The following is a 72,089-nucleotide window of genomic DNA, read 5'->3' as shown; positions in this document are numbered from 1 at the left end:
AAATAGCTGTGCTCTGAAGAATAGCCAGAAACACAATGAGAATAAGCTCTAGGGCGTGGTCTTTTATAGGGGTGCTTGTGCGCAGTTCGCGGACATGCACGCTGTCTGCGGACAGATCGAACACAAAAAAAAGTTTCAAAAGGTTTGTAGAAACTCAGGATTACTATGTGGGACTTGTGCCATGGTGAGATTTTATTGAAAAATATTTTGGATTAATCGAAAATGTACTTTTAATTTGTTCGGGGACCCAAACAGTGTCCTCATTCAGAACACGCGATCAGCGTGGGCGCGGTCATATGATCCGTTCGCGAACAAGTCCGCGAAGGAAGCGCATGTCCGCAGGACACCAAATGCACGGAGATTGGCTAGCACATGCGCGTTGATGATCTACGGACACTGTTCGGGTCCTGAACGAATTAAAATTGCGTCACACGTGAAACAAACATTTCAGGACACTGCGTGTGTTCTTAGAACAGTTAAAATGTGCTAGCGAACAGTAAGGACAGATATACTGTTCTTCAAGACACGTTCAATTTCTTTTATGTACGAGCATTTCAGGACACCAATTGAGTTCTTAGAACATTTTCAAGTTGCTAGCGAACAGTACGGACAGGTATAGTGTTCTTTAGGACACCTCCATTTTCGTTTAATTACAAACAATTCAGGACACCGCGTGTGTTCTTAGAACAGTTTGAACTTGCTAGCGAACACTACGGACAGATATAGTGTTCTTTAGGACACTTTATTATTTTTTTTTTTACGAACATTTCAGGACACCGTGTGTGTTCATAGAATAGTTTCTTCTTGCTAGCGAACAGTACGAACAGGTATAATGTTCTTCAGGACACCTCCATTTTTGTTTATTTACAAACATTTCAGGACACCGCGTGTGTTCTTAGAACAGTTTCAACTTGGTAGCGCACAGTACAGACAGGTATAGTGTTCTTCAGGACACCTCCATTTTCATTTATTTACAAACATTTTAGAACACCTGCACTGTCCGCGGACACCTACATTGTTTTAAAAAAAAATTAAACTATTTACAACACAATATAAAAATTAAACTTTATTTAACATATATTAATAATTTATGACAGAGAAGGTGAGGCAGAAACAGAAACAAAAACAGGAGAATTAAGGGTTTCATCATGATTGTTATTAGGTGAAGAAGGGATGGAAGTCTCATCAAAACGTTTTGGGTTATGGAGAGGGTTTGGGGATAATTGACTGGGATATAGTGAGGGGGACAAGTACATGTGGGGCAATGGTATGACGTTTATTTTTAAAATGATCTTCAACAAAAGTTTTCAAATTATTAAAATGGGTCAACAATAAATCAATTTTTTCTTTTATGCTGTCAAGCGTGTTTTCCATAACAGCTTCTTCAGAGGTAGTTTCTATTTTGTTATGCTCTGTACAAAAAAAATATATATATGTTAAATGTATACAAAATAATAATAATTAAATGGTTTATATTATAAAGTGTTTACCATTAGTTTCACTATCTTGTGACATTTCTTCATGTGGGAAATGTTCCTCTAGCCATTCCAGAGTACTAGACATTTCTGTGAGAGAAAAAAAAAGATAATATATTTTTTTATCTAATACAGAAAGTTTATAAATATATGAATAAAATTAAGTACACATACTATTTCAGGTAAAATATGTCCTATGTACTCAGTGGGTCTGCTCTTGTTCTCAGATCTGTTGTGTTTGTGAGGTAATTATGTTGGAAGCCAATTTATTTTCTTGTGGTATATTCCATTTTAGAACATAGTGCATTTAAATGAATGTTTAGTGTGTTGTATATATGGGTTACATTTCTTATGTATTAGTACATATAATGTGTTTGTGTTCTTTTTTTAAATTTGTTAAATGTTCCTATGTTATGATATAACAATCAAACACACTCCCAGAGTTTTTTAGGTAATGGTACTGTTCTTCGAACATGTACGCGAACATTAAATGAGTTTGCGGACATCAAGTACAGTAGAAGAGATTCAGTGAGTTCCATATGATATGTATATAAAGTGAAAGTCATTATTGTTAAGTTGCACTACTAAAAACCTACGAAATTCAATGAAAAAACTTTGTTAAAGGGACGTTATGGTTAAGTTGCGCTACTAAAAACCTATGAAATTCAGTGAAAAAACTTTGTTAAAGGGACGTTATGGTTAAGTTGCGCTACTAAAAACCTATGAAATTCAGTGAAAAAACTTTGTTAAAGGGACGTTATGGTTAAGTTGCGCTACTAAAAACCTATGAAATTCAGTGAAAGAACTTTGTTAAAGGGACGTTATAGTTAAGTTGCGCTACTAAAAACCTATGAAATTCAGTGAAAAAACTTTGTCAAAGGGATGTTATGGTTCCAAGTAAAACTGAAAAACCCTTGAAATTCGCCAGTTATGGTAAGCTGAGCTGATGACCACTGTGCACTGCTAAGACTAACACCCAGGACATCAAAGATGACATCACAAATGTCATTGATGACATCACTGATGACATCACATGTGTATGTACTTTTCATGAAATAGGTGTACAAGGGATTCTTATTATAATGTTGCGAAAAAAAGTGTCAAGGATCATTGCAATAAATATTATGGTTATAGTTATGGTAAGCTAAGCAACCATAACTCGCGCCACCACCGTGCACTGCTAAGACTAACACCCAGGACATAAAAGATGACATCACAAATGTCATTGATGACATCACTGATGACATCACATGTGTATGTACTTTTCATGAAATAGGTGTACAAGGGATTCTTATTATAATGTTGCGAAAAAAGTGTCAAGGATCATTGCAATAAATATCATACCCTAATTAGTGCATTGAACGATGCATTGATATAAATAGCTTTCTATTATGGGGATCTATCTAGTATACTAAGCTACTCATGCAGAAACATAGCATTGTGTGCAGCGTACAAGATGAAGGTATAATATTCGTAATGTTAATATGTTGAATAATGAAATGATAATTGTTTTCTTAATAGATTTTTGTATACTGTGAAATATGTAATAAGTAGCTAATAAAACCCATGTATTACATAATTGCTTTACTATAGACAAAACACAAAGAGACAAGAACACATACCAATATGGGTATATACAGGGAAAGTGAAGTTAGCAAAAAAGTAGTAGCAGAAACAATTCATAACCTGATTATTTTTATGCAAATAAATGATTGCTGTTTCAAAGCTGCTATTTACCCTATGTATATGTATCACTTGATGTGATTGGACCCTAAGGAAAGTAGTGTGAGTACAATGTATACAATTATGACCATATACAGGGAAAGTACAGCCATAAAAAAACAACAGAACTATCCGAAAGTGCTGATAAGTCTATTGATTATCTTTATGCACAAAAAGGATTGCTGTCTTTCAAGTGTGTGTCTTCCCCTATGTATATGTTTCATATGATGTGACTGGACTCTAAGGGAATTACTGTAAGAACCTACTTGGAGGATACGTCTACAAATAAAATAACATTTTAGTTTCTGACTGTTACTGAAGAAAACCATGTGGCCTAGATATGTAAGCAAAAGAAAAAAGAGTGAGCCAGACATGTGATGTCATCAGTGAGGTCATCAATGACATTTGTGATGTCATCTTTGATGTCCTGGGTGTTAGTCTTAGCAGTGCACGGTGGTGGCGCGAGTTATGGTTGCTTAGTTTACCATAACTGGCTCACTGAATATATATATATATATATATATATATATATATATATATATATATATATATATATATATATATATATATATATATATATATATATATATATATATATGATATGGGGCAGCAATCACCAATGTAGTGACAAAACAATTTGGAAAGTAAGTAAAGCAATTGAATGCACTTTTGAGGAGCACAGAAGATAAAACACAGGGAAAAGACAGTTTTGGTTTGTGAACAGATAGCACTTAGGTTAAAATTTACCCCTGCAAAGTTCTTAATTCACACATGAGCAATTCTACACAGATGTAAGTGAGCAGTGGGTATTCAGGAATAAAAGAACAGAGTACAGTGTTTGAATATAATCTTCTTTCCCCAAACAAGAGAGAAAACATTTTTGGAACTTGGACACTTTTAAACTGACAGTAGAAAATGGCTTTGTGAAACAATGAAAAGTGTGCTAAAATTGCAGAAATTGATATTATTTCCTAGGGGAGCAACACTAAACAGATCTAACCAACATGAGCTACAAGATGAGCAACAGTACACACTTTAGATCAGAATGCGAATTTGCGGCAAAATTTCACTATGTGATTTGTAATAAAAATGGGTCAAATACACTGTTTCACACTGCGGTTGTGCATGTAGATGGATGGATGTAGCTACAGATCTCAGGTTTAACTGAGAGTTGAAATTAGGTCTCTAGCTATAAAATTGAAGAAGTTATGTAAGTTTTATTGAGAGAAAAGCAGAAATTTGGTTTTAAAAATGACAGATTGGTTTTATTAAACTATATTAATGATTACGAAAAAGAGAATGCCACCCGTGAATATCCACAGTTACGCACAGCCGCGTGTAACTCTTCACGTGTGATACTCTGTTTTCTGTTCTGGGAATTACTTTATCTAATCCAAATCAATAATGGCTTATTGTTTTGTAAAACAAATGTGAAAAATCAGCACAAGAATGGTTCTGACAATATTAGAGGTTCTGAAGTTAAAGATGAGATAGGTTGAGATTGAGATAGGACAAGGAAATTATACTATGGGTTACTGTGATTCCTGTTTATACTTACAGTCCACTGTAAATTAAGATTGGACTGTCAGGGTTCTGGTCATCTGGATCGGGTCTACCGGCAGCAGGGCACCTCTGGCAGGATGGTCAGCTGGGCGGTTCTGATCAATTGGACTGGCACCTCAGACTGGATTTGGATTGGATTGGCCCTTCTGGTCACTGGACACGGTAGATTAGCGGGATGGCGAGTTCAGTAGGCAAGCATGAATGTTAGCAAACCAGACTGGATCAGAATTTTCTTTGCAGAAGTTTGGGATGGTTCAGTATTTGGGCCTAGCTGAAGAAGAGTTCAACAATTGCTGGGCCTTGGTTTTGTAAAGTAGACTGGAATCAGGACAAGATGAAAAGTTTTGGACGGGATGAAGAAGTCAGGAACAAAGTGCTGCGCGGAAATCAGGATGGAGTCAGGAATCAGTTCCTGTCTGTGTGTGGTGAAGTTCCTATATCTATCATGCCAAGTGACATCACAAAGTTTATGGTAGGGGCAGAATTACAAACCACACCCACACAGCTGTGAGTGGTTAAAGGCACTTGCCTTCTTCTGGTTGGCATTCAGAAAGAGCTGTCATCTTTTATGATGTGATTTGGGAACTCCCACATTGATTTGAACCACAATTTAACTTTTGCACAAAAGCACATTTCTATAATTATGCCCTCTAATAAAATCAGACACATACATTATATATTTTGAGGGTTATCCTTACGTCCAATTCCCATTTCTGTGAGAGCTGTCTTTGTCCTTCAGTGGAATTTTGTCAATTGTAATCATAACAGTTTGGCCCCTAGAACACAGGTATACAATATTATATTTGCAGCATCAATAGTTTTGCTTCAATTAGGGATTTGGTGTTACTTTAGTTCCTTATGTAGTAGAGGGTTCACTCATGTCTCCACAGAAAGAGCATAAAATTAGATTTATAACTACCAATTTTTAGATTTGTCCTCCTCATGTTTTCAAAACATAATCACAAATAGGCATTTTAAACAACAGATTTTTTTAGCAGTTTTTTTTCCTTTCAACAGACAACAGCTGTCACATCCCTTTGATCAGGGTGGGGGTCCAGAGGGAAGTTTCCTGCCCATCCCCAGAAGGGATCAGTGTTCAGCTTGCCATTGTCCTTGGCTGGGCCAGAGACGAATGTCTAATGAGGTCTTTGTTCTAAATATGCGAGAACCTCCAGCATCAATTAAGCCTTCCTGGTAAGAGTGTGGTGTCACTTGAAGTGTGAATCTTTCCCAGGCTGTCACTGTCCAATCAGAATTAACCAGTTAACTCCAAACTGGGTTACTTTAAGATTCACCTAAAAGCTTTCATTTAAAATATATAAAATGAACATAGTTTATAAGAGATTTTGATATTTGAAAAGAATTAGGCCCTTCACAAAAACATGTTTTTAAACAGGCGAATTTTGCAATTTCTTCATGGAAAAAGCACATTTAAACTGTGTCTTTTACATCAGAGTTTCTTCTTAGCTGCTGTCAGTCAATGAGGCCCAGTTTCTCTGAGCCACCTTGAGGATCTGTGATTTCAGTACGCTTTTAATTTCAATGGTTCAATTGGAAAATGACTGAATCTAGCGCCAAAACAGCACTTTGAAGTTTGCAATTGGTTGCATTTTTAAAAGGCATTTTCGGTTTTTAGCCCAACTCAGTGGCCTTTCCTCATGTTACATGTAACATCACCCACTGGCATTCTCCTGCAGTGAGTTCTGTTTTTACCCCAACTTTGACTGTGTATGGCAGGGGTGTGCCCTTTTATGATTATGAACAATGCGCAGTTTTGCACATTTTTGCGCACACAGGGCTCAACGCATCCATTTTTGGCTGTTCCTTTCCCCATTGATAAAGGGGTGCAGTGGGGCACATCGGCATGGTAAAAATATCCCACAATACCAATGCTGGGTGTATGTGGTGGCAGACATATTTTCACTTGACATACATTGGTAAATGCACTGTTTGTCCTTAGTGACTTGTGCACTCATGCGCATGCTATGTTAGATCATGGGAACAAGTGCTGAGACAGTACAGATGCCGGGTTACAATGTTGTGGCCATGTGAGGGACATGCATTCAGGGCACTTCAATGCGTTGCACATCTGCAGAAGTGAGTACATCCACACACATCCACTGAGAGTGCACGTGGATAGATGTCTGCGCATTGACCTCTCAGGGACGGGGATGTGATGTGTCATCCCACTACATGTGAAGCCTGAGTTAACGTTCTATCATGCCATATGTATGTGCTTGGGCAAACAGCATAACCGCTTGATCCTCAGAAATGTGTGCTGGTACATGCTGCATGTTTACAGGTCAAGCTGTCAGGGATACATGTTGCTAACTGTAATTGGGTGGACAGGTGCCCAGGTACATTTCCTGTGACCTTTGCTGCATATCAAACTTGTGTCACTTTGGCATTGGTCAAGTGGCATTGCATGTTTTTTTTAAATAGGTTTGTGGCCATACAACAATGTGCGTGTTTCATGACTGTGAGTCATCATTGTCCCTACACCACACTTGTGTGTCAGTAGTCATGCAGAATGCATGGTCTTGCACGTGTGTATGTGTGTGTGTGTGTGTGTGTTTGTGTCTGTGTTTGTGTGTCAGTTACTGGTTGACACATGCTGAATGATTGTTACTGTTAATGTTGTGTAGGCCACATATACATTCACACTGACTGATGTCAATGTTCTTTGTCCCATTGTGTACAGTTGCTGCAGCTTGTGAAGAGGGCTGAGGAGTGGCTGTGGAGCAGATGGGCAGGGACTGGGCCACCAGACCCAGATGCACACCCCAGCCACTCACCATGGACACCACCTCTCATGTAGGTGAATTGGGTAAGGGAGAACCAGGACCATCAGGCGAGACTGCTGGCGGGAAGTCCCAGGAGGTGATTGTGTTGGGGGACACCTCAGCAGCTGTGGGACAGGGTGCAGCAGCACAGGGATATTGGTCTTGAAAAAATTAGGACCCAAAGATTGTTCACAAATTGTAATATGGTTGTATATGCCATCTGGTGCTCATGCTTCAAAAGACTGAAAGGAAAATCAAATTGTGCATTTCGGAACATAAAAGTTGTATTCAGAAAACAGTACTAAATGCTTCCCTTGTGGGACATTTCTTGACAATGGAACACACCAGTGAGATGTTGAAATTGACAATTTTGTTAAAAAATACCACCTAGTCATTGTCTAGCTAACGACAAAAAGAAATTGTATGAGAGAGAACAATGGGGGTCATTACGAGGATTACCGGCACCGGTAAGGACACCAGTGCCGGTAATCCCTTACCACCCTATTCCAAGGTCCCTTCCCGGGTCCCTTCCTTAACGCCTGGTTTTACCAGGCATTATGGAAGGGACCCGTTAAGGGACTTCAGAGCTAATAACGGTACCACAAATTGCGGTACCGTTATTAGCTCCATCCCCATTCCCATTGAGCCCTATGGGGGCTCGAATGGGAATGGGGAATGGTTCCCGGAATGGGGATTTACCGGGTCCTCCAAGGTTGGAATGAACCGGTAAATCCCTATTTCGGGATCCCGGACCCGGAATGCGGTAAGGGGGTAGCCATGGTGCTAATAGCACCATGGCTACCTCCAACCTCGTAATGACCCCCAATGTCTCATATTTTTGACTAACACTGTAGAGGCAGGTCTAAATGAGAACATCGATTGGTATAAAGTATGATCATCTCCTGCACTACAAGATATAAGTTCTTTGAGATGATTGGTAGCAGCACGTATGATATGAATATATCACTGGTGACTCTATTTTAACATGTTCTGCCATATTGTATGCAATTTAGTATACTTCCCGAATTGAGGTACCCAGCTCAGAGGTACTAATACGATAATTGGCACTAGTGAGGGTGATTTGAATATATAATTGCCGGGTGAGACAAACCGGGCTGTAGTAGATGGCTACTGGCAATGGTTACCATCTGCCTTTAAAATCCATTTTACATCTCAGCCTCGATGATGAAAGCTTGATGCTATCTTGGAATACGAGAAGGTTTGCTCACATATTTGGGGTGGATGGCTTGGCAGCTAACATGGATATTTTTATGTTAATGGCTCTACAAGAGACATGGCTATTGGAAGAAATTCAATTTGATGGTCTCTCAACTATCCACCAGGCAGCTACTAAGGGTTTGCGAGGGCACCCAAAGGAGGGCTCTTAATATCAGTGAAACAACCCTGGAAATTAGCAGTGCTTAAAGATAGTACTCCCTCTATACAGGCAACTTTTCTAATACAAGGTAACTGGAAGATCTTGATCGTAAACATTTACGACCCTCCAATTTGCACAGACCCTAAAATAAATATAAAAGTGGTAGAAAATCTGATTGAGTCACTCCCAATCATGTCCCATGTGGTTGATGGGTGACTTCAATGCAAAAATAAACATTAATCATTCTGATTTCCAAGTAGCTAATCACTCTTCATCTGTGAATTTAAAGAAAACAAATCACCAGGGCAATCTGTGGGCCCACCTCTTCGAAGAATATGGTTTCACAATGCTAAATGTTTATTGCCCGGGGGACGCCAATATGGCATATACTCACTCTGCGGGTAAAAGTGCGACTATCATTGATTATATATTTGTTAACCCGGCAGGCTTATCCCTGATTGCCGACATGGGAATAGTTCCGTGTGAAGAGAGTGACCACTTTGCCTTGTGTGTCCTCTCCAAACCTCTTGCAACAGTGAGCTTAACATCAGCTCATGATCAGGATGGTAACATCTTTCTCAATGAAAATCTAATCCGCATTCAGTGGAATGCGAAAAATGTGTTAAAGGGTAGTACTATTGCTCAACATCTTCTGACGTCTATATTAATCAGTTCCATGCATCTGGTCCCTCTGTCCAGGATGAGTTTATCGTAGCATTTTCAACCGTGAATACAAAATATGTTGAAGGATGTAGCACCAAGCAAGAGTATAAAACACTGTATGAACGGTCCAATATCGCGACTAATAAAAGGTCATTCTATGACAAAAATAGAGCAGAGGCAAAAAAAACATGCAAACTAAGATTGCAGCTACACTGTACCCAGCATTAGGTGTAATTGAGAGTAGCCTGACAACCATGTACATTAAATCCATAAAGCGCTGGTACTGCAATTGACTCAAGGCCTATAAAAATTCCTGCGAGGTTGAACATTGGAAAAAAATAGCAATGGAGGCCACTCAAAAAATGTCTACAGAAATTTGGAGAGTAATACGGTGTACAAAAAAGGGACCTGCCCATTAAATGTGTTACAGAACTAGTTTGGGAAACGCATATTCAATTCACCCTGGATACTATAGATACAACTAAAGATAAGATGAAGATACCTGAAAGTACCTGGGTTTGTTGTGCGACAACAAATGATATTCACAAAATCATTGTCGGATTGAATAACTCCCGAGCAGCGTACCCTGATGGGGTATGTAACAACTTGATTAAATCCTCACCGGGTAGTTGGGCTCAAACATTATTTATTTTATTTAATGAAATTGGTCTCTGAGGTGTAATTCCACCCACATGGAAGATGAGTAAAATCCTAACTGTCTATCAGAAAGGAGCATGAAACAACCCTGCAAATTATTGCCTATTAGCCATGCTCAGTATAACGGGCAACATTTTTGCAATCGTCCTTTTAGTAGAACTTAAAACTTGGATTCATGCAAATAAGATCTTACCTCCGAAACAGACAGGATTTATAGAAAAATCTAATACTGCTCATAATATAATCATTTTTATATTTGCAGTAGAATATTCCTGGAAGCAACGCAACTCAAACATGTATTGTGCATAGATTGATTTTAGTGCAGCATTTGATTCGGTGAATAGGAACAAACTCTAGGCCAAACTAGTTAAATTGAATATCCCAACAGGATTGCATAAACTGTTGATGTCCTTGTTTTCCAAGACCGCAGTGCAAGTTCATCTTGATGCCACAGGGAAACTATCAAAATCATTATCAACACATCAGACTGTTAAGCAAGGTTGTATAGTGGCGGCTACACTTTTTAATCTTTATCTGGCAGACTTTCCAGAAAATCTGATAAGCTCTTCCACATGTCCGGCAAAAGTGGGATCAATGACCTTCAACTGTTTGTCATAAGCAGATGATTTGTTATTAGTCGATCATACCCCCCATGGCCTACAGACTACTCTTAATGCCCTAAGTGTCTATGCCAAAAGTAATAATCTTAAGGTAAACATAGAGAAGAGCAAAATCATGGTGTTTGCAAAAAATCTAATTTTTCCCAAAAAAAACACACATGGATATTTGATGCTGTTCCCCTGGAACAAGTAGAGACATACACATACCTCAGCCTATATTTCGATGATAAGCTTAACAGGAAGCCCCACTGGATAGAACTTAAATGTAAATGTGTAAAAGTAGCAAATACCATCAGCAGCTTTATTGGTAAACATATGAGCTTCTCAGTTAAGACAGTCTTACTCCTTTACACGGCAAGATTCAAACCCATGTTACTCTATGGGGTTGAGATTTGGGGATATAACTTCACATGTGTACTACAAAGGTTTGAGGCATTGATCCAGTGCAAATTGCTGCGCCTTCCACATCATGTTTCAATAGAGAAAATATCTTGCTTGCATTTGAACTAAATAGCATTGTTACAGATGTTAACTATAGAATTACGATGTGTTTTGAAACATTTCAGGGGCCGATTCATGGAAGATACTATACTGCCCATATTGCAACCAGGGGCATAGTGGAGCGCACATTCGGAGTGCTCAAGTCACGCTTCCGCTACCTTAACCGCTCTGGCGGCCAGGTACTATATGCACCCCCAGTAGTGTGCAGGATCATTGTGGCAGCATGTGTCCTGCACAATGTTGCAACACGGCGGGACGTACCGTTGGACATGATGGTGCCCCCACATCCTCAACCACAGGCACAGGCACTGCCCATGGGAGGGGAAATGGCACGTGGCGAGGCAGCCCGGACCCAGCTTGTGGCCACATGTTTCACCTAAACTCCCACCCCTGCGGAGTGCGCACATGAATGCATGCCTGTCTCTGTTCTTGGACATGGATGGGGTGTGAGAGATGGGTGCTGCTGTCATGGACATGTATGGTGTACATATCTTTGTGTCTGAGTAGCGTGTGTGTGACTTTGAAACACCATGGATGCATGACACATTTCCGTGACAATGTGTTGATTCACTGATGCAGTCTATTCATCCTTGTATCCACTGTGTCTGTGGTGTACGAGGCCAGATGCATGAGCCTCCGGTGATGTGTGTGCATAGGATCAGTATGACCAATGATGCATGTGAGTTTAAAGACAACATTTATGTCAATAGAGGCCCTTGTACATGGATGCTAATGTTTATTGCATGCGCCGTGCCTGTTTCTGCATGTGTGTTGCCTGCATTGACCCATGTGTTGTGGAGGAACGGGATGGAAGTGACGTTTGACAGTGCCACTCAGGTGCTATTGCTTCCTGTCTAGGGGACTATTGTACAGTACCCTGAAGCTTGTGTTCTATGTCTCCCTCTACACAGTGTCGAGTGAAGAAGAGGGCGGAGATGGCGCTGTGGAGCAAAGCGGCGGGGATGCCTCCACCGGCCGGCGACACAAGGCCCAGCCACCCTCCCAGGAATTACCATCATCTGGGAGCGAGGGGACTGGGGCCGCATCTGCCCTACCGCTGCAGCGGAAGGGCCGGGTGAGCCCCCACAGGGGCTTGTGATGGCAGAAGACAGTTTGGAGCCATCCAGGTTGGTGGTCTACACAGAGGAGGAGGCCGCTACTGAGCCGCACATGGGGCCTGCTGTGGGTGGTACCACTTGTGCAAGTGGTGCAGTCGAGGGCCAGGAAGCAGCACAGGTCGCCGCGGAGGGGCCTGTGCATGTCACTGTCCCTGTGACTGCACCACCATGCACCAGCAGGGATGCCCCATCCCAGGCCCATCCACAGGTAGGCAGGAGGCCCACGTCATCTGGCACACCACTACCTGCGGACGAGGAGACCCATGACCGTATGGGGTCCATCCTGATTGGTGTCACGTTGTGCACACGTGACATTTGTGATGATGTGCGTGCTTCCTGGGGGGACCGCGCACACCATCACAAAGAGCTGCGTGGCAACGTGGCACAGTTGGGAGGGGCACTGGTCGGAGGGTTCCTACATGTGTCGAGCACTCTGGCGGCCCTGTCCTCCTCTGTGGAGACTATGCGCCCGTCGTTCTCCCTGCCGTCTTCCGCCCCAGATTCCACCAGGGCCCCCTGCGGACCTGGCCCGACCAATGCAGCCATCTTGGTGGAGATCACATCCCTGCCACAGTCGGGAGTCGGAGGTCCAGCAGGGGTGGACACTCCACCAACTGGAGACCAGCAGATGGAGGATGTGCCGGCATCATCGGGCAGGGCACATGGACAGCAGCAGCAGGCTCAAGGTGGGAGCGATGATGGCTCGGGCCATCAACATCAGAGGGGCAGGCATCGGCCAGAGGGCAGGAGGACCCTGGAATGGGGGTGTCTTCCGTGTGGCAGCGGTTAGGCCAGCGGATAGATGCGGAGTGGCGGCGGGCGGAAGAGGCATGGCTCACTATGGTCAGGGAGAAGTTCTCCATGCGCAGGGCTTTGAGGCAGGCTGAGTGCCTCGAGGCAACTCGCAGGGAGTTGGAACAGGCCATGACTGCATCTCTGTGAGACCTCGGGGCCAGGGGAGAGGCCCGCCTCCGGGACATCGACATGGAGTTCGATGATGCCCTGGCCCGGGACGTGACAGAGTGAGCCGTAGGACTTGCCCGCCGCCATTGTATATAGTTAATTAGTGTTAGGTTTCCTTTCTGTTTTTATTTATTTTGGGGCGCTTGGACAATGCCCCACCTTTTTGTATATAGTTGTTCATTAGGTAGGGTTTTTTGTAGGTTTCCTTTCTATGGTTGGGCTCATGGACCCTGGATTTGTACTTTGTATATAGTTCAACACTGGATTTCACTTCTTTTTTTTGTTCCATGGATCAATGGTTTTGTCTTATTTTTGCACTTTGGATTTGTTTGACAGACAGACACTTTGGACCTATGTGCTTTTGGATTGATTTGGATTCTGCTTTCACACATTTTTATTTTATATTTTGGACATGCAGCTTTTTCTTAATTATTTCCATTATTGTGTATTTCATTTCATTCCCTTGCTTTTGTGTTTAATACATTTTTATTTCATACTTCAATGTGTGGTATTCTCTCTTTGGTTTCATGCATGTCACGATGTGTGTTTTCTCAATCACATGCACCCATTGTGTGTGTGTGACGGTAATGTGTTCATGTGCATACTTACCATTTGGGATGTATCATGTGATGGGGATTTCAATGTGGGGTGGATGTAATACTTGGTTGTGTGTTTGGACTGGGGTGACATGGGGTATGATTTGGGTAGCCAGAAGGCCCATGATTGTGGATCGTGATGACGTGTTGGGGGGGACATGAGTCGGGGCCTGCTGGCAGGTGCCTGTCACTGCTGGGTGGGTTGGTGGGTAGGTGGGGGACATGAGTCGGGGCCTGCTGGCAGATGCCTGTCGCTGCTGGGTGGGTGAGAGGGTGGGGGGACATGAGTCGGGGCCTGCTGGCAGGTGCCTGTCACTGCTGGGTGGGTGGGGGTACAGGGACATGAGTCTGGGCCTGCTGGCAGGTGCCTGTCACTGCTTGGTGGGTGGGGGTGCAGGAGGACATGTGTCGGTGCTCACTTGTGCATGGTGGCATGTGGGCTGGCTGGGGGCATGGCCAGGGTGTATGGGCTGCCTGCAGGGCATGGCCACGGGTGCAGGGTAGTCCCCTGTGTTGTGGGCTGCCTGCAGGGCCTGGGGAGGGGGGAGAGGGCACACCTGGGAGGACAAACACTGCCAATTCGCGTTGGGGCACCCCCGAAATACACGTACCCCTCCCGTGGCAGCGAAAATGCATGTAAAACTCCCCACGCACCCCTCTGAATACACGTACCCCGCTCGCACTAGGCCTATCGTGTGTAAAATGTTCCGCGCACCCTGAAATAGACGTACCCCGCTCGCACACGGTCTATCGCGTGTAAAATGTCCTGCGCACCTCCAGAATACACGTACCCCTCCTGCGGAAGTGAAAATGCGTGTAAAACTCCCTGCGCACCCCTCTGCATACACATACCCCACTCGCACTAGGCCTATCGCGTGTAAAACATTCTGCGCACCCTCGAAATACACATACCCCGCTCGCACAAGGCCTATCGCGTGTAAAACGTCCCGCGCACCCCCAGAATACACGTACCCCTCCCGCGGCAGCAAAAACGCATGTAAAACTCCCTGCGCACCCCTCAGAATACACATACCCCGCTCGGCCAAGGCCTATCACGTGTAAAACGTCCTGCACACCTCCAGAATACACGTACCCCTCCCGCAGCAGTGAAAATGTGTGTAAAACTCCCTGCGCACCCCTCTGCATACACATACCCCACTCGCACTAGCCCTATCGCGTGTAAAACATCCCGCGCACCCTCGAAATACACATACCCCGCTCGCACAAGGCCTATCGCGTGTAAAACGTCCCGCGCACCCCCAGAATACACGTACCCCTCCTGTGGCAGCGAAAATGCATGTAAAACTCCCACGACCCCCTTAGAATACACATACCCCGCTCGCACTAGGCCTATCGCGTGTGATACTTGACGCGCAGCCCCGAAATACACATACCCCGCTCACACAAGGCCTATCGCGTGTAAAACATCCCACGCACCCCTCTGAATACACGTACTCCGCTCGGCCAAGGCCTATCGCATGTGATACTTCACGCGCTGCCCCAAAATACACGTACCCCGCTCGCACAAGACCTATCGTGTGTAAAACATCCCGCACACCCCTCTGAATACACGTACCCCACTCGGCCAAGGCCTATCGCGTGTAAAACTCCCCGCACACCCCTCTGAATACACGTATCCCGCTCGGCCAAGGCCTATTGCATGTGATACTTCACGCGCACCCCCAAATACAAGCAGGCACCGCATCCACCCTGGGCATGCCTGTTAGGCGGAAACCTGTGCACTTCCCTCTGGGACCAATGCAAAAGATTTAGGACTACAGGTGTTTGGCGGTGAACCCACTTGGTAGCAGTCTGTACCACACAGATTCACTTGGTAGATGTGGCTGAGCAGTCAGACTTCCCTCAAGAAGAGTTGAGCAGTATGTGGAGTATACAAAATAGAGCAATTCTTCCCAGCAAGACAAGTAAACACGCAACGAGGCTTAGTGTAAAGATATTAAGGTATTTATTTATAACGAAAACATCTATGAAAAACACTATGGCACTTTCACAGCAAACAAATCAAACACAATTACTCTGCGAAGAAGAAACGATCAATCCCCCTAGCAATATTTCGACAAGTCTAGGTTCTACCGGCACCACTTTTTTACAGACAGAGGTGTATACCTCAACCTAGATGGCACTCTAATATTAGTTAGGACGGGAGAGAAAAAGATAGGCAGGTTACGAAATCAACACAGTTCAATACTTCACGGGCAAAATGTACGGTAAGAAGGCAAGAACCATAATAGATCATAAAGTTCAGAGGCCAGGCCCCCTCGGAGAGAGGCAAGGCGATATGTCCCAAAAAGTCTCTAGTGGAGATGCATTCATGTCTTTGTAGCAAATTGTTATCGGCAGATTGAACCAGTTCAGAACAATAAATGAGAAAAGCTTGGAGGTGACCCAACGGAAAGGAGAGGATTAAGACACCTCACTCGAACCGATCGAAAGGGAAGCCAGGCGGACACGGTACCTTGTCGTGGAGGGCAGCTCCGGCAGGGGCAGTTGTTCCTGGTGGTGGGTGCACGTCGGGTCTTTGCCAAGAGTAGAGAGATTCTCGTCGTCGAAGAAAAAGTGAAGTCCGGTGCACCACCAGGGAAGAGACTAGCCGCGGAGTGCTCCGTCACAAGGCACCACCTTTTGGTCGTGGTACAGGGGTAGTGGCTATCCGGTTGCAGAGGTGCGCTGCATGGGCAATTCGACCACTGCGTCCTGAGGCGAATAAAAAGCAAAGGGGACTGGTTGTTCCCACCAGTCAGGGGAAGAGACTCTCCGGCAGGGAGATCTCCTCTGTCGTCGGGAAGTGGTGAGTTGGCTCAGCAGGGCTCCACCGGAGGTGTCGTCGTTGCAGGTCGGCTCAGCGTTACCCTCGTCGGATTCTTAGGTCCTGTGGCGACTTCTGAAGATCCAATCCCAAAAGCCCTGCTTTTATGCAGAAAACCCCCATTCATTCAGCCTAGCTGTCAATCAACACATGCTAAGTGGTGAGCGGGAAGGCTCACCACTTGGGCCAATCACCCCAGAGTACGACTGGAGTTGGCAAGGCAACTCGGTCCAGGGTGCCTAAAACCCCTCCCACACCCCTGTGGTAACCCAGACAGAATGGCACCACTTTGGAGGGTCTCTGTACAGAGCCTGCCAAAAGTGGAACAAAGGGCTCAACCTTTGGTTTAGGAGTCACAGAGACGAACACAGACGCCATTTTAAAAACCGAGTTCTGGCAGAAAATACCATCCGATAAACTTATTTACGATAAGTAGACCGGTGGTATGTTAGAGATTAACGAGGAAAAGTATCAATCTCCAACAATGGGACGAATCCCATAGGGTTAGGTTCGGGGTCGAACATAACAAGTAGTTTCCACTGCCACCAGCCAAAACTCAACGAGGGGGGACGGGACAGTGCCCCCTCGAGTAACAGATCCAGGAGTAATCGAATTACCCCTACTAGTACTTCTACAATAAGATGGTTTGTACTAGTTCTGTTAGTAAATTTAGGTCTAGTAAAGCCAATGGGGACTTTACATGCCCGGGGAGACAGTAGTCAGTCCCCGGGTATGGAGTCTATCATGGAGGTCCGCTAGGACGCCCCAGTGCTACGGCACATAGGGTGCGGTGTAACACACATAGAAAAACATATAAGACCCTATGGAGTAAAAGACCCCATTGCCCATAGAACACATTGACATTCAAAGGAATTACACACATACATGTCCAAGAGTGGGAGAAAAAGAGTCTCACTCTTGGCAGGATGGAAAAAAACAAACCCCCGAAATCCAGCAAAGCTGTTGGGGGACTCACTAGGTTAGGAAATTCAGCCTAAAGAGAGAATTCTCCCTAACACTCGCCCCCCCCAGACTAAGGGACAGGAGGATTTAATCCACTCCTGGATGAATCTCATACCTCTAGTCGATGACATACATCCTAGAGAGGCCATCAGCATTTTAGTGGTGACATCCTGACCTGTGCTCAATGGTGAAATCAAACCCTTGCAGGCAGATCGACCATCTCAATAGGTTTGGGTTTTCCCCTTTCATTTGCATTAACCATCTCAAGGGTTGGTGGTCAGTCTGAATGACAAAAGTAGAACCATACAAGTACGGCCTAAACTTCTTCAGAGCCCACACGATAGCAAAGCACTCTCTTTCGATTGTTGCCCACCTTGTTTCAGGATCCTTCAGCTTGCGGCTGATGAAACAAACGGGGTGCTTCCTACCTTTCTCATCCAGTTGACTGAGTACGGCACCTATTCCTGCATTTGAAGCATCTTTCTGCACAATGAAGTGTTGGCGGTAATCAGGAGCTCTGAGTACTGGGGCTTGGCAAAGAGCCTTTTTCAGGTTTTCAAAAGCCTAATTGCACTCCTCGTTCCATTTAACCTTTTTAGGAAATTTGGGCGAGGAGATGACATTCAGTGGAGAAGCTATGGTCCCATAGTTCTCTATGAAATTCATGTAATACCCAGTGAGGCCTAGGAAGGCACTCACCTGGGTTTGAGTAGTCGGTGTTGTCCAATTTTGCACAGCTTCAATTTTACTGAGCAAAGGCCTTATTTCTCCACCGCCTACCTCATGCCCAAGATAGACTACCTTACTCTGTCCAATTTGGCATTTGCTCGCCTTTATGGTCAGATTGGCTCGTCCAAGAGCCTGCAAAACATCTCTCAGGTGGGTTACATGTTCTTCCCAGGAATTGCTGAACACTGCGATGTCATCCAAGTATGCCATGCAGAAGGCCTCCATCCCATTCAGAACCTGGTTTACCATCCGTTGAAACGTAGCAGGTGCATTCTTCAATCCGAAAGGCATTACCTTAAACTGGTATAAGCCAACTGGGGTAGAAAATGCAGTTTTCTCCTTGGCATGGTCTGTCAGGGCTATTTGCCAATAGCCTGACGTCAAGTCAAATGTGCTGAGGAACTTGGCGGCGCCAAGTTTATCCACCAACTCATCTGTTCTTGGCAAAGGGTGGGCATCAGTCTTGGTGACTGCATTAAGAGCTCTATAATCCACGCAGAATCTAAGTTCTTTAGATCCGGCCTTTGGCACTAACACAACTGGGCTAGACCATGGACTAGTAGAGGGCTCTATTACCGCGGGATCAAGCATCTTGCTGACCTCACCTTTGATATGGGTTCGTACGTTTTCTGACATGCGGTATCCTCTGCTTTTGACTGGCAGACAGTCACCAGTGAGTATGTCGTGCTGGCCCCAAGGGGTCAAGCCTGGTGAAAGCGAGAACAGAGAGGCAAACTGATTCAACATAAATTTGCACTCTTCTTGTTGCTCGGGTGTCAGATTGGAGGAGAGATTTACTCCTTCAATTTTTTCATCTAAAGGTAAGCCTCTGAGGAGATCCGGAAGAGCTTCACTCTCTTCTTCTTCCTCGGATGACGCTAGAAGCAACGCTCCTACATCAGGTCGCGAGACATACGCTTTAAGTCGGTTGGTGTGAAAGACTGTCGGAGCCTCCTTGGGATTGCCCAAGTCCACCAGATAGTTAACCTCTCCGAGTTTACCCACGACTCGGAAGGGTCCCATCCACTTATCTTGCAAGGCCCTCTGCCTTGTTTGGATTATAACGAGAACGAGCTGGTCTTGAGCGAACTCAACCATGTTAGCCTTTTGATCATGCCAGTGCTTGACCAATGCTTGTCCAGCTTTCAAGTTATCGCTTGCTTCCGTCATCATGTGTGACATTCTCCTCCGGAGACCTATCACGTAGTCAGTCACTCTGACTGGCTTGGGGAAAGGAGCACTCTCCAACCCCTCCTTAATCAGGGCCAATGGACTTCTGATGGGATGACCATAGAGTAGTTCGAAGGGCGAGTAACCTACGCCCTCCTGAGGGACTTCTCTATAAGCAAAGAGAAGGCATGGTAGTAGAAGGTCCCACTTACGCTTAAGGGGTTCCTCTAAAGCACCTATCATGCTCTTCATGGTTCGGTTGAACCGTTCTACCAACCCATTGGTTTGTGGGTGATAAGCTGTTGAGAACTTCTAAGTAACTCCACAGGTTTTCCACATGGCTTTCATGTAGTTGGACATAAAGTTTGACCCCCTGTCAGAGATTACTTCCTTAGGAAACCCGACCCTAGTAAAAATACCAAGGAGGGCCTTAGCCACAGCCGGAGCTGTAACAATCCTCATAGGAATTGCCTCAGGATACCTAGAAGCATGGTCTACTACAACAAGTATAAACCTGTTGCCTGAGGAGGTTGGAGGATCAAGGGGACCAACAATGTCAATCCCTACTCTCTCAAATGGGACTCCCACAACTGGGAGAGGCACTAAAGGTGCCACATTCTTGGAGCCAACCTTACCAGAGATCTGGCAGGTGTGGCAGCTCTTGCAGTGTTTTTCTACTTCGGCCCCCATCTTTGGCCAATAGAAGTAGAGAGAGAGCCTTTCCTTAGTCTTCTTGAAACTCAAGTGACCAGCCAAAGGAATCTCGTGGGCTAACAGAAAGAACTGTGGTCTGTTCTCTTGGGGTACTACAAGTCGGTTGTAGTCTCCAGGTGCAGACTCGGTCGGTTCACTGTAGAAGAGGCCATCTTCCCAGTGCAACCTGTATTTCCCAGGCTCTTGCCCTTCAGCCTGAGCTTCTGCCTGGTGGCGGAGACCTTCCAGAGTTGGACATTCTCTCTGTCCCTTACTGAAGTCTGCCTTGCTGGGTCCACCTTCTGCCAGTAAAGACTGCAGCTCAGGATGGGCAACAGGATCCAGATCTCCAATGAGTTCCTGGCCCTCCATTAGCTCTTCCTCAGAGTCTAATTCTACCACACAGGGTTGTACCTCCCTCTCAGCCTTGGCTGGAGGTGGAGTTACGGGTATAACTTTGGACAACCGCGGGGAAGTCCGTGTGGGCTGCACTGGAATGCTGGCTGCGGGTTTCGGGATAGAAGCCTTAGGTTTCCCTTTCGCTTCTGATTTCTTGGAGACAGCGGCCGACAATTCCAGTGGAGCAGGAGTGATTTCTTTCTTCATCATCTCCTGGAGAGTACCGCGCATGGTCCTCTCTCTTGCGGGTCTGGTTAGCTTCTGTAACCGTTTACTAGGAGGTCTGGGAGTATGCGATACAACTCCGAGAGTTTTTAAATCGTTACCCAACAGTACGCGTCCTGGTACCTCACTCTGTATGCTGACAGGTATCTTCACAGTCATGTCGTTACACTGGATGAGAACTAGTAATTGGGGAAGCATCTGCACAGGCCCTCCAGCTAACTTGGTGAGGCGTTTGGGTGCCTTAGCAACATCCTCAGCCTGAAAAAACGATTTATCCACCACAGTTATGCTGGCCCCAGTGTCCCTAATGGCAGGAGTCTCCTGACCATTCACCTGGACACTGTCCTTATAATACTCTTTAGTATTATCGGGGATAGAATTATAGACATCTAAATTCTGTTGTTTCCACAACCCCAGAGATACTAAAGAAACGCTGGCTGAGACTCCAATGGGTTCGTCAGCTATCAGTAGAAGGTTTCCACTTGCCATTTGGACTTCCTCCTCTGGAGCGAAGGCTAAGGAGACAAGCTGGACCCCTGAAGGTTTACCCTTACATCTGGGATCTCCTTTCACGTGATCAGTCGAGCCACAAACAAAGCATTTACCGAATGCTTTCTGGAATGGTGGCTTGTTCTGACTTCCTTCCGGTTTGGCACCAGAAGACACACTATTCTGCTGTGGTTTTCCGTGTGGCTTACCCTTCTGGTTTTGTTTGGGGCCCTGTTTGGAATGTGAGTTATTAGAATTCTCTTTTGAGTCTTTTTTAGGCTGTTTTCCCTCATCCTTTTTCTGAGTTGCCCCAGAATCCTTATGAGTAGCCCGGTTGGCAACCCATTGCATAAGTCAGCAGCCTTAGCTAGCTCCCGGGAATCCAATTCCTTCGAATCAGCCAAGTGCTGTCTGAGCTCAGGAGAACAGGCATCATAAATAGACTCCAACATAAAAAGATTCCTCATACCCTCATCAGTGTTCACTTTGTAACCCTTAATCCATCCCTCTAAGTTCTTCAACCCTTCACTCACCCAGGTAACCCAAGGGGTAGCATCATGCTTTTTGAGGGTTCTAAACCTCTTAAGATACTGGGAAGGGGTCTTCCCGAATCTAGCTATTAAAGCTAGTTTCACACTTTCGTAATCCATCTTATCCGCCTCCCCCAACTCCATTACCACATCAGTCGCAACAGGAGGGAGCCTAGAGAACAACCAGGGAACTAAAGCATTCCCGGTGATGTCCTGGAGCCCATGATTGTATTCAAACAGTTTCAACCAATCCAACACATCCAATCTCGGTTCATACATACCCACTAATTCCTTCGGCATCCGGGGTCTTTTGGGACTGGAGCTCCTAGAGGAACCAGAGGAGAGAGAAGCATTTTCCATAGACAACTTTTTCATCTCTAACTCGTTATTAAGTTCTATTTCCCTGAGTCTTAACTCAGCTTGCTTCTGCTCAGCCTGGGCATTCATCCGTCTGAACTCGAGCTCTTGGTTTTGTTCGGATTGAGCCAAGAACCGTTTGTATTCTAATTCGAGCTTCATTTTTTAAAGTTCAAAATAAGCAGGGTTACTCGTGGGACCTGGTATGGGCCCCGTAGGCACAGCTGGTAAGGCGGGTAGAGGAGCAGGGGAGACAGTTTCGTTAGCCTCGCCGTCCTTGTCAGCCTCTTCATCGCTATCATCAGAATTATGATTTAGATCAACACCATTACTGTTATCTACATTTGCTGGAGAGCTTGGTTCCTCTGAACCAGTACCCAGACTTTGGTTCGCCAGCAATCTCTCGATTAGTTCTAACTTCTTGCCTCTTACAGAAAGATTCTCTTGCCTACAGAGAGCTCGCAAACTCTCAGTATTTTCACCTGACAAGGACTCTTGACTGTAAGTTTCCATCGTAGACATGTTTGCAAGTTGCTTTTTGTGCAAAGTTTTGTGGTTAGTTATCCTACAGTGTCGAAAAGCACTCTAAACTGTATACTCGATACAAATCCCATCGCTGTACACCAGTGTTAGGCGGAAACCTGTGCAGTTCCCTCTGGGACCACCGCAAAAGATTTAGCACTACAGGTGTTTGGCGGTGAACCCACTTGGTAGCAGTCTGTACCACACAGATTCACTTGGTAGCTGTGGCTGAGCAGTCAGACTTCCCTCAAGAAGAGTTGAGCAGTATGTGGAGTATACAAAATAGGGCAATTCTTCCCAGCAAGACAAGTAAACACGCAACGAGGCTTAGTGTAAAGATATTAAGGTATTTATTTATAACGAAAACATCTATGAAAAACACTATGGCACTTTCACGGCAAACAAATCAGACACAATTACTCTACGAAGAAGAAACGTTCAATCCCCCTAGCAATATTTCGACAAGTCTAGGTTCTACCGGCACCACTTATTTACAGACAGAGGTGTATACCTCAACCTAGATGGCACTCTAATATTAGTTAGGACGGGAGAGAAAAAGATAGGCAGGTTACGAAATCAACACAGTTCAATACTTCATGGGCAAAATGTACGGTAAGAAGGCAAGAACCACAATAGATCATAAAGTTCTGAGGCCAGGTCCCCTCGGAGAGAGGCAAGGCGATATGTCCCAAAAAGTCTCTAGTGGAGATGCATTCAAGTCTTTGTAGCAAATTGTTATCGGCAGATTGAACCAGTTCAGAACAATAAATGAGAAAAGCTTGGAGGCGACCCAACGGAAAGGAGAGGATTAAGACACCTCACTCGAACCGATCGAAAGGGAAGCCAGGCGGACACGGTCCCTTGTTGTGGAGGGCAGCTCCGGCGGGGGCAGTTGTTCCTGGTGGTGGGGGCACGTCGGGTCTTTGCCAAGAGTAGAGAGGTTCTCATCGTCGAAGAAAAGTGAAGTCCGGTGCACCACCAGGGAAGAGACCAGCCGCGGAGTGCTCCGTCACAAGGCACCACCTTTGGTCGCGGTACAGGGGCAGTGGCTATCCGGTTGCTGAGGTGCGCTGCAGGGGCAATTCGACCACTGCGTCCTGAGGCGAATAAAAAGCAAAGGGGACTGGTTGTTCCCACCAGTCAGGGAAAGAGACTCTCCGGCAGGGAGATCTCCTCTGTCGTCGGGAAGTGGTGAGTCGGCTCAGCAGGGCTCCACCGGAGGTGTCATCGTTGCAGGTCGGCTCAGCGTTACCCTCGTCGGATTCTTAGGTCCTGTGGCGACTTCTGAAGATCCAGTCCCAAAAGCCCTGCTTTTATGCAGAAAACCCCCATTCATTCAGCCTAGCTGTCAATCAACACATGCTAAGTGGTGAGCGGGAAGGCTCACCACTTGGGCCAATCACCCCAGAGTGCGACCGGAGTTGGCAAGGCAACTCAGTCCAGGGTGCCTAAACCCCCTCCCACACCCCTGTGGTAACCCAGACAGAATGGCACCACTTTGGAGGGTCTCTGTACAGAGCCTGCCAAAAGTGGAACAAAGGGCTCAACCTTTGGTTTAGGAGTCACAGAGACGAACACAGACGCCATTTTAAAAACCGAGTTCTGGCAGAAAATACCATCCGATAAACTTATTTACGATAAGTAGACCGGTGGTATGTTAGAGATTAACGAGGAAAAGTATCAATCTCCAACAATGGGACGAATCCCATAGGGTTAGGTTCGGGGTCGAACATAACAAGTAGTTTCCACTGCCACCAGCCAAAACTCGACGAGGGGGGACGGGACAGTGCCCCCTCGAGTAACAGATCCAGGAGTAATCGAATTACCCCTACTAGTACTTCCACAATAAGATGGTTTGCACTAGTTCTGTTAGTAAATTTAGGTCTAGTAAAGCCAATGGTGACTTTACATGCCCGGGGAGACAGTAGTCAGTCCCCGGGTATGGAGTCTATGGTGGAGGTCCGCTAGGACGCCCCAGTGCTACGGCACATAGGGTGCGGTGTAACACACATAGAAAAACATATGAGACCCTATGGAGTAAAAGACCCCATAGCCCATAGAACACATTGACATTCAAAGGAATTACACACATACATGTCCAAGAGTGGGAGAAAAAGAGTCTCACTCTTGGCAGGATGGAAAAAAACAAACTCCCGAAATCCAGCAAAGCTGCTGGGGGACTCACTAGGTTAGGAAATTCAGCCTAAACAGAGAATTCTCCCTAACAATGCCCCACAGACAGCCCACACCACAGTGGGGGTGCTTTTTCTATGCTATTTACCTGGCGCAAGCGGGGTATGTGTATTCAGAGGGGTGCGCGGGGAGTTTTACATTCATTTTCACTGCTGCAGAAAGGGTACGTGTATTCTGAGGGGTGCGCAGGGAGTTTTACACGCGTTTCCGTTGCTGTGGAAGGGGTACGTATATTCTGGGGCGTGTGTGGGAAGTCTTACACGTGTTTTTGTGGTTGGGGGCTGTATGCTGGTCCACTGGCCTTTGCGCCATGTACTGGATTTGTGCGCTGGTCATGGCGTACGGGGCGGGGTTGGGGGCGTAACTGGCGCTGCTGCAGGGTCGCTGCACCACTCTGCGCCACGGCTGCTTATGGATGTTGAAATCCATGAATACGCTGTGCGCTGAAATGGGTTTTGGCGCACGCGGCTGGCGCAGACTGCCACACGCGCACACTGTGTGCCAGCCGCGTGCGCCACTTGTGCGCAGAATTCTATGAATTACCCCCTTAATGTTTGGATAACAACAAGATTGGGATACAATTTATTTCTGCTTTTAAAAACGTTGAAAAATTTATGAAGATGGGTGTTCTTGATAAAATGATGGCTTTACATAAAATTTGGACCAACAAATTTGTGTCCACCAACGCTACCTGGATTGGCCAAAGGTTTAAATCATGGTTGAAAAAGAAGTGTAAGGAAGGCAGTACTGAGGCAAATATTGTTCAACGTTCTACCCTTAGTAATAGTGGAACGTACTTTCAGTATCGAATGGATCATAATTCAGTTCCAGCTTACATTCAGGCTTACCCTTCTCTTAGAATATTACGTCAGTATATCTTAATGGAATTTAATTGTAGTGAGGCCTTGGAGATCAAAGGTGCAATATTAGGCATCCCACGTGCTGTAAGGTGGTGTCGACTTTGTGGTAACATACAACTGGAAACGCTAAAATGTTAGTTGAATGTGAAAGCCTAAATGAAATCAGAGCAACCTTTTTAAAATCGTACGATAATCAGTATAATTGTGATAATATATCAATGTTTTGGAGCCTCTACATGGAAGGAAATGATGTGAATTTTATATATTGTATCATTAATTTATATTGGAAGTGTATCGAAGTTTTAAATCAGTTACCGGAAGGTGTAATTTAATTTCTGTTGCCCGAATATGATTAATAAGACATGTAGTAAGGTCAAATAGAATATGTTGAATGGCTAAATTAGGTTTTATGTCTTCTAAACTGTTTAAGTGTTGTTTGGTATTAATGTTTTTGTATTCATGTTTTCAACTACTCCTGTAATGTTTTACATTGTATATACAAAACCATGTGGTTATATGCATATTATATTAAATAAACAAATAATTGATCTTCATATTTGTTTGCTTGTTTGTTTATTATTTCTAGAGCGCGCCACACCATGAGGTATCCGGGCGCTGGTATTGATATACTTCAGTACTTCATATAGGGTAATTATTCCTAGGCTATTGTTTCCCTATATTGTGCCATTGACTGTGGGGTCGATGGTGCATGATAATAGGATTATAGAGATTGTCCCACAGTGGATAGTTAGTGTGCCATTGACTGTGGGGTCGATGGTGCATGATAATAGGATTATAGAGATTGTCCCACAGTGGATAGTTAGTGTGCCATTGACTGTGGGGTCGATGGTGCATGATAATAGGATTATAGAGATTGTCCCACAGTGGATAGTTAGTGTGCCATTGACTGTGGGGTCGATGGTGCATGATAATAGGATTATAGAGATTGTCCCACAGTGGATAGTTAGTGTGCCATTGACTGTGGGGTCGATGGTGCATGATAATAGGATTATAGAGATTGTCCCACAGTGGATAGTTAGTGTGCCATTGACTGTGGGGTCGATGGTGCATGATAATAGGATTATAGAGATTGTCCGACAGTGGATAGTTAGTGTGGCATTGTCCATGCAAAGATCGCCAACTGGTTGTTGGCCATGCCGTAACGGCATACTACTTGTGCACGTGACTAGTTTAGCGTATGTATACAGGTCAGCTGATATTACAGAACTGTTGTCCACTGACACCGTGAGCCAAAGCTTGCATCATTAAAATTTAGACTCAATTATACGGCAATATTGAAGATGCCAGTTTAGGAGTTGGATACACTCAGAAACTGCAGACATTGTAAAGTCTTGTAACCCTAAAATCTGTTGATACTGTGCGGCCCCTTTGCCTATTTATTGATTAACAAGGACAACGCTCACACAGCGACCCTTTTGATGTAGCTAACAGCAGTGTCCATCGACATCCTCATTCCGCCTTTGCCCACCCCTGAAACAACATTAGTAAGAATGAAGCTGTATAATAACAGAGCACATACGTGCATTTCATTAATTTCCTTTCATATTGTGGCATGACACCCACATTAGAATGTGTGTTGTATGTTCCATTCCCCTCCTGATGTTTCTCCTTCTGCCCCTGCTTATGAATGATTTCTGCAGAAAGGTGTTCTTGTGCAGAATTTATTGAGTGGAATAATTTAGATGCTTTTACTTTGGTATGAGTGTGAAGAATTGAATTCATCAGATCTTAGTCCAAGTAAGTGGCACTGGAAAAACCCTGTTGGTTTTTTATGTACAGTTGTATCTTGTCTTTCGTTGAGTATGTAGGTTGGTGTGAAAACACCATTTACTTAGTTTTTTGCATTTACAGATAATTTTCTAGTTCTTAGATGCGTGATCCACCATTATCAAAACATTTGAATATCAGTGCTAAGCACCGCTCAATTTATTGATTTTTTGAGTTGTGATAATATATTAGATTGAAAAAACAGCACTAATTAAAGTTGTACAACAAAAAGACTTAGGCTCTTCACCCACTGAGCTTGCTACCTATTTTCACAATCTAATACTAGATGTGGTGGTGTATAGCAGCATTGGTCACCGAGAAGTGACAAAAGCCCATAGTCACAAAATACAATGAGAGCAAACAAAATGATCCCAGGACCCAATGCGCTGCACCTTGTAATTTCTGTTAGGGAGATTTCTCACACAAGTGCTAACTTCCCTCTACCTTAGAACCCTCCAGCTCTTTTGCTATATTTTGGGACTTTGAACTTTTCATTTTCAATATGTTTTTCTTTTGTGTTCTTTGGATATGGAGATTTAAAACAACTCCATAGACATCATCATTTTCTGTGTGTCACACAGCACCTTCAGTCCAGTAGCACAGGGATGTCATTCAGACTTCCAAGGTTTAAACACCTTCTCTGGGACTGACTACTGTCTCCTAGAGCATGTAAAGTTAATTTGACTTTACTAGTCTCTTTAAATTTACTGACACAGCACACACTATCTTCCTATAGAGTGCTGGAGGGGTTGCCTAGCTTCCCCTGAGTCAAAAATTCATGTAACAGTCAATTGTTACCCTTTCCTATTTTAATTGGCTGGTGGCAGTGGTTTAGATAAAACTACCATGAATTTTCGCAACCGCGAACAACAGTAGTTAAAAATCTGGTCAGTCATGTTTTTCAATATGGTGTCCAAGACCTATCTTTAAAAACAGACTCCGGTTGACTTTTTTCGCCATTTCTTTTAGGAAAGGTCCTTCTTGTGTTTGTCTCTGCATGCCAAAACAGGTTTGGTCCCTTTGTTTGTTGGCCTTTGGTGGGCTTCACTGCTGAAGCCCTCCTCTGGCGCCAGTGTGTCTGGGGTTGACAGGATGTGAGAGAGGTGCCCGAAACTCCCTGTGCTTAGTCTTCTAGGAGACCTAAATGCACTCTGGCATGATTGGATGGCTGGCTGTCTGGCAAGGACAGCCACCCTGCTGTGTGAGTGACAGCCAATTTGGAATGAATGGGGGAAAACTGCTTAAAAGCATTTCTCTGGGACTTGGAAAGCAGAGTCGATCACTGGAACGAAAGAACCGAAGACGAGCTGAAGGAAGAGGACTGCTGCAACTCCTGGACGACCGGTGAAGCCCTGCTGCAGGTCCGAATTGCCTGAAACTCCATCAACAGAGAAGCCCTTCAAGGTAAACTTCTTCCCTTGAGTATGGTGGGAACAACCAACTCGTAAGCCACCTGGAAACCGTCCCCTCCTGGTCAAATTTTCTGCAAAGTGCTGTGGAAAACCAGATAGCTAGTGGGAAGGATACCAGTTTGTGGTCTTTAAGGCACTCACACCTTAAACTGATGTTTTGCTAAGCTTGTGGCCTCATCCCTGGGCAGTGCAGGAACCTCCCAACGTCCTCCTTCTTGTCCCCATGACTGAAGCTCAGGAACAGCGAGATCTGCTCGAAATGCCAGGAACAACTGCCTCAGCTACAGCTCTTCTTCACTTAAAAGGTACTGTGCAAACACGGTCCGGAAATCTCTTCGGCCATCGCGAACCGTCATGGAACTTTCCCAACTTCAAAGGCTTGTCCTTTCCTAAACATTCGTCTAACATTTCGCCTACCCTAATTCTTCTAAACTCTGTGGCAAAGACTTAACTGTTTACTACCAGAACTGTGCTATCCTATACAAAGACTCTGAATTCACTTCGGCGCGTACCCGAAGAGAGGACCGCAAATGAGCTGGCTGTTTGGCTTAGCAGGCTGCTCGAACGCTGCTCGAATGCCTTATCTCAAAGTGGACTTCAATCTATCTGTTTTCTGCAGTATACAGCTTGTATGCATATGAGGAAGTGCTAACAAGTAAGGAGGCAAAACCAAGTTCCAGGGACTTTATTTGGACTTGGAAATAATCTTACAGCAAATTACTAAGAGCTAGTCTTCTTGCTTTTCTGCTGCTACAATCAGTGACTTTGTTCGTACCACAAAGTTTTCTACTTGCAGTGACATCTTCCTTTCTCTTTCAGTTCTTTCAGCTGAAGATCACGCCTCATGTAATAAGCCCCGCCCCCTGGACGCCGCTTCAGCCTTATCACTGCTGTCCTCGCGCACCCAAGGTGAAGACCGCAAGTCAGCTGGCTGTTTGGCTGTTCGGGTGTAGAGGGTGGGGGGGGACTTTTTGTCCGTGTCTTGATCCTGATTGTCTACTGTTATTGAGCAATTTGCCTAATACGAGGGTTGGTACTGTGATATAAATCGTGCTATGAGGAAACAAAAAATGCCTGCAATCAGGATGGAACATGGGGCTGATTTCTTCAATGCGGTCAGCACGCGAAGAGCTAGCCTGGCGCGTGCGGCGGCGCTTCCCGTTCCTGTGCCTTGCGCGGTAGAGGAAGAAATGCTGCAGTGTGCCCAGGACTGCTCTGTGGTTTTGAAAAAGAAGATCCATTATTGGGGAAAGGTAGGGTCTTTTATGATCTTGGTGCCAACACCCCAGCAATCTTTATTTCTGATGACATCTTTGAAAATCCGATATATGACATTCAGTTGGGGTGTAGGGATGAGTCTCCATTGGGAGTAGAGATGTCAACAATGTTAGGCATCTTCAATCGAGCCATTCTGGCGGAACTCAGGAAACAAACTGAGGTTCTGTCCAGGATTGCTAAGGTAACAGATGAGCTGCCTAACAGAATGTCAGACTTATTTGTTCCTATACTACAGAAGGTTTTTTTTTGGGTTTGGGTATGGAGTTGAAAGTGGGGCACTTAGCCGAAGAAGGGATTAGAGAAGGTACCATCTCAGCTTCCTGATCACCCAATTGAAATTGCATCTAACGGGATGACTCCTGTTAAAAAATTTTCTGATGTGGTTGCTAAGAGTGTGCAAAATGGTCGGGCGATGTCAGCTAAGAGCAGGGTGAACGATACACCAAGCACTAAATGTCCGGGTGGAGTGGTTCCTTTTTCCATTGTGCCCTCATTTATTCCCAATTCCAAAGCAGCCAAAAAACAGGCTGAGAAAAATAATAACAAATAAAAAAAAGGTGATTTGAAAAATAAACATCTAGAAAATTCTTGAGGGATCTGGATTTCAAACATCATATCGAAAATGAAGTGGCTGGTTCAATAGCACATGCAGGCTCTCAGAGAGATGTTACTAATGAAAAAGTGGTCCCAATTAATCTCCGTGACGACAAACACTCTATTGAATAATCTACACAGAGTGAATATCAGGAAGGGGTTGATGGGATGTATGAAACTATGAAAAAAAGGAACCCTCTCATTACCAACTAAATAGCCTTGAAAGTGGCCTAAGTGATATTTTTGATATTTTTAAAAATGCTGCAAATAACTCAGAAAAGGAGTTTGAAGAGTTAGGTCGAAACAAACATGTCTTGGTCACTAGCAAGGGTAACGGCAAGGAAGTTGGTGATAACAAACAGATAGCTAGGGAATCTGGATCCCTTTTAAATCCAGGCAAAAGAGTGATTGTGCAGACAGTGAATAAGGGCCTATTTCATAAGGACACAAGTGCTTGCAACACTCTGCCTTTTACCAACCTCGCTATTGTAAGCAAGACCAATAATGGCAGGGGGGAGTCTGGTATTCTGCCGGTGCATAGTAAAGAGTTGGAAGAAAATGTTGATCTGTCTTCTGCAAACCCTCAGAAAAGAGTGGAAGATCTGTTGAGGAATGTCCAAGATATTATGAATGAAAACAAATTTCTGAAGGAAAAAGGGAGAATGGAGGGGTTAACAAACAATAAAAATGGCCCAAGAGGAGAAGAAATAAATGAGCCTAACCAGCACGTTAACGTTAATGAGTTTGAGAAGGTGGATATTCTGAGGGATAGCGCAGAAACAAGCTATGAAGATGATCTCAGACCACCTGCATTTGCGAATCAACCTGGTCTGATATTTATGCTCTTTGTTCAATGATGGGAGGTATCAACCTTTAAATATACCTTATATTCTTTCCCTATTTGCATCGATTCGGAATTGAGCCTTATTACCTCAGCCTATATTCGATTGGTGGATTTTCTCCATAAAGATCGACTTGATTTTTTCAAGCTGGTAATCCCGTCCCCCTTGGTGAGATCAATGCTGCTGAAGGAGGCAGAAGCCCTTCAACCCATGGGGTTTGATCTTTTTCCATTCAAAGATCAGATGGTTCCAATGCAAGCCTTTGATGGAGGGGGGCTTAGAGCAAATGGTCTTGTATACGAAAAGAATGAAGCTCAGACTCATTCCAGATCGGAAGATGGGTCAGACAGACAAGATTGGAGATGGCTGGCCATATCTTTACGAGACGCGATCAGCAATCTAAAACAGTTAGGGAAATCACTTTAGTAAGGAACCATAACTTGAAAGTGATTAGTTGGAATTCCAGAGGTTGCTACCACCTTCTTAACAATGAGAAACTTATGAATGATCTGCTCACTTTTGATCTAATTCTCCTTCAGGAAACATGGTTAACTTCTTCTGTGGGCTGGGAGGATTATGCTGTTGATGAAATATGTGTGGTAAGGGGTCTGAGGGGCAGATCCAAGGGTGGCCTGTTCACGGCCTCAAAAGATTCTCCCGGTTTCATAGAAACAGGGGGCAGGAACAATGGACACTCTTTTTTATTAACATCTTTCAAGGAGGGGGGAGGGTGTTGATGTTTTCCCTTTGTTGTTAATAAATGTTTATTGGAATTCAAATGAATTATCCAATTTGCAGTTGGAAAACGAGATAATATCCCTAGGAAAAATCATTGATTCATTGTGTAATTAAAATATAGGGGGGCAAATAATAATTGCAGGAGAATTAAATGCAAATTGTTTAGTCGATAGGTTGGTTGGTGACAGTATTTATCTTAATAGGGCCAATGTTTCCTCTAGTAACCAGAAGCTAAAAGGTGCTCTATGGTTATTCTTTGGGGACCTTTGGGGGCTTGAATTGATTGCAAACAAGCATTTTACCCAGAAGGCTAGGGGCTGCTCTTCTATAATCGATTACATTTTTGTGTCAGCAAAATTGAGTAATTCCCTGGTAAAATTTGAGGTAAATGAGGTACCAGAGAGCGATCATTGCATGCTAAAGGTAGAGTTTGTGTCTATAGTATTGCAGATGGACCAAAAGGTTTATAACAAGGGACTTCTACTAAATTCTTCCAAGAATAGGATCAAATGGTCCTACAACTTAACTCAAAAACTCACAGCTACAATGATCCGTGAATATGAAGAAACCCCGCTAGATCAGCGCATGCGTATGTTTTCTGTGAATAGTTTTGAATCTACCATTGGTAATAGAATTCAGAGGTTGTATGATCTGATCTGTCCTCTTGTAGGGGTCGTTTAAAGATAAGCCATAAACACCCTATGGACCATGAGGTCCATGAGAAAAAAGTGGGCCTTCGAAGGGAGGTGCAAAGAATTTGTAAATTGGGGTCCTCTGATCCTGGAGCCATGGGTTTAATAAAAAAGCTGAAACAATCATACAAGAATTGGTTGATCAACCATCGCTGTATTACTGCCCAACGAGATGGTGAAAAGATGCTAGGAGCAATGAGGGGTGTTTCGTCATCCAATTTCTGGCAATTGATAAACAATGTAGACTGTTCTCAGGAAGATTCTATGGTGAACCCAATTCCGGAAGAGGTATGGGCAGGCTATTTCTCAAACTTATATAGGGCAAGTAATCAGACTTATCAACAGTCGGGGGCGATGGTTTCATCTTGGCCTATGCTATTTTTGGTCGAAGATGTAAAAGGTCTGATAATCAAATCAAAAAACACTGGTGCACCAGGCTTAAATAATCTCACCAACAAAGTCCTAAAATCCAATCCTTTGTACTGGTCAAATATTCTGTGTATTATTTTTTTAAAGATGTGTGCCTAACTAAAATTATTCCTCAGTCATGGAGGGTTTCAGTAGTGATTCCAGTGTTTAAAAAGGGTTCATGAATGTTGCCAGCTAGTTATCGTCCGATAGCGATAGTACATTCAGAATCTAAAATCTTTGCCTCTCTGGTGCTGGTTGATATTCACAAATGGATAGATGCCAACCAAATTTTGAGTCTGAATCAAATGGGTTTCAGAAAAAAGTGTGGCACGGATTGTGGAGGCCTGGTCGTTAGACGTTTACAGAGTAAAGCCTTGGTAAAGGGTGCAAGATCGACCTTTGTTGCGTCGATGGACCTTAGTATGGCCTTTGATTTAGTAGACAGGCCCACTTTATGGAACAAACTAAAATCTCTGGGTATTTCGAATCATTTGTTAGAATTTGTGATTGCCTTGTATGCCGACACCAGACTGGTGATAAGATTGGATTCTGAAGGTGGGCTATCCTCGCAGATGGAAACTAGAAATGGTCTGCGCCAAGGTTGTATGCTGGCACCTACTATTTCTAACTTATATGTCAGTGGAGCTCAAACAGTTTTCTCCAATAAGGGTCTGGTTTCTCCAAAATTGAATGGTATGGGTATCTCGTGGCTTGCTTATGCGGATGACTTTCTTTTGATAGACAACACTAAAGTGGGTCTGCAGCGCCTTATTAATGAGTTTGAACTATATATAAGCCAACTTCACTTAACAATAAATCCAACAAAAACAATCATTATCTGCATGGGGAAATCTAATAGGAAGCAGGAGCCTTAAACCTGGTTTTGCGAAGGTAAACACATTAAGCCACAAAAAGCCTTCAAGCATTTGGGGTACTGCTTCTCAAGTATTGACTCTGCTCCTTTGATTAAAAACCAACTCAAGACTAAAGCAGAAGTGGCTTTAAGGCAGATGAGATTGTTAGAGAAAAAATTCAGCAAATTCTCTATGAAACCAATTTTGGAGTTTTATTTGAGAAAAGTGGTATTTTATGGCCTGGAATTGTTTGCTACTAACTTTATGGACTTTCTGAGGGTCCTGGAAGGTATCATTTGGAGGGGTATCTTGTTTTTCTTACCCAAATGCATTCCAATCGAGATTATACGCTACGAATTTGGCTTGCAAACACTTCACTCTCTGGTAATGGGTAAGAGGCTCCTATTATGGAGAAAATGTATGATGTCCGGGGTCAGTAACATGTACACTCAAGTGGGAAGGGATTTAACCTGCCCTTTTATGATTAGACTAAATAAGGATGTTGAAATGATGTTGGAGGAATTGGGTATTGCAAAGAGTACTCTGCTGAATAGGCCCAAAAAATGTAAGCTAATCATACGTGGGATTGACTGGTCATATACAATGAGTAAAGTGGCAGACTCTAAACTTTATAATGAAGCGCACTCCTTCTGGAAATTTTTTCCGAGTATGGAGAACTACTTGATGAAATATCCTTCCAGGTCTATCAGAAATTCCTTCATGAGATTCAGGTTGAATGTTATGCACACCAAATACATTTTAAATGTGAGAAATACATCAGTGGATAAGAAATGGTGTCGATTTTGTAATCAGGTGGGGTTGGAAGAGACTCTATTCCACATCCTGCTAATATGCCCAATGCTGATTAAGCAGAAAACTGAATATTTTGCTGAAATGTTCTCCACAAATGCATGTGTTGATCGTGAGTATATTTGGTATAAAATGAGGCATGGATACTCTCCTATTTTGATTATACGTTTAATTACATTTTTAAAATCGGTTTGTGAGTTAAGTTAATACTGATGTTCTGGTGATCTGATTCTGTGTCTCTTTTAAAGGTTTGTCCTCATGTCATATATTTTGTGATTTTGTATTTAAATTTTGTAATGTTTTTCTTGGATAAAATTTGGATGATATTTGGGTTTTCCTTTCTGTAATTATGAGTTTGTAGTTTGGATTTTATCGTAATGGATTGTTTAAGTATTCTTTTTTTAAGATGCATATGTTTTAAATATCAGTTTTTTTTGCTCTGTTTTGTAAAGGTTTAGAACAAACCATAAACAAATAAACAAATTAAAAAAATAACCATTGACGTTGGCCCAGGCCTATGAACTGAATTGCTGCTTGTAGTTTACTGAAACACTTTGCCCTGCCTATGAAAGTATTTGTGCTGTTGATTCTTATAACCTTGTCTTTTTACCCCTTTTAAAAGTATCTGACGTGCCATTTTGCTCCCACTTCAGGGGAGCTGAACTTGTTCAGTAACTTATTGGTTGTGCATTTGTAGTATATTAGTGTATGATTTTGAGCTGCTCTTGTTAGTGTAATGTTTCCAAACTGACTGTGTAAATACATGTATATTCTTTTTACCAAGAAACCTTGAGTAAGTGTATATTTGTATCACTGTATTTGTTGGTCCTTTGTGTAACTTTTTTTACTGCTCACTGAACTCTTGAGATAAGTCTGGCTGCTCAGCCACTGCTACCAAATAACTGTGTAGTACAGGCTTGTACCAAAGGTGAAATTGTACTGACACTTGTCTCAATTGCATGTAGTGTTCCCAAAGGGTACTGCATGTGATTCTGCCTAACAATTTCCCTAAAAACAATCAATAAATTATAAATAAACATCTACTCACTAGTAGTGGAAACTGCCTTTCGTTTCGTGCGGATCAAAGCAGGCTGTGCCATTTGGCCTTCTGGGAGCGAGATTGTTCAGAGCAACCAGTATGAGGACCATATGAAATATTGATGGAATAATCCTACTTAATTACCGCATTGGACAGGTGCATCATTTGTCATTATGAGACAATAAGGTTTGAGGATTTCATTGTTATCTTTCCTCTGTAGGGAACTTGGAAGTTTTGAGTATATCAAGACTTCGGTTGGAATTAAGAAACGCCCTGAAGAGGACTTCATGGAGAGGTTGAAACATGTGTTGACATACCATTAAAAAAGACAGAGAACTCATAGACTTTTTTTGAGATGTTTATTTATATTTTATTGATTGTTTGTAGGGTTATTAGTAGGTGCAGCACATTGGAACATGGGATCATTTTGTTTGATGTCACTAATTAAAGCTGTTTCTGCAATGTGTTTTAGGTGGCTTCACACAATAAGTTTAAGGAACCTATTTCCATTGATTGTTACCAAGAATATCTCGATGCCCGAAAGTGTCTTGGAGAAGGCTATCCAAATATTGAGAAGATTTGTCGCCTGAAGTAGTTCTACCAATAGTGTGATTACACAATGAGGAATTAAACATGTTGGGCATATATGTACTGCATTTTAGAGCAGACGGTTCAATCACACATTGAATGTTATTGTGAGCTGCATAGCCCTGGTATTGTAAAACCTAAATAGGGTGACACAACATACAATTAAGACGTGTTTTAAACATAACTTTGTGTTTTGGGTAGCAGATAGTTTCGAGCTAAGGCTCTTCTTTTTAACCATCATCTTTTTGAGTACTGTATGTATTTGTGGAATAATATTGCACAAGTCACTTTTATTGGTTGAACGAGTCACTTTGCAGCATAATTCCTTTATAATTTTTTTTATTTTTTATAAGTTTGTGTAAACGACAATTGAATGTTAATAAAAGATGTTCTATGAATTGTTGTTCTCTCTGTAGGGCCATTCAACTATGAGGAATTGATATTGAATATTGACAGGGGCATACTTATATGATTCCCTATGGGTTTGAAGTAGATATCAGCCACAGAGGCAGTGCATAGTTTTATGGATTCTCTCTTTTTTCATACATCTAAAGGGCACCTTCCCACTGCATTCCTTGGCACTGCTCAATTTTCACCCCTTTTCTTCACACAGCCTTATTTGACTCACGCCATTTTAACATGCGCCTAGCCTTTTCTCTGCCCTTTTCCCCATACAGTGGAACTGGCAGAATTTTTGCTGAAAACATTCTTCCCCATTCCCTCTCTCTCCCCACCATGTTTCGTGATGGCTACATTCCTGAGCTCTTAATGCACACACCAGCAAGAAGAGACAGGGACCAAGGCTCCTATCTCATCGCCAGCCCCAGTGGATTATTTTACACTTGAATTGTGCAATTTTGTTCTAAACTGAGAATCAGTTAACAAGAAAGCAGCAAACATGTCATTTTAAATTAGCTGCTAATTACATGGACTGCTGCTGCTAAAGCTTGCATGTCCATAGTCCTCTCCATCTAGTTTAGATTTTTTTGTGTTAGGGGTTTTAAAGGGCATGGGGAATCTGGGCAATCCGAATTCCCTTAACATTTTACTCCCCTAATACAAGCCAATTAGTAATTCCAGCCACTGTGCACATGCTAGGTTTCCAACATTACAAATAATCCATATGGGGTATGCTTGCTTTTTACAGGTGCAACATGCAGGGGGAATCCATAGGTATACAAGCCTCTTAACCTCTATCAAAATTAGATGCCAGTGCAAAATATGACACTTCTCTTGCCCGAAGCTGGACTTTATGCAACGTCTATTGATCCATTTAGATCAAATATTCAAAATGGCCCAGAACGTACAATTGGAGTTCTTGTTCCATGTATTAATTATGCTCTGGGCCATCATCGTCTGGAAGAAAATGAGGTTAAGTTGAGCAAATCAGGGTCGGATTGGCCCCTCGGCCATTCGGCCAGTGGCCGGCCAGAATCGTCCCTGGGGAGTGGGGGCCAGTTTCTGGCCACAAATAGGCCTGTTTGGAAAAAAAAATTGAAAAAATATTTTTTTTTTTCAATTTTCTTTCCCATTTTTTTAAAATTTTTCAAAAAGCCTTTTATCCTTCTTAGGTCGATAAATGAGTACCAACAGAGGTTGGGTGATATTGTATACATATTTGTTCTATAAAAAAGAGCTTAAGCGTAAGTGCTATACAATAACAGATTATCATTTGGCCTTGGACGTCTGCTTGGATTCATAGTAATTTGACAATATGGTTCTATACACACAGATATTAATGATACATATGGTGATCCATTCTTTTTATGAAATGTATATCACATTAGTGAAATCATAACCATATTTTTCGTAGTGTACTTAGGAACAATGCCATTGATGCCACTTCGTGTTTTGTCAAGGGGTGAAAGGTCATGTTTTATCGCTTTCCGGGATGGGGTCAAATGACATAACTTCCAGTGAGGTTAAGGGTCGTGCGGCGAGGGGTGGGCCACTTTTTTGAGGCGAGGGGTGGGCCACTTTTTGTTGGGTGACCGGCCCTATTTCTTGTCCCAGTCCAACCCTGGAGCAAATACACTGATTATTACCAGGATGTGACTGGTGTTAAACACAAGTTGGGTTCTGAGAAGGTATCATATAAATTCACTTTTCTCTGTTAAAACATTGACATATTTTCTGACTTAAGAACTCATAATGAGTATTTTGGTAATTTAAAAGTAAAACCAAGTTGACTCCTATTTCTGTGTTGTTAACGTTCAGCCCTGCCCGGTTATGGTTTAAGATTTGAACTAGTGAGAGAAACCAGTTGAATAAACACATCTTAAACAATATATTTCCTGAAGTAAAGGCTTCCCAAGAGATCCTGGGCTAAAGCTACTTATTGTCTAATCCCATGTTGATTAATGATGAAGTTGTATTATTATTCGTACACTCTGTCAAACAATCTGTATGCACACTGTTTCCCTTCAGCAGAAAATAAGTCTACTGTTAGAATTTACTTGCCACATATGTTACCTGCACATTACTGAAAAAAATGATTTGTCTTTTGTTCCAAAAAGGCTTGCCAGGAAAAGAATTACTGTGTGCGCGTCGTCTTTTTCTTTGTACATCAATACATTGAATAAGGAGCTGTCTCTTGTTAGCAGGTGTGACAATATGTCCATTGAGTCAAACATACACCTGTTATTTTTCGGAAATGTCCAACTTAACATGGTTTAAAAGCCTGTATCTGTGATTTGGCCGAATTTCGTTTGAAAAGGTTGACTAAATCACGCATTCGGTGCTGGGGTCGGCAGGGTGTCCCCTGCACCCTTGCTCACTATATTGTGAGCAGGGGTTGTGGAGGTATACCCCACAACCATCCCAAAAAGCCACACAAAAAAAAGAAATAAGGAAAGGACCCGACTGCGCCGGTTCCCGATCACGGAAGTGAAAGGGAACAGGCGTTGCAGGGACACTGTGAGTCGGGGACCGCAAGGTAAGTAGGGGTGGGGGCGTGGGTATGGGGCGGGGGGCCAAGTCAGAAATATTCAGGGGAAAAAAACCCTAAGGTTATTTCAGAAAAATTATCTTCGGTCTTTTCACCCTCAGACATTTGGATCTCGGGCTTTTAATCCCAATCCTATTTTTCTGCTCATGGTACATTTTACCATTAATTCCCTTACTTAAAAGTATGTAATTTTAGACATAGTCAGGAGGCTTATTTTTACTTTCTGCAAGTTCAAGACAATAATGTCTGTGAGGCTCTGGGATGTGTTTGATACATGCTATGATAATTAAGAGGAATTGTCTTGCTTCTGTGTGATATTGTCTTTCTACTACTTGATGTGATCATGCTGTGGGTGTAGTTTAAATTGCTGCTATATGTGTATTTTTAATTGTGCTTTGAGTTTTATGAATTTTTATTCAAAGTAACATATGTTAAAATAAAAGGGATGTGCTTCTTAAAGTATGCTGTTTATCGTTCATTCAAACCCATAGTAGGCACAGCATGACGTAATTACCATATGTGCTAAATAGAACATACTACATTGTATAAATAAAAGATAAGAAATGCGTTCATTAAGTCATGATCCTAAATTGGAATATCACCTGAAAATGTAAAATACGTGATAAGGTATTTTTATTTCAACCAAAATGTGGATGTTCATTTAAGTACTTTGTGTGCCAATTGATGTTTTACTGCTGCATTACATTGAGGGGGTGCTCTATTTTTAGATTGACAAATGGATTGCAAGTGGTACTTGCCCTATAGATAATGCAGGCAGTATTAAGGAGTATTCTGGCTGGGATGGGAAACAAATGCAACCAACTTAAGATAGGAGAAAACCTTCACCTGCAGTCATACAAAAAGAAAGTAAAATCACCCACCAAACCTGGTATAGGAAGGATCTTTAGAAATTAAAGCAGTCAATCAGGAACTAGAATGGCTAAATGCTAGATGAAGTTGATCAAAATCAACGCAATGGTTTTTAAAAATGTGTACAAACAAGCAAACTAAAAGTGTAAAACCTTTACTAGAAAACAAATGCGTTGTCCGCTTCAGATATTTCAGAATTTCTCCTTCAAGTCTTAACCAAAGTTATGAACTCAGGCAGCATTCCTATGATTATTCTTATCCCTCAGGACTTAATAATATTAATAACATTTATAATTATATATATTTGCCAAAAGTCTCAATCATATAACTCTGCTCGTTTCAACAATAAAAGCTATTCTAATAATCTATTTCACCTCTATCTATTTCAGAGTTAAACAAATTACCAGTCAATATTAAAATGACAGAGTTGTCTAAGTATTTATGGCCCTCATTACGAGTTTGGCTGTGTTTCTGCGGTAAATCCGCCAAGACGGTATTAGTCTTACTGCTGTTTTGATCAGCGGTGTTGCCGCTGAATTACATCCTGGTGGGCACGCGCGCAGCCCAGTGGCAGTAACGTTAATTCCGCCTAACAGAGTTACCGACGAAACCAGACTCAACTTCAGAATTTTCGTTGAGAATCAGCGGAATTACCGTTACTGTTGTGTCCGTCCTCGGAATTTTCCATCGTCGGAATTCCTGTCGTCTGAATTACTGCCAACGGAAATCCTGTCATCGGAAGTACATTGCGGCCTATAAAGGAAGCACTGCGTTGGCCATTTTGGAATTCACAGTCCATCAAAAATATCGGCAAAACGGAGTGCCATCCAGGACTACTGACAAGTGGAATCATGTCACGGTGAAAGGGGAAATCAAGGGTGGCGGATATGAGAATGCAGAAACCTAAATGTACAGAGCAAGAGCTCACTGTATTGGCTGAGCAGGTGGTGGCTCATTCGGATGAGTTATATGGAGATCAACATGGGCAGACCCCCCAGAAGCGCAAAAATGCAATATGGGTCGAGATCCGGGACAAGATGGTGGCCTCAGGAAATGTCCAAGCAATGAGATGGACATGAAAAAGCATTGGAACAACATGGTTGGCATCGAGGGTGTGGGCACTGCAGAGTTTGGAGCCAGCGGCCAGGCAGAATCTGGTGAGTACCTGTATGAAATGTGCGTCCATACATGGACAACACTGCATGCATGCCACAAAAGATATAAATCCATCAAAGTGACATGGGCCCCAGCCAGAATACCCAATCAAGGCGAGGTCCAGAGACTCCAAACAGCAAAGGAATAAGCCCCATCCAAGGAAGCCAGTCAGAAAGTGGAGGGGATGACATCCAACTATCACCATTGCCTTGCAAGCCCGAAGGATTAATACACACTCACAGCACACAGTACAACCCCCCCTTGGCACATGATGACCACCCATGCACTCTGTACAGCATTGGCTTTTCACTTCATCTCAAAAACCAGGGCATCCTGTCCTCTCTCTCCTCCTCTCCCCAGCGCTGCTCTTCCTATGGCCCTTCTTCGGCCACCTTTCCTCCCTCCTTCTCTACCTTTCCCCTGTTCTCCCCAGACAAGGTTTCTACACAAGTCTGATCTATGAAAGTCTTGTCAAAACAGGTTCATCCCTGTTCCTCCAGAACCATCAAGGACCGCATTGACTCCCTGGCTCCTGCTCTGGCCAACTTCTGCAATCACTCCTTCGCCACTGGAGTCTTCACTTTCCCCTGAAGCACTCCCTTGTGCACCCTCTTCTTAAGAAACCCTCTGCCGACCCATCCTGCCCGGCTAACTATCATCCAATCTCCATCACCCCTTTCCTCGGCAAACTCCTGGAAAAGCTGGCCCTCTCCCAGCTCAGTCTTCACACTGAATCTGTTGGTTGTCTCCATGATCATCAGTCTGGCTTCAGAGCTTTACGGAAACTGCTGTAATCCATAAAGACCTGCTCTCCAACCTTCATTCCAACACACCTTGTGCCCTCATCTTACTTCATCTCTCTTCTGCCTTTGACATGGTCAACCATGCCATCCTGCTCAACCGTCTCCGTGATAACCTGGGTATCACTGGTCAGACACTGGCGTGGCAGACTTCTTTCCTCTCTGATCGACCCTGTTAGGTTCAACTTGGGTCCTTCCTTTCCTCTATCTCCATCTCTACATGTGGTGTTCCACAGGGGTCTAAACTCTCTCCCTGGCTGTTCAACCAATACCTACCACTTCTTGCCCACCGCATTGACACTCTCTGACCCCACTTCCAGTGCTATGCAGCTGACAACCAGCCCCTCTTCTCTTTCTCTCATCTCTGACTGTCTGTCCGCCATCCAGGAGTGGTGTGTCACCAATGATCTTTGCCTTAATGCCAGTAGGACTGAGATTCACCTCATTGGCACACCCGCTCCCTCCTTTCCTGTCACTCTCTGGCCTGCCTCTCTTGGCCCTCTTCCTGATCCCAACTGTGAGGATAAAAACCTCGGGGTCATCTTCGACTCCACACTCTCCTTCTCTCCTCACATCTCTGATGTCTCTAAGAAGTCACACTACCAGCTGCACCTCCTCAGAGGTATTCTTCCTTTCCTCTCCTTCCCCAGAAGCTCACTGTCTCCAGAACTCTGGTTCTCTCTAGGCTGGACTATTGCAAATGCCTCTTTCTAAATCTGCCTGCTTCTACTCTCCGCCCTCTGCTACTCATCCAGAACAGGACTTCAAGAATTGTCCTTGACCTCAAGCCCAGGGATGGTATCTCTCCAGGATCGCTGTACTGGCTCCCAGTGGCTGCGTGGATTAAGTTAAAAACCCTCTGCAGTGTCCACAAGGCCTTCTGAGGCCTGGGACCTCAATACCTTCTACTCTCTCTTCCTAAATATCTTCCACCACAAAATCTTCACTCATCCGCTGCCAACTCCCTCAGGGCCAGTCGCTTCTCCAAGCAACGAGTTGATGGTAGATCTCTTTCTTTGGCTGGGGCCTCCCTTTGGAACTGCCTCCCTGCCACCCTGAAACTTGAGGAGAATCATCTCTGGTTCCAGACGCACCTCAAAACCTTTCTCTTTGCTTCTCCTTTCTCTCCTCCTCCCCCCTGCTGAATTTCCTGGCTGAAACTGAAGCTGCACTGGTTACCTGGCCACCCTCTGATCTCGGGCCCAGGTCCCCTCCGCCGCCAGTAGCACACCCCCGCACTTGGGGGACTGTTCTTTGTATACCTACAATCCCACTACCAACTCTTGACACCTGATGTCGGCACTTACCCTTGCACTTGCCACCAACTGGCCGTACTTTTACATATTGTTATTTATTCTATTATCCCATGTACAGCACTGTCCCCTCCCGCTGACCCCCGCACCTTTCCCCTTCCCCCTTCCCATGCAGTTGTGTGATCTGAGTGACACCTGGCCTGGTAGGATTGTTGTCTTTGTCTTCCCTCTGTTCTCCCTCCCTTGACACATCACGCCTTGAAACACTTGTGTATAGGCGCGTTATAAATGCCATATCATATCATTTCATGCAACACATACAACATACAATCATTTGACAATAGCATGTGCATGAATGTTAGACACACAGCCCATCAGCAGCAATGCACCATGGACACATTCATGGAGACACTCCATGCCTGTCAACACATCACCGGAGGTAGGATACTTAGGAACTCAACCTCCTCCCCTTTTCCGACACAAACACTTTCTCATGAACAGCTCACTGTGAGAGAAAATGGACTAACACCTGAGCCGTATACCTAATATTTCCCAATACAATGGTCAGGCAGGGTCAATTACTGATCATTACACACACATGACTTCTATCACACTTCCCCACACGGATAACCGGTGAAGCACAAAAGCACACTCTGAGTGAGGCAAAGCACACGAGGAAGCAGCATTTCCAAGATTTCAGTTTAATAAAAGGAGAAACACGGCAAAACCGAAGAGGGTTGTAAGGAGGGCAGTGCCCTTGACCTTTTCAGAGAAAGATGTTACTCTCATGAGCCTTCGAGAATAGGAAACATAAGACCTGGAATCAAATCTGAAGAAACCTGCACTGTGTGCCGGAGGTACCCGGGACTCTCCCGCGTTGATACCCAAGGTGGGGATGATCGTTTGCCACTATGGTACTGTCCTTGGCACCCACAACAAAGCAGAGCCCATGAAGTCAGCACAGCCAGTGAGTTGGAGAGACTGATACCAGACTGGCCTGTGTTGAAGCCAAGGTTGCAAGCAGCAACAATATATAGTGAACACTGAAGAGAACAGTGTGTGAAGCACATGTGACAAGCAACACGAATATAATTAAACTGCCATTGAGTGACTGAACTTTTGAAGCCAAGACAGATACCGTAAACAGAGTGGTCCAGCACCACGTGGGTGCTCATTTCAAAGTCTCTTTTAGGTATCCAACTGGAAGGTGGCAATTGTAAAAAGTAATTGTGAAATCAAAGTGGTTCTGCAAAGGGTCAAGGCAAACCCCATGCACATTCAAAAGTCTTCAATACCTGATACCCGGCTGAGGGAGACTAGTTGTATTAAAAACAGGATCTGAGCCTGGCTAAAGGGGATCCGGGGTGAAACGTAAGTCACCCAAAAAAGAATATTCTATGAACATTGTGAAAGAGGATCTAAGCCTGGAAGAGGGGGATCTGGGGTAAATATGAATCACCTGAATTGAATACTTGCTAGAGTAAAGAAATGCTTTGTTTGTTTTTGTCGTATCATGCCCTCTGCATGAAGAGACTTCGACAGGCAAAGAGTCTTGGGCACAGAAGGCCCAGGTGCTAATGATTGAACTGTATCCTCATGCTTAAGAAGCCAGAGATTGTGCTATGCTCAAGTGAACCGCCTTTTCACGTGCTGGAAACATGGGGAAGGGAGGACAACGGCTTGAACATCCTGACATATCATTTTTGTGAAAACTTCTTTATTTTTCATAAACACTACCCCCACACTATTTGTATTTAGAGGTAAGGATTGTCAATAGGTGTTTTAGTATAGGCCCTTTTATTTTAACAAGACACCACTAGGACTGCGTTATTATTATTTGATAGTCGTAGCTTGCTCCCATCTGTAGATTTAGGATTAGATAGGCATTTATCATACCCTTATTGAAGTTCAATAAACCCCCTTGAACTGTGGTCACTTGTGTCTGTTTTACTGTTGATACCATGCCTTCCTTACGTGATGGACCTCAAATTATACCCCAACAGGCACTCAAGACACCCAGGAACAGACTACTGTTGTGGGACACTCTTGGACACCAGCACCAACCAGCTCCAGGAAGCACACACCGCCAGCCAGTTCTGTGAGTGGGATATTGCCACCCAAGAAAAATGACCCTGTGAGTACGAAATGTACAGGCCCAACGAGCGTTGGGAAGGACACAGCCATAGTGCATCGACAGGACACCATCACAAAAACAGCACCACAGGCCACAGGGCAACACAGAACCACAGCTGGGGTGACTGTGGTCTCTCATGTGAGACACATTGTTGATGATAGGACACAATCCCAGCAGGCCAGAGGTAGCACAGCAGGCATGCTGTCAGAGGCTGCATCTCCCTGCTTCAAGTCCACCACATTCCCGTGCTTGGCAGTTCTCCCCAGAATTCTCCAGCCAGCGTAGCCTCTCCCCATTGCACACCCCAACTTCCCATGAGGAATTACGCTGTGCACTCCAGTAACATCATGAGTCTTCTGAAGATGGCCAGGCTGAGGCAGGTCACCATTCACCCTGTTCACTGCAGCAGGCAAAAAATGGCAGTGTCCATTCAACCCAGCCATTGCCTGGCCCCACAATGCAGGCCATCTGAGACTTTCTCGACAGGATAGAGCAGAGGCAGGCTGAGATGCACTCCATGACCCAGGAACAATTGGGTCATTCTCAGGTCATGCAGGACTGTTTCCGGGGGGCATCCAGGCAGTTGTCCAAATCCTTTGACAAGCTGTGCAGGGAAATGGGGTGCAGCAACGCAAGCCAGTGTCTGATGAGCCAGAGGGTGTGTGAACTGGATGAACAATTGTCATCCTCCCATGCGGACATGGTCAGGGCCATCCACCTCACCATGTACCATGTCCGTGGAGCCACACAGGAGAGTTTACAATTCGCTACCCCTACTGTTCTTTCATTAGCGAGCACCCCAGCCAGGCGCTCACAGCGCCGTGCAGCACATGCCGCAATGGTTGCTGACAAGGGGGACAACACGTTGCACTAGTGGGTTCATATCCAAGGGCTAAGTGGTGGGGTGGGGGTGGAGTTGGGGATCAGGGTATGTCAGGTTCTGAATAAATCACTGTTTGAAGTTAGTGTTCATGTCAGGTGATTATTCTATGGTTGAGTAAGTTATATATTCAGTGACTCATTGTTGACCTCAGTGTTGCATAAGTGCATAGTCAAGGGCAATTGTCCCTGAGGTCCTTGTGGACCATCGGTCCTTCCATTAAATCCCAATGTATGTCCTGTGCTGACCTGCTTACACCTTCAGAGACATCCTCATCTGATCTATGGTGTGATTGGGCCTCACATGGTGGCATTTAAATGTTTCTTCAAGTGCACAAGTAATGCATCATTGCAGTGATAGATACTATCTTGCCTACTTCACCCGGTTTGTACATGAGGGCACCACCCGTGGGGCATAGGCACCTGAATATGGCTTTTAGAAATCCAAATGTGCAATCAATGCATGGCCTTGCCCTCCTCTGCGCATCACTGTAGGCTTCCTACTGTGGTTTTTCAGGGTTTCTCACAGGCGACCCCAGCCATGGTGACTGTGCAAGACATGAATGTACTGTGTGAGGATGTTGTGACTATTCAAACATGGTACAATTGCAGTCAGTCACATTACAAGATTCAGCATTAGTCAGGGATTTGTCAGTGTCATGTCATCTGCAAAGCACTTTTCAGTTATGGTGTTGCAGTAAATTATTACTATGGTTTTGGTGGGCAGGCCTGAATTCGTTGTATTGCCTTGATACCCTGTGTCATCACATGAGGACTGTCTTTGTACCGGGGTGGGTCAGTCAGTGTACTAGATCTGTTCTGTGCACTTCTGTCATTGCATAATGGGACTTGTAGTTGTTACACTTTGCTGAACATTATGTACCCCAGGTGTGTGACGGTGGACCTGTGTGTCAGGCATGCCTATTGCTTACCCATGAGCCAGGTGAGCTGGCCTTTGTGTCTCTGCATTAATGCTGGCAGGGTGCTTTTCCTCAGTATCATGGCATCATGTGTGGACCCAGGGTATCGTGCACGGCAGTCGGTGATTGTAAGGTCAGTGTCACATGGCATTTTCACATTAATTGTTTGCTACTGTTTCTTTCAAATTTGTCACCGACACTTTTGTTCAGTATCGTGCCTTGTTCTCCTTTCCCCTCCGTACCCTTGCCCCCCCCTCCCACCCCTCCTCTTGTTACCACCTGCACTGCGTAAATTGTCGTCAGACATAGTAATGTTACTGCTTGCTTTGTTCTCCTCCTATCCATTACCTCTTGCCTTACTTGTTCTATGCACTTGCACTATCAGAAATGTCGACAGGCCTATTATGATAGTTATTTTTACATTCTGTACTGTTTCAAGGACTTTTGCTGAATGTAACTGTATTTTCCTTTGTTCCCTTCCCTCCTTGAAGCGCTTTGAAACACATTGTGTATAGGCGCTATATAAATAAACTATCCTATCATATCATATCATATCCTGTTCCTGTATGCCTTCTCAGTTCCCTTGGGTGGGTACCAATCCCACGTGTGTGCAATCCAATGCTACTATGGTATTGGTGAAATGGACAATGCTGTTGAAACGTGACTTTGCTGCATGCACTTGCACCTGGGTGATGTGCATGCCTCATTAGTGCATCTATGACTTGGTCTAGCACCTTAGCAAATGCAGCCTGTGACATCCCCTGCAGTGTACCCACGGTGTGCTGGGATTCACCCATGGCACAGATATGTAGGACCAAAGCCAACTTCAGCAGGGGTTGGAGGATGGCAGTTCAGATTCCAATGGCACTCTGAAGATCGGCCTGGATCATGGTGAGCAGGTTTGTGATGGTCCAGTGGTCCAAACGGTAGAGGGTCACTGATTGACTGTCGTGTCCATGGGGGTGGGCGGATATGTGGTATGGGTTCCCCCATGCAATGCATCTTCTGTGCCTTCGTGGTGCCTGTCTCCTTCCCTGCTGCGGTCTTGGATGCTGCTGTAGCTGTATGTGGAGTAGGTGGAAGTGGTGCCCATAATGAATGTCTGCTTGTGGCTGTATGTTGGCTGGATGTGTGTTGGAGGGTGTGGCCCTTATATACTCCTCCTGAGGTGACCTTGTGCACCTGTGCCTTGATTTCAATGACCTCTCTGCATTTTCCTTCATCATTCTGGTGGAGGTATATCCTCTGTGTTTTTGCCTGTAATTCCTCACATTCTTTGAGGAAATTCCAACGATTCCCAATTGTATTTTGGCGGAAATAGGTTGATTGTTTTGATTGCTTTGGGGAGGTAATTCCACTGACCGCCTTGGCGCTGAGGCTAATTTTGCCCATTGTTGGAGGATTTACAACTAGAGCTAATTCCGTGGGCAAAATATCTGGCTCATATTGTTCTTTTAAATCCCAATCACTTGAAGCTCTCTACAATTCTCTTCCTTTTCAGTCTCTGGGTAGCATTGTACACCGTTGATCACCCCATGCCTCGTTGGCTTTCTTGTCTGACAGCTCCTTCCCTATCTCACACATCTCACACTCCTTCAATCCCGCCCCATCTCCAGTAGAGCGACATAACACTGTGTGCTTGGACCACAGATCTTTATAGTTCACCTATTTTAAATCTCATCTCCTCTTTTTGGATTCCCTGATACCTTCATGCTGAAAACACTGATTATATCCCCTGTTCCATCCTTACTTCTGAAATATGCACATGCATCCCTGTCTCTGCCACCCATCTCTGGGTGCCACTTTGTTGTCTCATGCTGAACTCCGTCAAGGCCAAAACACAGTTCCTCTCTTTCTCAAAAGCCCAACCCTTCTCATTGCCCCCATAACCTTAACACTGACCTACTCACACCTGCCTTCAAGATTCACAGTCTGGAGCTTCACTTTGGCATCCCGCTCAAACCTTACCATATAAGAACCTCCACCATCATGTCTCTATACTTAATATAAGTCGGTTTAGGTTTTTTAAACCCCTTCGCCAGAACCACTCTGACAAAACACCCTCTTCCACTCGAGTTCTCAAAATTGTTCATGTTTCTTTCATCTGAGGTTGAAAAGAGCAAGGGCAACTCCCTCCTTGACATCCTTTCAGGTCTCCCCGTCTTTCTTCTGCATTTGAACTGCCGACCTGGACTGGCTGCTTCCTCGTGCATTCACCCTTGCTTGGAGTGAGCTTTTGTGCTCTGCCTTTTATCCTTAGGTGGAAGGGAAAGGGTTGTCTGCTGTGTGTAATTGTCGGTAATTACCTGACTCTGACTGTCCCTTGAGTTGGGACATGTCAGGTAAACGGCTCGGGTATTAGTCCATTGTCGTTCATGCTGTGAGAAAGTTTTTGTGTTGGAAAAGGGTGGGGAGAGCTTTTAAGTGTCCTACTGGGAAGGGTTTCATAAGGAAGGGGATACCACATCTCAACCTTCACTTTCCCACTTCCACTCCCCGAAGACCAGGTGATCCTCCTGCACTGATCGACCCACAGGAACTGGATCCAATAGCGATGGCCGTGTCCTGGCCACCTGGATGACATATCCTAGAGGGACTAGCGGGTGAGAAACCTTTAGGTTTCTCACAAGGGGAAGTACAAACAACCCTGACATGAGGTCAAAAATAAACACAATAGTAAGCCAAGAGTTTACAATATGTCAATTTTGTATCTTATAATCAAAAAGCTTAAACAACAGAATAATTTTCACACGCAAGCTTCCAGATGCTCACCCATACATTATTTCTTAATTGAAGTGCTCAACGCATTTCGGAGTGATACCCCCTTCTTCAGGAGCAGAAAAAGTATCTGTAGATACAAATAAGGATCTGGTGAAACAACCTATAGGACAACAGTTCCCTTAGTTGGTAATATACACTGTTACATTACATCCATCATGATAGGCAAAAGACCATACGACCTGCTCTCCATACAGCACAAAGAGATAAAGAGTCGACTTGTGGGGTGCAAATACAGCCCCACAGTGACAGAGATGAAGAGGCCATGCAAGGCCCTATTGTGAGAGTGACGCAGGCTAATGTGGAGTCCCATTGAAATATAAAAGCCAGTACAAAACAGTGATTTCCGACATAAGGCATAGTGAAATGAAAAGAAATGTGCCTAGTTAAATTCTACTAAAATGGACAAGTGCGTAAGTGAAAAGGAATCTACCTGAGAGCTTAAGAACTGCTGGATATGCCCAATGAATGCGAAATGACATGTGATGCTGCAGATGCTGACTTTGTGTAAACTGGGAAAAGGCAGCTTTGGACAGATTCTGCAGCAGTACACATAGGAAAAGATACATTGAAATGCTAGGCATGTGGAAAAATACCAATTAAAAATTGAAGTGACATAAATCACAGAAAGACACTTTTCAAAAATAAACTGACATTTAAATGTAAAGGCCTACTTGTTGGAGAAGTGAACAAGCATTTTCTGAGTAACTGGGGCCTATATGTAAATAATACCAAAAGTTAACTTATATCTGTTCAAACTGTATAACAAGAAAGACTGTATTATAAACAACATGCTCAGTTATAATGTTAAATTTTACATGTAAGCACATCTTATCAATTAAAAGCTGTATTTTCTGAAGTATGGACACAGTTGATGTTTTCCTCACTGAACTGAAACATCTGCACCTTTGAAACTTTGAACTCCAGACCTGCGGACTGGGCCTACCAAGAAAAGCAGGCCTGGTCCAGTTAAAAATACAAAGAAATAACAGAGAATTAGATCAAAACAGTGGGAGTTGCAGATAACACAGCCAGTAGAAATGACGTTTAAGGTCAGGTCTCCCCATTAGTTGTGCATTAGTGCCAACAGAAATGACCTTTTCAGGGCTGACTCAACCTCAAAAAATGGCTTCCGAGCCACTAATGGATCTGCAAACATCATTTAAGAAACATACCCTGCTGATAAGCAGATGTTCCTGTAAGGTCACAAGAACAGAAATGAATCTTAAAAAAAGTTTAGGGCTATTGTGGAGCTCAGGGGCACATGTGAGACCTTGCCATACCATTAAAATTGGGCCACCTTTTCTTTAATTAAAAGAGAATTGTTTGTCCCAGTGAGCTAATCCCACACTCATATTAAAGGGGATAAGAAGCCTGTCAGTACCATGTAAATATGAATCCTGTAAGAAATATACAAGATGAGGTATGAAGACAATGATGATTCTGCTATTCTCAAAATTCTGAGGGAATGGAAAGTTGGTGTGGTGATAGATTATGGAAGAAAGATTTGAATATTGAAGGGTCAGATTTGTGACTATTTTGTCTCAAGAGTAAATTGCTCCTCTCAGGAAGGGTGTGCCGAGATATGATTAGTATGATTAGTATTTTCTGACTCCCACTTGTCATTTTGGGATGATGAATCTTTCTCGTCCCTCAGCCACCATAATCCACACCTCCCAACTCCTTCTTCTATCAGCAGACTGTGGGCGTATTGGTGGTGGGGAAGGGAGAGAGCTGGCCAATCCGTAGCATGGGAATTGTGATAATAATGTAATGTCACCAGTCCTATAAGAGGCCAGTTCTTAATCTGAGAGGGACTTGCTTGGACAGCTTGCATTCCCCCTGGAGGTGCTGGAGCCCTCCCACACTGCATCAGCAGTGCCTGATGTTCAGTGGAGCCCCGGGGAGCAATACCCAGCACAAAGGTAGGCCGTGGGGCTTACCCAGCTGCCTATCCACATGTGCAGCCTTTCTCCACGGACCCTGAAAAAATTGCTATCTTACAGCGTAAATATCCATAAGTGTGTTTGTAGCACTTATCTGCTTCGAATTTGTGCCATATCAGACTTTTTACCCATTTTTACCGCGGCCGCCATTGCCAGCCATGAGGACATGGCACTCTTAAATGGCCGACCCATGCAGCCCATACTATCAGAAGTACAGCTTTACTACCTTTGCCTGGTAGTGCGACATGATTGGCCAACCAGCTCCTCTTGAGAGCCTATCCCAAGCTGGCAGGCGAACGCTGGACCACCAGCAAAGGCACACCTTCCAAGGCACGAAGCCTGTCGTGCGGCCTGTCTGGTGCCTAAAGTGCCAGGGCCACGATCCCTACACCTCACCCACCTCCCAGGCCCTCGAGCATAAGACATCTCTATACCGCAACACCTGCTCGCCGCCGCCACTGCCTTATTTCAAACGGAGTGACCCGATAAGCACACCTGCCTAACTACGGCTCAAAATGTTTTAAGACTGTTCTCTACCTCCTGTGTCATAAGCTCATCTGCCACGCAACGTTGCACGAACTTCATAACCATAACAGTAATGCTGTGCACCAGCGCTAAGTTATCATCTTCCCTCTTGCTAAATCTTGTAATCAATGCACTATAACTGTCTCTAGTCGCTGTACCCCACTTTCGCCACGGTTCCTACCACAACAGTCCCATCTCCTGCCAATCACCAATGCTGCCATGCACTACTGCTGTGTCTTGCCTGCCTCCAGCCCTTAGTCAGCTACTGCTGCTTTGCATTACTTGACTCACTGTGCTCACCCATTGTATTTTGCCTGATACCATTTGCCAGTCGGCCATTACTGTCCTGCTTTACTTGGCCCACTGTGCTCATCTACTGTATTTTGCCTGATGCTAGTCGCTAGTCGGTCACTGCTGTCCTGCTTTACTCTGCCCACTGTGCTCACCTAATGTATTTTGCCTGATGCTAGTCGCTAGTCGGCCACTGCTGTCCTGCTTTACTTGGCCCACTGTGTTCACCCACTGTATTTTGTCTGATGCCAGTCTCTAGTCGGCCATTACTGTTCTGCTTTACTTGGCCCACTGTGCTCACCTACTGTATTTTGCCTGATGCTAGTCACTAGTCGGTCACTGCTGTCCTCCTTTACTTGGCCCACTGTATTCACCCACTGTATTTTGCCTGATGCCACTAGCCAGTCGGCTATTACTGTCCTGCTTTACTTGGCCCACTGTGCTCACCCACTGTATTTTGCCTGATGCTAGTCGCTAGTCGGCCACTGCTGTTCTGCTTTACTTGGCCTACTGTGTTCACCCACTGTATTTTGCCTGATGCCAGTCCCCAGTCGGCTATTACCTCGTGCGCACTTAGTTGCTACACCACCACAGTCCTATCTACTTGAGCCCTTATCGGCTTCCGGGTGACCTATTTTGTAGGTATCTTCCACCTAGGCATCCAGCACTACCATCATGCTTGTTAGTGCGCTCCATATACTGCACTACACTCTGGCCTTACACGTTGCCTCAGTCGCCCAGCTACTCACCGTAGTAACTCTCTCCTTAGGGGCAAAACTCATCCAGCCACTTGAAAGTCTGATTTGTCTGAACCCACACCTCCAGGTACTGTCCAGTGTGATTCCTATAATGAGCCCTGCAGCCACCACCACAGGTTTACACCACTCCAGTAACTACATCAACCAATACCTCAATGACCCTGCTCTGTGGTTGGAACACTTTGCCAGGAAACCTACCCCCAACCAACCTTGCTCTCTTTCTCTCAGAAACAAGAGATTAGGCCCTAGATTCCGCCTTCGACACACCCGCAGCAACACCACCAAGCAAACTCCTCACACATCACCCTGCTCACCTTCACCCACCACTACCTGCAAAACCACTATTACAGGGGATAAACCGCCGCTGATCAAGGGCGCTCTTATCAACGCCAGATCCCTTCCAGCACACGCAGTAAACATTGTTGACCTCATCACCACCTCTGATCTTGACTTCATTGCTATATCCGAAACCTGGCTACACGCCGCATCTGGCCCCTCACTATCTTTGGCCTTACCGCCTGACTACGGCATCACGCGATGTGACCGTACCACTGCCCAATCCAGAGGCGGTGGTGTGGCCTTCATCCATAAAAATTCCCTTGGCCTAAGAGTGGCATCTGATTCCAAACTTGAATCAGCTGAATCGTTATCAAACTATCACTAATGCCTAATCAAACGGCCACCATCCACCTTACCTATAGGCCCCCAGCCCCGGCACCATCCTTTGTCGGTGAAATATCCATCCTCCTCCTCGACAAAACCAAAACTAATTCCCAAACTATCATACTAGGCAACCTTAATCTGGGTCTTGGTGACCCGAAAGATCCCATTGCATTAGACTTGGAGAATGTTCTAACTGACCTCGGCTTTACCGTGTACATTCAAGAACCCACTCATAACAAAGGCAGGACCTTTGACTGGTTAGCCGGTGCTAACTGCAATATCAATGTCCTCGCTAATACCCCCTGCTTATGGTCTGACCATCATATCATAACTTTTAATATTGAAGCAACCCTGCCGGTCCCGATCTTGATAGCCCCAGCCCTCCCTACTAGAAGAAAAAAGGACATAACCAAGGAGAAACCCCTCCTTTGCTACTCCCATCTCTTAACACGGCGACTGACACCTGTTCTGATCCCACCTCCTTAGCAGACACCTACAACCGTACTATGCTTACAGCTATAGACTCCATCGCACCCATCAAAAGTCTAAACCACAAGCACATCTCAACTCCTGGTTCACCCCACAGTTAAGAGTGCTCCGCAAAGCTAAACGCTCTGCTGAAAATCGCTGGAAAAGTCACCCCTCTGATGAGCCTAAAGATGGCTTCTTCCTTGCCTCACTCACCTACAAAGATGCCATTATCACTGCAAAAAAAGAGTCCCTTAATAACCGTATCCTGCAAGCTGACTCGAACACAAAGAAACTCATTAAGATCTTAAAAGAGCTAGAAACTCCAGCCACCCCCCCTGACACCTGCACTAAATATAGTAAATGGATGGTATGCCAACATTCAGGCAGCCTTACTGAATAAAATCTCCATGTTACAATCCAAAATTAAAGACAAGCAAGACAGTCTGAAGCTCGACAACCGACCACCTTCCCCTGCAAGGCCCCCCCCCTCTAGACTCGGCTAACATTAAACCATTTGCCTTCTCACCGCTCACTATCACTGAGGTAGAAAACATCATCCTGAGAATTAAACCATCTAACTGCCAAGGTGACCCTTGCCCAGCTCCTATCATTAAGGACTCTGCACATGATCTAGCCCCATTCATTATGGCCTTCATCAAATCCTCCTTTAAATCAGGTATTGTCCCTGACAACCTCAAGGATGCATGGGTGATCCCATTGCTCAAAAAACCATCCCTAGACCCAAGTATACCCACCAACTTCAGACCCATAACTACTGTCCCGTTTTTGCTCAAGATTTTAGACAGTGCAGCACACCTTCAGATCCAAGATTACTTGGAATCTAACAATCTTCTAGGTCTACGACAATCTGGATTTCGTCCCAGACATGGGACCGAAACGGCTCTGATAGACTTAAAAACCCAAATTGAGGTATTGAAGGACAAGGCAAATTAGCTATGCTACTTCATCTCGACCTTTCTGCGTCATTCGATCTGGTCAACCACCAGATCCTATGCAGGCACCGCCACTCTGCTGCCCACTTCTCCACCTCAGCCACGGCCTGGATCAAATCCTTTCTGAGTAATAGATCCATGAAGGTCTTTGCTCCGTCCGCAGCCGCGGACCCATCTCCTATTCACTGCAGCGTTCCTCAGGGATCCTGCGTGCCACCTACACTCTATAACATTTTCATGAAACCACTCTTCGATGTGCTTGACTATCTGGGTGTCTCCTACACAAACTATGCAGACGACACCCAGATACTCATTCCCATCACAGGTGACTATCTAGCTGACTCCAAGGCCCTCAATGACGTCTACCTGGTCATCCAAGCCTGGATGGCCCAACACCAGTTATGCCTAAATGACGACAAAACAGAGCTCCTCACCCTGGGCACTTCCCAACGCCTTAGCAAACTAGAGCCTGCCTACCAGTCATTTGCCATTGATGGTAATACCATCCAAGTCTCGAAAGACACCAAAACGTTAGGCTTCTACCTTGACGCCATCTTATCCTTATCTCAACAAATAAGTGCAGTTAGATCAGCCTCTGCATACACATGTAAACTCATTGCAGCCTGCAGACCGTTTCTTACCACTCCTAACAGTGTCACACTAGCGAGGACCCTCGTTATGGCCAAAATTGACTATTGTAGTGCCCTCTACTTAGGAACTAGCCAAGAGAACCTAAATAAACTTCAAAGTACCCAGAACAACGCTATTAGAGCCGACTTAAACATCCCTCGAAACCATCATATCTCTGAATCGAACCAACCTAAAGTGGCTACCTGTCAAACAGAGAGTCTCACTGAAAACACTTGCCCTCACGCACAAATGCTTAGCTAACAAGGCCCCCCTACCTCTGCAGTCGGCTGTCCCGCCACTCGACATCCCGACCTCTAAGAACCGCCCAGACTCACAGTCTATCGATCCCTAGGTTCAAACTCCAAAAAGAGGGGGCACAAGCTTCCTGGTCTTAGCTTCCAAGTTATGGAATGCCCTCCCCGTTACAATCAGATCTGAAGACTCACTCAATACATTCAAGTCCAAAAGCAAATCTTGGCTCTTCAACCAGCACTAAGATACCTTGCCTTCCATACTCTGGCCCATTATATATATGATTTGCCTATTATATACTGGACACTCCTTGCTATGTCTCATGTCATACCCACATCCGCATTGTAATTTATGTATATAGAATTGCTTGTTTATTATCCTGTGTATTATTTTTATGTATGTACATATGCTCTGTATGTAATCTTTGCAGAAATTGCTTTATCTTTATGTATGTTCATACGTTCTGAATGTAACCTTTGCACAAATTGCACCCTGATGCCTCCGGGCCTGATGGTTTGCACATTACAAATAAACAAATACAAATACAAATACATTTTGACTGTTTTCCTTTCTTTGGACTTTTGTCTTTCCCCTTGACTTTTCCACTCTATTGCTGGAGGTAGTCTACTTCTGGACTGTTGCTAGGAACAACTAGAAGAGAGACAGGGAGAGCTACCAAGGCCTTTTGCATAGGAGATAGAGACTGGGACATGTAGAAGCTAGCTGGGCCTGCCATTGAGGAGCTAGAGGAAGTCTTGGTGCTTAGGACGACCCATGGACGAAGTATTTGACCAGATCTGTGCTGTCCTCAGAGGAGCCCTGCTGTCTTCCTTTATGTCCCAAAACAAGGCCTCCCATGTAAATAGATTAATCCAAATGCCAACAAAAGTGTGTGGGGGAATCTGCCATCCTTAATCTCCATCTTTCATAGCGTGTAGGGGGGTGGAACTTAGGAAACACTTGGAGCATTTTATTCAATCTAACTCAAATTAATTCCACTATAGAAAATCACCCTATCCATTTGAATTGAATTGTGTTGGGAACTGCCCGCCTTAATTCTTTCCATTATATTGTGGGGAGGGGGTGAAACTGTGTAAATCCTTACCACATTGAATTAAAGTTAAATCAATTAATTCCCATATAGAACATCACAGGATGAGTGTTGTTAGAGTATTAAACTAACAGAGTTAATGCCCAGTATGTTAGAGCCAGTATAGACAATAAAGTACTTGGGTGACTTTACCTTTCTGAAACCCCTGTCTCCGGTATAGAAGGAGGGTATTCATAATTCCCAAATAAGTAACCCTAAAACTCTGTCATTCCAGTGAATGTAGACTGTGCAACAAAAAATTCCCATTTATTGACTTGCCTCCAAAATCAGAATCCCAAGGCCCTGCATTTCATGCAAATAAAAAGCCCAAAACGGTTTTCCCATTGAGTTACTTTTCTAACTGTGCCTTTCAAATAAAAAGCCCAAAACGATAATTTTTCATTGTGTCTATTTCCCAAATCCTGCCTTTTGAATAAAAAGCCACAATGATTTTCTTACATAACTGATGCCTGGGGGTAATTGTAATTGGTCATTTATAATGTGGTTAATACCCAAAGGTTTCTAAGTGCGGACCCCGGAACGAACCTGTGGTGCTACGTGTTGTCTTGCTTCCATGGCAAGCACGTTGCCCATAAGCTATCCTCCCGAGACTGTGGTGGGGGTTGCTAGGAGAGTAGAGCATTGTGATAACCCAAGCAATCACTGGGGGTTATTTCAAATTTCCTAATTGCTACTGTCCAAGAAATCTGCTGTGTGTTTTCATGTAAAGTTTTTAAATTCAAATTATGTGTTGTAGTATTTGTCAGCTCATTAGGAAAATAAGTCAGTCAATTGGTGCAAGTCATTTGAAATTTTGATAATGTGTAGTGCCAGGCTGATTTTTTGGTTGTTCTATTATTCTTTGTCAAACCTTAAATACATATATATTCTTTCTATACACCGGCCTGTTTCCTAGCTCATTGGTGGTAAGGAGGGTATTGGGTGGGTGGTGTGAGATAGGTTGGCGGTCTCACTAAAGTTGAATCTGTAAAACTCTCTGTTGCGTGCCACCTTGCATGGGGGAAAAGAACTCCCTGAGTGACTGCTTAATAAATCATCACACAGCTGGGGGCTCGAGCCCGGGATTTAGAGATAGTCTTCATTTGTGACACTGTAGCAGCAGACTATTCATTTGGGTGTAATTGCATTGCACTGAATGGAAAGTTGTGTTGCATTGTGAAGGTGTCATTCAGACCTGTACCCTGGGTTCCAGGGTGGTGTACATATAATACAGTGTTGATTATGAGTTTTCATTGTGAGTGGAAACTAAGCAGGAACAGGATTGAGATTTTTGCCATTGCATAGAGAGTATATAAGGTGCAGAACACATTTCAGAATGAACACCGTAGAAATCAATATGGCCATGAAGCACCCCCCAGCCAAATTGTTTATTAAAGGTGAAGGAGTAGAACAAGAACATTAAATTTGGCAAGCCAGAATGATACAGGAGGTTTCCTCTGCAAATGTTAACATTTGGCAGGATAATGGGCTGTTACAACAGGCCCTGACAGACTTTTACATGATACAAACGAGCAAAGATGAGCAAATAAAAATGGCTCAGCTCACAGCATACATGTATTTCCATATGCTGATCATGGAAGAAATACACCAGCATAGTGTGGCCTCTGTGCAAACCCAGGCTGAGCTTTTGAATGAAGCCCAGAGCAAGATGAAGCAATTAGAAGTGAAAGCGCAACAGAGACAAAATATAGCATAACAATTAGGAAATGTCATTGAACAGCTAAAAGATGAGTCAAAAACACAGCAGCAAGAAAATGTATAGCAAGAGACTCAATGTTCTGCACTGCAAGGGGAGTATAAAGAATGTGTTGAAAATCTGTGCACAAGTCAACACAAATTAAATGAGCAGGGTGTTCATAATAGAGCCTGCTTAGAGGACATTTTCACATTTCAATCACAGGTAAAACAACTGGAAGCTGAAAACAGCCAGTTAATTATTAAGGGGGTTGATTCTCAGGGTGAGTTTGATCAGAGGAACCAAGATCTGAACACCTTGAAACAGCAGAGAGATTAGTTGAGGGAAGAAAATAACAAATTCAGTCATGAGAATAGTGCCCTGTTTCAAGAAGTGTGTCAGTTAAGGATGGACGTGGAGAAAAGTGAGTCATGTTCTCAGAAACTGACAGATAGTACGTTACAAAATGCACAATTAATGGAACGTGTGAGGCAAGCAGAGATTGACCTACAGCGGGCAACACAGGCCAAAATGGCGCAAGGGGAGGAGCTTAGTCTCCTGAAAAAGAAAGGCTCTGAACATGCAAAGACGATGCAGGCCTCACAGAAGGAAAATTAGTCCTATTGTGAAGAGAAGAAGGGACTAAGAGACCGATTAATGGCACAAAGTAAAGTGTTGGAAACCACTGAAGCACTGGTGTTAGAATTGAAAACCCATGCCTCTGCATACTACCAAGAGATAGGTACTGTGAAAAACAAATGTGAGAGGTTGGAAAGTGGAATAGCCAAATACAAACAGGCTTGGAGGCACCCTGACCAGTCAGGGTATGGAAAAGTGCCATGTGATTATGGAGTGATGACCTCCTTACCATGGACCTCACGTCAACTCACCACCTCATATATACAGAGTACAGCTGACTTTATGCATACCACTTCTCAAGAACAGGGAAACATGAGGCAGCTGGACTCACCCAGCCCTAGTCCAGCTGATCCAGAAGGCCAGTCCTTATCCGAAATCAATGAGCTTCAAGGGTTACCAAGTAGAAGGGAAGGTGGCCGAACCAGTGGTCTCTGGAAGTTTAAAAATACCCTGGCATCTACTTCGGACCAGGAGGGCTTCTATGATGAAAAGAACAGGGAGTTGGACTGACAGAAAATGAAGTTACAAATGGATCACATGGTCCGCTTTACAGAAAGTGAAGAACTAGAGTTTAGGCCTCAGAAGAGCATCTTAAAAACCTCCACATATTCAGGGATGTGGGGGTAGAATTCCCCACCATCCCTGGAAGGAGGGATGATGAGGATGAATACTCTCTGGTGCGAAAAGGGGAGTACAAGCAAATGGCATTGAGAGCCTAAAGCACCACAGGAGAGAAGAGAAGAGGTAAGGAGCACCTAAAGGACAGGGAATGGACCACCAACAGTAGCAGCTCTGAGTCAGAGGATGAGAGGACTCGGGTACAGCGGAAAAAGAAGTCTGCAAAACAAAAGGGAGGGCTGTTGAAAGACCGAATTCGACAGATAAAGGCCATAAAAACCTTCATGACTCCCTACCATAAGAATGTAAAATACACGGTATGGGAGCAACTAGAGCTTTATGACCAAATGATGACATCATTTGGTAATAAAAATGATGGGAATTGTATGGAATTTGCTAAGTGGATATTCTCCCATGAATAATCCAGCTTCTGTGCAGGGCTGGAGGACCAAGATCACCAAAAATGGTCCACCTATAAGGCGCCCATTCTGAAATACTTCTCAATTCATTGGAAACCAGGCCCACAAGGGGGCATACAACCTGCAGTGTGGAGAATAACAAGCACCTAGAGAGTTTGTGCAGGAGCTGAAACAAACATTTCCACAGATTTCTAGGCAGGTGAATAGTTCATCAACACATATTTTCACATGCTCTCAAAACACATAATGACCCAATAGTAAGGAATTTACATGAGTGTAGGACTCTGGATTGGGTGATGGAACAGGCCACCAGGTTCTACGAGGTCCTAAAGCCCTCTGAAAGTAAGAATAACCAAAAACACACATGCCGCTGCAAAGGTAGCAGAGGTGAAAAGTATTCCCCCATTGAGCTTGGAGATGGGGGGCTCTAGAAATACTCCTCCCATCAATCAGCAGAACGAGAGGCAGAGGAGACCCCCCGGGTCCAACCCAATCAGTTGGAAGCCAGGCAGGATACCAGACCAACACTCCATCTGACCCTGCCACATGCATCAATCTGAGATACAAGGATAACAGACCTATCCTGGAGTATGTCTACACTCCCCCGGTGCCAAAAGGGGGGCCCGGCCAAGTAGGTACCATGCCGGAATGAATCCCTCAAAACTTCCCTCACTATTTTCCTCAAAACTTCCCTCAGGAGGGAAGAAATACTCCACCCCAGCCTAAGCTTCTTTCCCAGAAACCCTTCAAACCCTAATTTCCAGAATAATCCTCCTCTCTCTCCCCACTTTCAGGAAAATAGATTCCCAATATCTGGGAGAAGGGAGACCTAGGATGGAAGGTTATCAGGGAAACCTGCAATACCTAAGCAACTCTGGGAGAAAAGACAGCTACCCTTTCTGGAAACAATTTCACAACTGGAGCGACATTGAACACATGAAATGGGTCGCATTTTGAGGGCTCAGCAGAACCCGCAACTGGAAACTGCTGCCCAGAATAAGGAAACACCCAGGTCTGATGCCTTGGGGGAGCAATGACGGGAAGAAACTTCTGACAATCTTCAGGATCCAAAGAATGGGTTCCGGGTGGAAGGGAGATGCAAAGCCCTAGAGGAAGCTTCATTTCCTACCAGAACAAAATACCTGGACCCCCCTGAACATGAATCTTCTAACCCTGAAAAGCTGGAACCTAAAGAACAGTGGGTAAGTAGAAGATATTGAAAGCCAAAGATAACCCACTTTGTGGAGGAAGTCTGCATCATCCCGATCGAAGGAGAAGAATCCCTGGAGGATTCAGGGAAGAAAATCTTCTCTTTCAGGGATGGAGGGATCCCTCCCAAGGACAGATGGGTCCTAAGAGACCCTGGCCCTCATTACGACCCTGGCGGAATTCGCGGTGCTAAATGCACCGCGGAGCACGGCGGAAAGCCGCCGATAGCGCCATGGGGGTTGGCGGATTTACCACCCCATGCCGACCTTGGCGGAGCGGTAAATCCCCAATCCCCATTTTGCCCTTCCCCATTCCCATTCTTGCCCCATAGGGTATAATGGGAGTGGGGAAGGCGTTAATTACGCCACCGTAAAGTACGGTGGTGTAATTAACAACGAGGTCCCTTAGCGCCATGGATTTCTCCGCCCGGAAAAACCAGGCGGAGAAAGGCTCCATGGCGCTACGGGAACTCGTAGTAGGGCGGACGGGTCCGCCGCGAATAACGCTGGCGGAAACCCACTCCGCCAGGGTCGTAATGAGGGCCCCTGACTTTGACTGCGTAAGTATGGAAACTGAGCCAAAACAAGAAGCTCTTAAACCCAAACAATATTACCCAGAGGACCCAGAAATCACAGATGTATCCAATCCCGAAACAGGTTTGGGTAACTGTCTCCAGGAAAAGGGGGACAGCAAAGAATCTGAGGAAAAAGGGGACTGCCCAATCCCTCCTGTTTCTGGGTGCAAATTCTTTTTACAAATTGACAGACTCCGACACAGAAAACTGTCCAAGATCACACAGTGTCAGAGTTCAATATGAAAAAATGAACCACCAAGCTGGAGCATAATGCACATTTTCTTTGCCCCCTTGAGGAGAGAGACGGAAGCTTTTACACTCCTGTCAAGGTGCATGCTCAGTGTGCATTATCTGCGCCGGTGGATACTGGATCACAAACCACCCTCCTGTCCAAAAAGGCCTTCAACCAACTAAATTCAGGAAGGGGGAGAGTCACCAAATTCCCCTCAAACCTCTTCCTGGTCAACTCCAAAACTTCGATGGGAATGATATTTCCATCAAAGGAACTGCGGATCAGGAGATAAAAATTGGGTGACATATGGTGAAACACCCGATGAAAGTCGTGACTCCACAGGGCACACCTTGTCTCTTGGGGAATGACCTCCTTCGGGCGTTGTCTCCCCTGATTGACTGCATGAACAAGGTCTTCTGGACTAAGACTAACAGGCCAATCAAATTAAATCAAAGCACAAATTACATGAGTTTGAATGGCACATGCCACATGATTGAACAACAGTATGACAAAATAGAATTCCATTTTAGGAACAATCAAGTCCCAGACATCACCATCATCTCTGTAGGAGAAAAAACTGGTAATGAGAATCCTTCTCCATCCTTGGAAATCAACCTTCCTCCCAGTTTTAAGTGGCATTACACACTAGAAGGGAATGCTCTAAAATTGTATACTAGTCCAAAATCAGAGGAAATCTCAAATCCCATGGTGAAGAAAGAAGTTGAAAAACCAGCTAAAAATGTGACCTACATCAAGATAAATGGTGAACAGCTGTTTTTTAGATAAATGAGGAGGGGGAGCCTGTTCTCGCCAGAGTATGCCTGAATAACGCAAGAAGCTTCATCAGCGAACCATTATTCAGGAAACTCCCAAAAGATCAGACCATTCCCACATTTAAATTGATCAATAAGTGGAAAATGAGCCTGGAAACTCCAAATTCCAAACATCTCCTGCCTAGCAGGTGTATGCTAAAGATTTCCATTGGCGACAAAGGCATAGAACGTAATTGTGGCTTGTGAGAGATGTCTCCTCCATCTTTTACTTAGGCAGTGACATTCTCAATTGATCCGCAATTAATTTGGACCTAATTAATATTAATATCAAAGCCTGGTCCCGACTGGGGGGGTAACACCATGCCTTTGACAACACTGAGAAAGCATTCCGGTCAGCTCAATTGCTGCCATATGCGCTTGAAGTTCAAGTGAGAGAAGAGGTTACCATCCCAGGACAGGTGCGACAATTTACAATTCCTCTAAAAATTAAGTAAAGACAAAACCTCAAAAACCAGGAAGCCTATATTAATTTGAATTATCATCTCCAACAACAAGTTTTGTATTTAGATCTGACACCCCTAGTTGACCTAGAACACAACACCATTCGAATATTGGTGGATAACAGCGACGCTCGAAGTATCACTTTGGGTGCAGACACCTTTTTGGAATGGCAGTTGATGCCCAGCATTATTCTATTGATTTAGGTAATGAGATCCTTGGGCCAATTCCAAATGACTGCTCCCATATCGACTACGGTATCCCTCTGGAAAGGATTTTAACCAGGCAAGGGAGGAATTGCATGGTGTAGTCTTCCTGCCCTTATGGTGTGGAAGAGGTGACCTGTGACATCAAGAAGAATGAGGTGGCATTCCGAGTCAACAGTGACAACCTCCCATCCTTGGAACTTCACATCCAGGCCAACACCATCACAAGGGATCTCTCCACCCAACTGGAGGATACTGCCGAAATTGCCAAGCCTGAGTTCTTTTTAGGCTTTAAGCAGAAGAACGAATCAATCTCGCTGATGCCTGTGAGACTGAGGAGCAAAAACAGAAGCTAAAACAGGTGTTTCTAGATGTTCGGTATATCTTCACAGTGGATTCATATGACTGTGGACGCACAGAGATGCAATCAACCACCATAATCACAGACCCCGAGATGGCTCCAGTATTTGTGAAGCAATACCAGTTACCTCTCGTGTCCATGGAGTCACTCACAGAGATTATTAAAAACATAGAATCCCGTGGGATAATTTGTCCAATTCACAGTACCTTCAACAACCCTGTACTGGGGATACTCAAACACAAGGGCCAATGGAGACTGTGCGCAGACCTATGGGAGTTAAATAAACAGGCCAAGATGGCCCCTTCCCTACACCGATCAGAGACTGGCCCAGATTCGAGGGTCAAAGGTGTATACCGCCATTGACCTGACCAATGGTTACTGGACATATACCGTGAGTAGAGTCATAATTATTGACTCTGATTATGTCAGGAATGGGTTTGTGGAACACCTGATTAACTGGAAAAATTGAGGCATGCTGTGTGCAAACAAACAGCTAAAGCATGGGAAATAAATTCAATCAATTGATGATTTTCTAACCTCTAATGAGATGACCATTTATTGGAAAAAGATCAGAGGTCACTCCAAAATAGAGGCACCAGACAAACTGGAAATTACTTGGCTGACCAGTTGCCCAAAACTGTTGCCATTCATGGGGATCTCAGAGAAACCGAATCCCTGTTGGGGGAAATCCAGGTAACTGCTATCACCTCGTCCCGCACCACACCAATAATGAACTCTCAACTGGCCAGTTGAGTAAAGAAACCCCAGATGCAAATTGATTACTGCACAAAAAGAGGACCCCATTTTTGGGAAATGTTATCAACATATTGAAGACACCATGAATTTTCCTCTGACAGAATCTGATTATATTGGAAAGGAGGATCTCTGGGTGTTGATGAAGTTTTCCAAAATTCTCAGAATCCAAGATGTTTTGTTGGTACGGAGATCCATATCTGGATGTGACCACTGGGTGCTACCTACCACATTGAGAAGCCTGATGTTGAGTCATGCCCATGATGCAGCCACAGATGGTCATAGGAGGTTTCATAAAACATTTGAAGTCTCGCACAAGGTCGCATATTGGCCACACATGGGCCAGGACTTTGACAACTACATGAAGGGGTGTCTTGTGTGTGCTCAGTTTCAGCCAAGTTATCTCACTCACAGAGCTCCCTTACAGAAAAGGGAAATGACACTGCCTTGGTTTGATTTGCAAGTCGATTTTATTGGGCCAATGATTCGCTCCTCTAGAGGAAACAAGTACATGTTGACCGTGACATGCTTGTTTACCAAGTGGGTTGAATGTCTTCCGGCCCCAAATTGTAAGGCGGAGACAGCTGTCGCACTAATGATCAACCACATCTGCTCTCATTTCAACCTTCCCCAAACGATTGAGTCAGAGGGAGTCATTTTACCAGCAAGGTGATGACCAAGATGTGGGAGGTACTAGGGGTAAAGAGAAAGCTCCACATTGCCTACCGCCTAGCCTCCAGCAGGTGAGTTGAGAGGTACAATAAAACAATTGTGGGTATCTTGAAGAAGTTCGAGGTGGACCCTGGACCTAGTTGGGACATCCGATTTCTGCTTTTCCTAATGGCCATCAGGTCCCCGCCGTCTTCTGCAACCAAAATGTCTCCATTTCAGCTCATGACCAGATAGAAAATTGTGCTACAGCATCATCTGCTCAACAGAAACCAAGAGCAGACCCTGATCAACGAGTCCACTACCCATGAGTACATTGAGAACTAAAGGAAACAACTTCAGCACGTTTTTGCTTATGCTCTGCACAATTTAGAAAAGTTGGCAAAAGGAATGAAAGCCTACTACAGCTTAAAAACTACCAAGATGGAGTACCAAGTAGGAGACAGGGTCTACCTGTACAATGTCCAATGGAACCATACCAAGTAGCGGAGATTCCTCCCCTCTTGGTGCAGTGCATTTGAAATTGTCAATAAAATCTTACCTGTCGCCTATAAAATACGGAAGAGAAATGTGTCCATATCAATCAGTTGAGGAGCTGTCACCCCAGACATACTTTATCACTGACTGAAGAGCCCAGGGAGGATAGAGCTCATGAACCATCTGAAGAATGAAAGGAAAGGATGGAAACCCGGATGGAGAATATTGCACTTTTACAGGGAGTAAAGGAATTTATACTCACAAAGAATGTACAAAAATCAGGATGAAAAAATAAAAATAATTTGTTTAGAAATCTTCATGTAAGGGAAATAAATGTCAATGTGTTATGTGATATTGTTTTGTGTTTCAGGTTGTATGCCTATTTATGGGGAAAACGTACTGTATAATAAACGTAATCCCTCTTTTACTCTATGCAGACTCAATGACTCCCTACATTCACACCCTGGGGATAGGAGGTTCCAAAAAGGGAGGAGTTCCAGGACCAAACCCTAAAATCCAAAAAGAGTGGAGTGCAGACCAGAGCGCCACTCCCTTAGGACAGAAAAAGCGCGGAAGTGCTCCAACGAGGAAATTTATGGAATGAACCAAAGAAAAGAGAAAACAAAAACCCTTCTCTCCCATGCTCTTTTCTATGCGTCAACCAAGTCAAAGACCCAGGGTGGGGGGACCTTTGGGGTAAAAATACAGCGCCAGTGTGACAGAGATGGAGAGGCCATTCTAGGCCTCTATTGTGAGAGTGAAACTAGCTAATGTAGAGTCCAATTGAAATATAAAAGCCAGTACAAAACAGTGATTACCAACATAATCCCTAGTGCAAAGAAAAGAAATGGACTTAGTTAAATTCTTCTAAAATGGACAAGTGCGCAAGAGAAAGGGAAGCTACATGAGAGCTTAAAAACTGCTGGATATGCCCAATTAATGGAAAATGGCATGTGGTGCTGCAGATGCTGGTTTCATGTAAACTTGGAAAAGGCACCTTTTAACAGATTGCTTGTAGTTGTGTGTCCATTCTCACGTTGGCTTGAGGCAGGTCCCTTTGCCCACAATGATGCCTGGTCTGCGGCTACATTTTTGGTGAGAGAGGTGTTCTGGAGGTGGGGATTTCCGGATAAAATTTGTTCTGATAATGGACAACACTTTGCCAACAATTTGATAAAGGAAGTAACAACACTCCTGGGGATAAAGCATAAACTATGTATGGTTTACCATCCTCAAGCCAACGGTTTAGTGGAGAAGATGAATGGACTGCAAAAAATGGAATTGGCTAAACTTATGTAAATGCTTGAAATATCATGGGTGCACTGCTTGACTCTTGCTTTGTTTGCACTAAGAAATACGCCAGAGGAGAATATCACTTGACGCCTCATAAGATCGTTGCACGGCAGAGAATGCATGCACCAATTATGCCTTTGCATAAAATCTCTGATGCTCACTCCTCCCATGCTGTTTTGCGGGGGAATTTGACACATATCTTAAAGAACTTACCCAGTTCCTGAACTATATGTCCTTGCAGAGGAGGCTTAGAAACCAATCTGGTGATCAAAATGAAAATTTCCCACAAGCAATACCTCTTTTTCTGGGTGACCACATCCTCAATCGGAACCATGTAAGGAAGTAGAAAGAGGAGTGCTTCACTGGTCGACATACCATCATCTATTCAACACCAACTGCAGTAAAAATGCAGATGGGTCCACATAACCGACATTCTCAAAGACAAGAGCACCGTCTCCCAAATCACAACATAATGGGGAGTATCAGCATACTTTCTTTTAATTTTTTTATCGGCCCCTAGAATGTATAGAAAGCCAGCAAAAGAGGGTGTTAAAGAAGGTTATAATACAAAATGTGTGACAAAGAAAAATACATTTTCAGGTTTTTGGGGTGATATGATGTTAATATGTTTTAGTATAGTTTTAATGTTTTTGGTTTATTTGTTTTCTAAAGAAAAAAGTGAAACACAATTGAATGCAGAAAGAAAAATGGGAAAGAGAAATATGATGAATGGGGAAGGCTTCCACGATGGCACCGAGGAAGAGCATAATTCTTTAATGGCCAATATTTGGTATGATGAAAAGATGCGTGTGGGAAGAGAAAGAGTAAACAGCACATGCTACATGTGCTCTCTCATTCCACACATAGTGGGAGTGTCCAAGACTTTCCTGCCCCAAGCTGCATCCTATGAGGAGGCAGGATGCCTACTGCACCTGTCTCTCTGTAGAACTTGAAGTTTATTCCAGGGGCGAAAGGCAGCAGTTCACTGGGTGGATGAAGGGGAAAATACATATGAAGACAATTTGCAAGTAAAATAAACACGAATACTTCAAAATAAGAAAACCTAGCATGAGGTAATGAAGTATGTCACTGAAGGTCATGAAGAGGGGGACTTACAAATAAGAGACCATAAAAGATTGCAATGCACAACAAAATAAGGGCAAAGTGCCCTCTGGTTTAACACCAGGCCACAGATGAGAATAAAAGGAGCAGTTTGGTATGGGGACAAATGGGAGAGGGGAATGATGCAGTGTCGTGTTGAATGATAAGTGGAATTTGAGCAAAACATGGTAGCCAAGGTTAATGACAACTGCTGAGCAACTTGGGGAAAGTATGTTCATGATTTCATGTGGTTACACGGAAAAAACATCAACCAATTGACATAATGATCTTTACACGATTCCCTTTGTGTTTCAGGTCAAGTCGGTCCAGTTTCCTGGGGCTAATTCAGGATACGTAAAGTGATGAAGAATGCATGCCTGACATGGGGAACAGCAGCAGTAATTAATATTTGGTGGGCTTACGGAGCCACAGCATATGCCCAGTTTACACCTGACTGGAGTGGAGTTTGCACTCTAATCTCATTGCACAGCCCTGCACTTGTGGTGTCCCAAAATAGCACAGCGATGAAGCTTGCACTGCAGCAAAGATGGTGCAACAAAATGAACAGCAAAAAGTAATGAGAAGGAGAAAAACATTATTTCTCAAGGAAGAGTACCGAGAACCTGGTGGATAACCCAGGCTGACACCCTTTTCACTTCTTTGTTCCTTCCAGGAGTACAGGCTGCAGCAAATTCAAAATGGCTACAGTTGACTCGATATGAGTTTTTGCAGCTGGCAAATTCAACAGCAAAAGGTTTAAACATGATTAAAAAAGAGATGAGGGCCTTGCGCTTGGTGGCCCTTCAAAACAGATTTGTTCTGGACCTCTTAACTGCCATCGAAGGAGGTGTCTGTGCAAAATTTGTGACAAGCTCCTGCACTGCAATACCCGACGGTGATGCCTCCAATGGAACTCTAAGTGCCGCTATACAAGAGATAAGGGCACTCCAGGGAAAGATGACAGTTGAGGATAATGGAGTGCAAGCAAAAGACTGGCAGGATAGAATATTCGCATGGGTACCCACCTGGCTGTCAGGATTGTTTTGAGTGACTGTCCCCGTATTGGTACTGATTCACATCACCTTCTGCATTTTTAAGATTATTTTAAAAGTATACTTTAACAAGCAAAAATGACATTTGATGTTACCCTTGAGTGTTGACAGAAATAGTTTTTAAATAAAGGGTAGAAACACAATTGTGGGGAAGGATCAAGGGGAGGATCCTGATGGATGTGTTTTTACGCAGCTGGCAGATGTTGACAATTATAAAGATTTCTGGATCCAATGTCTAAAGGATGGGACATGGTGTGCATGAGTGGGGGAAGATTTAAATGGTTGGGAAGAGACTGGGGGAGACATGATACGGTTGGAAAAATGTGGATACATAAAGAAGAAGTGGCTAAAAAGAAGTGGGAGGCAAAAAATTATTTAGTTATTACAAATTAATAAAAGAGGGGAATAATGTAATAAAGATACAAGGTCAACGCGGTATAATGGAACGTACTTATCAGCTGCGAGAGTAGCATGGTAAAAGGGGAGGGGCTCTTTCTCATCTGTGAAATAAAATTCTTAATAACACTAATCCATAAATGCAGGAGCTCAGGTACGTATAACCAAACTTAGTGGTACAACAAAATGCAGTAAATAGGCCTTAAAAGCTTGCTTTTACTTTGAACACGTGTTAGCATATTATGCATGGCAAAGGCTGCTGTGATTGCGATTTAGTGCAGAGTCTGCAATCCCAGGCCAGCGCTGTCAGAAGAATACAATGGTTATTTTTTCGAAGTCACAGGTTAGAGCTCACAGGTTTCGCCAACGAATAAGTAATACATGACCATAATTCGAAGTCATTTATTGGGGGTGGATTGTGACATCACAGGGTGTAATTGAGGTTGGTGTGGAAAGGTACGTGGACCTAATAGTTGATCGCAATATATGTTTTTCTATTAGGGTTCAAAGTGTGAAGTGCAATCAGCTCTGCTAGGGGATATTTTTTCATGTCGCACAATCACAAATGCTTATTAGTTTTTTTTGTATAAAAGTTCTTTTTTTAGGAGCATTTCTTTGACAGCACCTTTTCATGCTGTTATGTTCTGTGATCTGTTTGAATATGCTATCCCAGCTTTGTCTGGGGCACTGAATAAAACTGTGTTACTTCTTGCACCGGTGTACTCTCCTTTTTAGACTACTTTAGTATTTTATTGGTGAGTTTTAT

This window comes from Ambystoma mexicanum, chromosome 6p (genome assembly GCF_040938575.1).
Source record: "Ambystoma mexicanum isolate Mex_15411 chromosome 6p, UKY_AmexF1_1, whole genome shotgun sequence".
Classification (NCBI taxonomy): Eukaryota; Metazoa; Chordata; class Amphibia; order Caudata; family Ambystomatidae; genus Ambystoma; species Ambystoma mexicanum.
The sequence above is the reverse complement of the archived record's forward strand: the minus strand, read 5'-3'. Positions refer to the sequence as shown.